This window comes from Arachis stenosperma, chromosome 2 (assembly GCF_014773155.1).
Source record: "Arachis stenosperma cultivar V10309 chromosome 2, arast.V10309.gnm1.PFL2, whole genome shotgun sequence".
In the NCBI taxonomy this organism is placed as follows: Eukaryota; Viridiplantae; Streptophyta; class Magnoliopsida; order Fabales; family Fabaceae; genus Arachis; species Arachis stenosperma.
In genome coordinates, this window is record NC_080378.1 from 3,045,417 (window position 1) to 3,106,364 (window position 60,948).

Here is a 60,948-nt window from a genome sequence, read left to right on the forward strand (position 1 = left end):
GGAAGGCATCTTCATACACTTGTCTGAAGCTCTTACACCAATGATATACATAAGTATCACTATCCTTATCTTTTATGTTATTTTCGTTCATCACCATATACATCTGAGTTTGCCTGACTAAGATTTACAAGATGACCATAGCTTGCTTCAATACTAACAATCTCCGTGGGATCGACCCTTACTCACGTAAGGTTTATTACTTGGACGACCCAGTGCACTTGCTGGTTAGTTGTGCGAAGTTGTGTAATGCCATGGTATTGAGCCACCAAGTTCTTGGAGCCATTACCGGGGATTATTGAGTTGTGAAAAAGTATTGTTCACAATTTCGCGCACCAAGTTTTTGGCGCCGTTGCCGGGGATTGTTCAAGTTTTGAGCAAGCTTTTGGTAACATCAGTGCCAAGATCCGGCAACAACATCAAGTTTTTGGTGTTATTGCCCGGATTGTTTAGGCTGGACAACTGACGGTTCATCTTGTTGCTTAGATTAGGTATTATTTTTTTTCGAAATTCTTGAAGATGAATTCTAGAGTTTCATGATGAATTGTTGAAATCTGGCTGGCTGAGAAGCCATGTCTAATCTGATTGGACCGAGGTTTCAACTTATCACCACAAGAGCTTGTTGATTCTCATCAATTTTGCTCTTGGAGCAGTGATCTGCTAAGATTTGGCTGACCTTGGTCATTGAGAGGATAATTTGTACGCTTTTTGGCATTGTTTTAGTATGTTTTTAGTAGTTTTAGTTGAGTTCTTAGTATATTTTATTAGTTTTTAGTTAAAATTCACTTTTCTGGACTTTACTATGAGTTTGTGTGTTTTTCTATGATTTCAGGTATTTTCTGGCTGAAATTGAGGGACCTGAGCAAAAATCTGATTCAGAGACTGAAAAGGACTGCAGATGCTGTTGGATTCTGACCTCCCTGCACTCGAAGTGGATTTCTGGAGCTACAGAAGCCCAATTGGCGCGCTCTCAACGGCGTTGGAAAGTAGACATCCTGGGCTTTCCAGCATATATGATAGTCCATACTTGCCCAAGATTTGATGGCCCAAACCGGCGTTCAAAGTCACCCTCAGAATTCCCAGCGTTAAACGCCCAAACTGGCACAAGAATGGGAGTTAAACGCCCAAACTGGCACCAAAACGGGAGTTAAACGCCAAGAAGAGTCTCTACACGAAAAATGCTTCATTGCTCAGCCCAAGCACACACCAAGTGGGCCCGGAAGTGGATTTTTATGTCATTTACTCATCTTTGTACACCTTAGGCTACTAGTTTTCTATAAGTAGGACCTTTTACTATTGTATTTGGAATCTTTTGGACATCTAGTTCTTAGATCATTTGAGGGCTGGCCTCACGGCCATGCCTAGACCTTGTTCTTATGTATTTTCAACGGTGGAGTTTCTACACACCATAGATTAAGGTGTGGAGCTCTGCTGTACCTCGAAGTATTAATGCAATTACTATTGTTCTTCTATTCAACTCCGCTTGTTCTTGTTCCAAAATATCACTTTTTATTCAACTTGATGAAGGTGATGATTGACACTCATCACCATTCTCACCCATGAACAAGGTGACTGACAACCATTCTTGTTCTACAAGCATCTGAGGCTTAGTGAATATCTCTTGGATTCTTCGGAATCTTCGTGGTATAGGCAGGACCTGATGGCGGCATTCAAGAGAATCCGGAAGGTCTAAACCTTGTCTGTGGTATTCTGAGTAGGATTCAATGATTGAATGACTGTGACGTGCTTCAAACCTGTAACCTACTGGGCGTTAGTGACAGACGCAAAAGAGTGATTCTATTCCGGTAGGGGAGGGAACCAAACCGGTGATTGGCAGCACTGTGACAGAGTGTGTGCATTAGCTTTCACTGCTCGGATGGGAGGTAGCTGCTGACAACAGTGAAACCCTACACGAGCTTGCCATGGAAAGGAGTAAGAAGGATTGGATGAAGACAGTAGGAAAGCAGAGAGACGGAAGGGAAGGCATCTTCATACACTTGTCTGAAGCTCTTACACCAATGATATACATAAGTATCTCTATCTTTATCTTTATGCTTTATTCATCATCTATACCCATTTGAGTCTGCCTGACTGAGATTTACAAGGTGACCATAGCTTGCTTCATACCACCAATCTCCGTGGGATCGACCCTTACTCGCGTAAGGTATTACTTGGACGACCCAGTGCACTTGCTGGTTAGTTGTGCGAAGTTGTAGTGATCACAATTTCGTGCACCAAGTTTTTGGCGCCGTTGCCGGGGATTGTTCTTGTGTATGGACAACTGACGGTTCATCTTGTTGCTTAGATTAGATATTATTTTTCTTCAGAGTTCTTAAGAATGAATTCTAGTGTTTCAAGGTGATGTTCTTATCATCACCAAAGCTGATTGATCATCATCAATTTAGCTCTTGAATGCAATGTCTTGCTGAAGCTTAGCCGGCCATGTCTAATTCCTTTAGACTAAAGCTTTAGACTAACATTGCATGATTCCTGGAATTCTCATTAAGAATTTTGATACATTTATTTTTCTTTTCACCTATTTTTCGAAAAAAACCAAAAAAATTACAAAATCATAAAATCCAAAAATATTTCTTGTTGAGTCTAGAGTCTCATCTTAAGTTTAGTGTCAATTGCATGTTTCTGTTCTTATTGCATTCATGCATGTGTCCTCATTGATCTTCAAGTTTCTTGATGATTTCCTTATTTTGATCTTTGAATTCTATTGACTTGAGTGTTTTGTTGTTTCTCATATGCATTCTCATTCTGTTAGTGTCAATAGTATACAAACTGCTAAGTTTGGTGTCTTGCATGCATTGTTATTTGATTTTAGTTGCATTTTGATTATTCCTCATTATTAAAAATCCAAAAATATTTTTAATTTGTGTCTTTTCAAGTCAATAATACAGAGAATTGAAGATTCAGAACATACTGCAGAGGAATTATACAGAAAAAGCTGGGCATTCGAAAATGCCCAGTGAAGAAGACAGACTGGCGTTTAAACGCCAGCCAGGGTGCCTGGTTGGGCGTTTAACGCCCAAAAGGGTAGTAGTTTGGGCGTTAAACGCCAGAATGTGCACCATTCTGGGCGTTTAACGCCAGGATGGCAAGGGGGGAAGAATTTGTTTTCAAAATCATTTTTTTTTAAGTTTTCAAAGTTTTTCAAAATCAAATCTTTTTCAAATCATATCTTTTCAATCAAATGTTTTCAAAATCAATTTCTTTCCTTTTTCAAAGATACTTACTAACAATTAATGATTTGATTGAACATTTTTTGCCTTTTCTGTTGAGGAAGGTTTTATGCTTAATTCATATCTTTTCTTGTTAGGCAAGTCATTAATTTTTAAAATCATATTTTTTTCAAATTGTTTTCAAATCATATCTTTTAAAATTGTTTTCAAATCATATCTTTTCAATCAAATCTTTTTAATCACATTGTTTTTAAAAATAGTTTTCAATCATATCTTTTTGATTTCTAATTTCAAAATCTTTTTCAAAAATCACTTGATTTCTTTCCCACTTTTATTTTCGAAAATCAATTAGTGTTTTTCAAAATGTTTTCAAAATCTTTTACTTAAATTTTCGAAAATTACTTCCCTTCTTCTCACATCCTTCTATTTTTGGACTAACTCTATTCCTTAATGCAAAATTCGAACTCCATCTTCTTTGATAAGTTCGAATTTTCTACTTCTGTCTTCCATTTTTCTTCCTCTGACACCTCAAGGAATCTCTATACTGTAACATAGAGGATTCCACATTTTCTTGTTCTCTTCTCTTTCATATGAGCAGGAGCAAAGACAAAGGCATTCTTGTTGAAGCTGACCCTGAACCCGAAAGGACCTTGAAGCGGAAGCTAAGAGAAGCTAAGGCACAACTCTCTGTTGAGGACCTGACCGAATTCTTCAAAGAAGAAGAACCCATGGCAGCCGAAAACAACAACAATGCCAACAATGCAAGGAAGGTGCTGGGTGACTTTACTGCACCTACTCCCGACTTCTATGGGAGAAGCATCTCTATCCCTGCCATTGGAGCAAACAACTTTGAGCTTAAGCCTCAATTAGTTTCTCTAATGCAACAGAATTGCAAGTTCCATGGACTTCCATTGGAAGATCCTCATCAGTTCTTAGCTGAATTCTTGCAAATCTGTGACACAGTCAAGACTAATGGGGTTGACCCTGAGGTCTACAGACTGATGCTATTCCCTTTTGCTGTAAGAGACAGAGCTAGGACTTGGTTGGACTCACAACCTAAGGAAGGTCTAGACTCATGGGAAAAGCTAGTCAATGCCTTCTTGGCAAAATTCTTTCCACCTCAAAAATTGAGTAAGCTTAGAGTGGAAGTCCAAACCTTCAGACAGAAGGATAGAGAATCCCTCTATGAAGCTTGGGAAAGATACAAACAATTAATCAGAAAATGTCCCTCAGACATGCTTTCTGAATGGAGCATCATAGGTATTTTCTATGATGGTCTCTCTGAACTATCCAAGATGTCTTTGGATAGCTCTGCTGGGGGATCTCTTCATCTGAGGAAGAAGCCTATGATCCTGAGAACCCTTCAATGGAAGAGGTGAATTACCTAGGAGAACCCTATGGAAACACCTATAATTCTTCATGGAGAAATCACCCAAATTTCTCATGGAAGAATCAGAGAATCCTCAACAAGGTTTCAACAACAATAATGGTGGAAGAAACAGGTTTAGCAATGGCAAGCCTTTTCCATCATCCTCTCAGCAACAGACAGAGAATCCTAAGCAGAACCCCTCTGACTTAGCAACCATGATCTCTGATCTAATCAAGACCACTCAAAGTTTCATGACTGAAACAAGGTCCTCCATTAGGAATTTGGAGGCACAAGTGGGACAGCTGAGTAAGAAAATTACTGAACTCCCTCCTAGCACTCTCCCAAGTAATACAGAAGAAAATCCAAAAGGAGAGTGCAAAGCCATAGACATGGCCGAATATGGAGAGGAAAGAGAGGAGGAGGACGCCACTGAGGAAGACCTCAGTGGGCGTGTACCAATCTCCTCTGAGTTCCTCAATGAGGACCAATGGGAATCTGAGGCTCAAAATGAGACCATAGAGATTCCATTGGACTTACTTCTGCCTTTCATGAGCTCTGATGAGTATTCTTCCTCTGAAGAGGATGAGTATGTCACTGAAGAGCAAGTTGCTAAATACCTTGGAGCAATCATGAAGCTAAATGACAAGTTATTTGGAAATGAGACTTGGGAGGATGAACCCCCTTTGCTCACCAAAGAACTGGATGACTTGTCTAGGCAAAAATTACCTCAAAAGAGACAAGATCCTGGAAAGTTTTCCATACCTTGTACCATAGGCACCATGACCTTCAAGAAGGCCTTGTGTGACTTAGGATCAAGTGTAAACCTCATGCCCCTCTTTGTAATGGAGAAATTAGGGATCCTTGAGGTGCAAGCTGCAAGAATCTCATTAGAGATGGCAGACAATTCAAGAAAACAAGCTCATGGACTTGTAGAGAATGTTTTGGTGAAGATTGAGGACCATTACATCCCTACTGACTTCATAATCCTAGAGACTGGGAAGTGCATGGATGAATCCATCATCCTTGGCAGACCCTTCCTAGCCACAGCAAAGGCTGTGATTGATGTTGATAGAGGAAAGATGATCATTCAAGTGAATGAAGAATCCTTGGTGTTTAAGGCTCAAGGACATCCCCCTATCATCATGGAGAGGAAGCATGAAGAGCTTCTCTCAAATCAGAGTCAAACAGAGCCCCCACAGTCAAACTCTAAGTTTGGTGTTGGGAGGCCACAACCAAACTCTAAGTTTGGTGTTGAACCCCCACATTCAAACTCTAAGTTTGGTGTTGGGAGGTTCCAACATTGCTCTGAGTATCTGTGAGGCTCCATGAGAGCCCTCTGTCAAGCTACTGACATTAAAGAAGCGCTTGTTGGGAGGCAACCCAATGATTATATTTTATATATTTTCTTTTGTTATTTTATGTTTTTTGTAGGTTGATGATCATAAGAAGTCACAAAATCAATTGAAAAAGCAAAAACAGAATGAAAAACAGGAAGAAAAACAGCACACCCTGGAGGAAGAAGCTACTGGCGTTTAAACGCCAGTAAGCCTAGCAGTTGGGCGTTTAACGCCCAGTCTGGCACCATTCTGGGCGTTTAACGCCAGAAAGGGGCACCAGACTGGCGTTAAACGCCAGGAAAGGGCAAGAACCTGGCGTTAAACGCCAGGAATGGGCACCAGCCCGGCGTTTAACGCCAGAAATAGCTCAAAACGTGATTTTGAGCAACATTTGGTGCAGGGATGACTTTTCCTTGACACTTTAGGATCTGTGGACCCCACAGGATCCCCACAAACCCCTCACCTATCAAATCCCATCTTTCTCTTCACCCCTCACCTCCATAAAACCCCACTTACCTCACCATCCAAATTCAAACCACTACTTCTTCCCTCTTTGGCCGAACCACAAAGCCATTCCCTTCTTCCTCATTCCTTCTACTTCTACTCTCTTCTTTCTTCTTTTGCTCGAGGACGAGCAAACCTTTTAAGTTTGGTGTGGTAAAAGCATTGCTTTTTGTTTTTCCATAACCATTTATGGCATCCAAAGCCGGTTCAAATGAGAAGGCATGACCTCAAGCCCATCACTAAGAAAAAGATGGAGAAAACAAGAGACCCCTCTCATCAGGAGATCCCTGAGATACCTCAAGGGATGCACTTTCCTCCACAAGACTATTGGGAGCAACTGAACACCTCCCTAGGAAAATTAAGTTCTAACATGGGACAACTAAGGGTGGAGCACCAAGAACATGCCATCCTCCTCCATGAAATTGGAGAAGAAAGGATCATGAGAGAGGAGCAACAAAGACAAGGAAGAGACATTGAGGAGCTCAAGCACTCCATAGGATCTTCAAGAGAAAGAAAGAGCCGCCATCACTAAGGTGGACCCGTTCTTTAATCTCCTTGTTCTTTATTTTTCTGTTTTTCGAATTTTTGTGCTTTATGTTTATCCATGTTTGTGTCTTATGATCATTAGTGTCTTAGTGTCTATGCCTTAAAGCTATGAATATGAATCCATCACCTTTCTTAAAAGAAAACTGTTTTTATCACAAAAGAACAAGAAGTACAGGATTTCAAATTCATCTTTAAAACTAGCTTAATTAGTTTGATGTGGTGGCAATACTTTTGTTTTCTGAATGTATGCTTGAACAGTGCATATGTCTTTTGAATTTGTGGTTCATGAATGTTAAAATTGTTGGCTCTTGAAAGAATGATGAAAAAGGAGACATGTTACTGAGGATCTGAAAAATCATAAAAATGATTCTTGAAGCAAGAAAAAGCAGTGAATACAAAAAAAAAAGGAGAAAAAGAAGGAGAAAAACGAAAAAAGGGAGAAAGAGAAAAAGAAAGAAAAAGAAAGAAATAAAGTTGTGATCCAAGGCAAAAAGAGTGTGCTTAAGAACCCTGGACACCTCTAATTGGGGACTTTAGCAAAACTGAGTCACAATCTGAAAAGGTTCACCCAATTATGTGTCTGTGGCATGTATGTATCCGGTGGTAATACTGGAAGACAGAGTGCTTTGGGCCACGGCCAAGACTCAATAAGTAGCTGTGTTCAAGAATCATCATACTTAACTAGGAGAATCAATAACACTATCTGGATTCTGAGTTCCTAAAGAAGCCAATCATTCTGAATTTCAAAGGATAAAGTGAGATGCCAAAACTGTTTGGAGGCAAAAAGCTACTAGTCCCGCTCATCTAATTTGGAGCTAAGTTTCATTGATAATTTGGAGTCTATAGTATATTCTCTTCTTTTTATCTTATTTGATTTTCAGTTGCTTGGGGACAAGCAACAATTTAAGTTTGGTGTTGTGATGAGCGATATTTGTACGCTTTTTGGCATTGTTTTTAGTATGTTTTTAGTAGTTTTAGTTGAGTTCTTAGTATATTTTTATTAGTTTTTAGTTAAAATTCACTTTTCTGGACTTTACTATGAGTTTGTGTGTTTTTCTGTGATTTCAGGTATTTTCTGGCTGAAATTGAGGGACCTGAGCAAAAATCTGATTCAGAGACTGAAAAGGACTGCAGATGCTGTTGGATTCTGACCTCCCTGCACTCGAAGTGGATTTTCTGGAGCTACAGAAGCCCAATTGGCGCGCTCTCAACGGCGTTGGAAAGTAGACATCCTGGGCTTTCCAGCAATATATGATAGTCTATACTTTGCCCAAGATTTGATGGCCCAAACCGGCGTTCAAAGTCACCCTCAGAATTCCCAGCGTTAAACGCCCAAACTGGCACAAGAATGGGAGTTAAACGCCCAAACTGGCACCAAAACGGGAGTTAAACGCCAAGAAGAGTCTCTACACAAAATACTTCATTGCTCAGCCCAAGCACACCCAAGTGGGCCCGGAAGTGGATTTTTATGTCATTTACTCATCTTTGTACACCTTAGGCTACTAGTTTTCTATAAGTAGGACCTTTTACTATTGTATTTGGAATCTTTTGGACATCTAGTTCTTAGATCATTTGAGGGCTGGCCTCACGGCCATGCCTAGACCTTGTTCTTATGTATTTTCAACGGTGGAGTTTCTACACACCATAGATTAAGGTGTGGAGCTCTGCTGTACCTCGAAGTATTAATGCAATTACTATTGTTCTTCTATTCAACTCCGCTTGTTCTTGTTCCAAGATATCACTTTTTATTCAACTTGATGAAGGTGATGATTGACACTCATCACCATTCTCACCCATGAACAAGTGACTGACAACCATTCTTGTTCTACAAGCATCTGAGGCTTAGTGAATATCTCTTGGATTCTTCGGAATCTTCGTGTATAGGCAGGACCTGATGGCGGCATTCAAGAGATCCGGAAGGTCTAAACCTTGTCTGTGGTATTCTGAGTAGGATTCAATGATTGAATGACTGTGACGTGCTTCAAACCTGTAACTACTGGGCGTTAGTGACAGACGCAAAAGAGTGATTCTATTCCGGTAGGGGAGGGAACCAAACCGGTGATTGGCAGCACTGTGACAGAGTGTGTGCATTAGCTTTCACTGCGCGGATGGGAGGTAGCTGCTGACAACAGTGAAACCCTACACGAGCTTGCCATGGAAAGGAGTAAGAAGGATTGGATGAAGACAGTAGGAAAGCAGAGAGACGGAAGGGAAGGCATCTTCATACACTTGTCTGAAGCTCTTACACCAATGATATACATAAGTATCTCTATCTTTATCTTTATGCTTTATTCATCATCTATACCCATTTGAGTCTGCCTGACTGAGATTTACAAGGTGACCATAGCTTGCTTCATACCACCAATCTCCGTGGGATCGACCCTTACTCGCGTAAGGTATTACTTGGACGACCCAGTGCACTTGCTGGTTAGTTGTGCGAAGTTGTAGTGATCACAATTTCGTGCACCAGTCATGTCTAGTGTTTTGGACCGAAGCTTTCTTTGAAAGCTTGGCTGGCTGTGAAGCCATGTCTAATTCCTGGACCGGAGTCCTAGACTAGCACTGCACTGATTCCTGGAATTCTCATTAAGAATTTTGATACCTTTTCCTACTTAATTTTCGAAAAACACAAAAAAAAATTACAAAATCAAAAAGACCAAAAATATTTGATGTTTCTTGCTTAAGTTCAGTGTCTCATCCTAAGTTTGGTGTCAAATGTATGTTTTTGTTATAATTTTCGAATCCATGCATATATTTCTTTGTTCTGATCTTTGAATTCTATTGACTTGAAGCATTTTGTGTGTCTCATATGCATTCTCATATTGTTAGTGTCAGTAGTATACAAACTGCTAAGTTTGGTGTCTTGCATGCATTGTTAATTGTATCATTTTGCATTTTGATTATTAAAAAAAACCAAAAAAATTTTTAATTTGTGTCTTTTCAAGTCAATGATACAAAGAATTGAAGATTCAGAACATACTGCAGAGGAATTACACAGAAAAAGCTGAGCATTCAAAAAATGCCCAGTGAAGAAGGCAGACTGGCGTTTAAACGCCAGCCAGGGTACCTGGTTGGGCGTTTAACGCCCAAAAAGGGTGCATTTTGGGCGTTAAACGCCAGAATGTATACCATTCTGGGCGTTTAACGCCAGGATGGTGCTAGGGGGAAGATTTTGTTTTCAAAGCAATTTTTTTAGTTTTTCAAAAATCAAATCTTTTTCAAATCAAATCTTTTCAATCAAATGTTTTCAAAATCAATTTCTTTCCTTTTTTAAAAGATACTTACTAACAATTAAGGATTTGATTGAACATCTCAAAATTGTTGCCTTTTCTGTTGAGGAAGGTTTTATGTTTGAATCATATCTTTTCTTGTTAGGCAAGTCATTAATTCTTAAAATCATATCTTTTCAAATTGTTTTCAAATCATATCTCTTAAAATTGTTTTCAAATCATATCTTCTCAATCACATCTTTTTAAAACCATAACTTTTCAATTAAATCTTTTTAACCACATCTTTTTCAAAATAGTTTTCAATCAAATCTTTTTAATTTCTAATTTCAAAATCTTTTTCAAAAATCACTTGATTTCTTTTTCACTTTTAATTTTCGAAAATTATCAATCAAATTTTCAAAATGTTTTTAAAATCTCTTAATTGAATTTTCGAAAATTCTCTTCCCTCCTTCCCACATCCTTCTATTTACGGAGTACCACTCCTTCTGAATGCACAATTCGAACCTTATCTAATTAAAGTTCGAATTCATCTTCTCCTTCTTCTTTCTATTTCTCTTTTCCTCTGACATCTCAAGGAATCTCTATACTGTGACATAGAGGATTCCACACTTTCTGTTTCTCTTCTCTTTCATATGAGCAGGAGCAGAGACAAAGGCATTCTTGTTGAGGCTGATCCTGAACCTGAGAGAACCTTGAAGCGAAAGCTAAGAGAAGCCAAAACACAACTCTCTTTAGAGCACCTGACCGAATTCTTCAAGGAAGAAGAACAAATGGCCGCCGAAAACAACAACAATGCAAACAATGCAAGGAAGGTGCTTGGTGACTTTACTGCACCTACTCCTGATTTCTATGGGAGAAGCATCTCTATCCCTGCCATTAGAGCAAACAACTTTGAGCTTAAGCCTCAATTAGTTTCTCTAATGCAACAGAATTGCAAGTTTCATGGACTTCCAATGGAAGATCCTCATCAGTTTTTAGCTGAGTTCTTGCAAATCTGTGACACAGTCAAGACTAATGGGGTTAACCCTGAGGTCTATAGACTGATGCTATTCCCTTTTGCTGTGAGAGACAGAGCTAGAATATGGTTGGATTCTCAACCTAAAGAAAGCCTGGACTCTTGGGAAAAGCTAGTCAATGCCTTCTTGGCAAAGTTCTTTCCACCACAAAGATGGAGTAAGCTTAGAGTGGAAGTCCAAACCTTCAGACAGAAGGATGGAGAATCCCTCTATGAAGCTTGGGAAAGATACAAACAATTAATCAGAAGATGTCCCTCAGACATGCTTTCTGAATGGAGCATCATAGGTATTTTCTATGATGGTCTCTCTGACTATCCAAGATGTCTTTGGATAGCTCGGCTGGAGGATCTCTTCATCTGAAGAAGACGCCTGCAGAAGCTCAAGAATTGATTGAAATGGTTGCAAATAACCAATTCATGTACACTTCTGAAAGGAATCCTGTGAACAATGGGACTAGTCAGAAGAAAGGAGTTCTTGAGATTGACACTCTGAATGCCATATTGGCTCAGAACAAGATATTGACTCAACAAGTCAATTTGATTTCTCAAAGTCTGTCTGGAATGCAAAATGCACCAAACAGTACTAAGGATGCTTCATCTGAGGAAGAAGCTTATGATCCTGAGAACCCTTCAATGGAAGAGGTAAATTACCTGGGAGAACCCTATGGTAACACCTATAATTCTTCATGGAGAAATCACCCAAATCTCTCATGGAAGAATCAAGAGAGACCTCAACAAGGTTTCAATAATAATGGTGGAAGAAACAGGTTTAGCAATGGCAAGCCTTTTCCATCATCTTCTCAGCAACAGACAGAGAGTTCTAAGCAGAATACTTCTGACTTAGCAACAATGGTCTCTGATCTAATAAAGACCACTCAAAGTTTCATGACTGAAACTAGATCCTCCATTAGGAATTTGGAAGGACAAGTGGGTCAGCTGAGCAAGAAAATTACTGAACTTCCCCCAAGCACTCTCCCAAGTAACACTGAAGAAAATCCAAAAGGAGAGTGCAAAGCCATAAATATGGCCAAATTCTGGGAGGAAGAAGAGGCAGTGAACGCCACTGAGGAAGGCCTCACTGGACGTCCACTGGCCTCCAATGAGTTCCCCAATGAGGAACCTTGGGAGTCTGAGGCTCAAACTGAGACCATAGAGATTCCCTTGGACTTACTACTGCCTTTCATGAGCTCTGATGAGTATTCTTCCTCTGAAGAGGAGGAGTATGTCACTGAGGAGCAAGTTGCTAAATACCTTGGAGCAATCATGAAGCTGAATGACAAGTTATTTGGAAATGAGACTTGGGAGGAAGAACCACCTTTGCTCACCAAAGAACTGGATAACTTGTCTAGGCAGAAACTGCCTCAAAAGAGGCAAGATCCTGGGAAGTTTTCTATACCTTGTACCATAGGCACCATGACCTTCAAGAAGGCCTTGTGTGACTTGGGGTCAAGTGTAAACCTCATGCCCCTCTCTGTAATGGAGAAATTAGGGATCTTTGAGGTGCAAGCTGCAAAAATCTCACTAGAGATGGCAGACAACTCAAGAAAACAAGCCTATGGACTTGTAGAGGATGTTCTGGTTAAGGTTGAAGACCATTACATTCCTACTGATTTCATAGTCCTAGAGACTGGGAAGTGCATGGATGAATCCATCATCCTTGGCAGACCCTTCCTAGCCACAGCAAAGGCTGTGATTGATGTTGATAGAGGAGAGTTGATCATTCAAGTGAATGAAGATTCCTTGGTGTTTAAGGCCCAAGGATATCCCTCTGTCATCATGGAGAAGAAGCATGAAGAGCTTCTCTCAAAACAGAGCCAAACAGAGCCCCACAGTCAGACTCTAAGTTTGGTGTTGGAAGGCCACAATCAAACTCTAAGTTTGGTGTTGAACCCCCACATTCAAACTCTAAGTTTGGTGTTGGGAGGTTCCAACACGGTTCTGAGCATTTCTGAGGCTCCATGAGAGTCCTCTGTCAAGCTAATGACATTAAAGAAGCGCTTGTTGGGAGGCAACCCAATGTTTTATAGTTAACTATTTTCTTTTGTTATTTTATTTTTTTGTAGGTTGATGATCATAAGAAGTCACAAAAACAATGAAAAAAGCAAAAAACAGAATGAAAAACAGGAAGAGAAACAGCACACCCTGGAGGAAGATGCTGCTGGCGTTTAAACGCCAGTCAGCCTAGCTGTTGGGCGTTTAACGCCCAGTCTGGCACCATTCTGGGCGTTTAACGCCAGAAAGGGGCACCAGACTGGCGTTAAACGCCAGTAAAGGGTAAAAATCTGGCGTTAAACGCCAGGAATGGGCACCAGCCCGGCGTTTAACGCCAGAAAAGGCTCAAAACGTGGATTTTGATGCCATTTGGTGCAAGGATGCCTTTTCCTTGACACTACAGGATCTGTGGACCCCACAGGACCCTACCATCACTCTCTCTCTTCTTCCCCCATTCACCAATCACCTCAACACCTCTTCCCCAAAAACCCCTCACCTATCAAATCCCATCCTTCTCTTCACCACTCACATCCATCCTTCATAAAACCCCACCAACCTCACCCTTCAAATTCAAACCACTTTCCCTCCCAAACCCACCCTCAAATGGCCGAACCCTCATCCCCCTCTTTCCTATATAAACCCCTCTTTACCCCTTCATTTTCCACAACCTAAACACCCTTTCTTCCCTTCTTGGCCGAACACACTACCATCTCCCTCTTCCTCATTTCTTCTTCTTCTACTCTCTTCTTTCTTCTTTTGCTCGGGGACGAGCAAACATTTTAAGTTTGGTGTGGTAAAAGCGTTGCTTTTTCATAACCATTTATGGCATCCAAGGCCGGAGAAACCTCTAGAAAGAGGAAAGGGAAGGCAAAGGCTTCCACCTCCGAGTCATGGGAGATGGATAGATTCCTCTCAAGGGTGCATCAAGTCCACTTCTATGAAGTTGTGGCCTTGAAGAAGGTGATCCCCGAAGTCCCCTTTTCACTCAAAAAGGGTGAATATCCGGAGATCCACCATGAGATCCGAAGAAGAGGTTGGGAAGTACTTACCAACCCCATTCAACAAGTCGGAATCTTGATGGTTCAAGAGTTCTATGCCAATGCATGGATCACCAAGAACCATGACCAAAGTGTGAACCCGGATCCAAAGAATTATCTTACTATGGTTCGGGGGAAATACTTGGATTTTAGTCCGGAAAGTGTGAGGGTGGCGTTCAACTTGCCTATGATGCAAGGAGATGAGCATCCTTACACTAGAAGGGTCAACTTTGATCAAAGGTTGGACCAAGTCCTCACAGTCATATGTGAAGAGGGCGCACAATGGAAGCAAGATTCAAGAGGAAAGCCGGTCCAATTGAGAAGGCATGACCTCAAACCCGTGGCTAGAGGATGGTTAGAGTTCATACAACGCTCAATCATTCCCACTAGCAACCGGTCCGAAGTTACCATAGACCGGGCCATCATGATTCATAGCATCATGATTGGAGAAGAAATAGAGGTTCATGAGGTTATAGCCCAAGAACTCTATAGGGTGGCGGACAAGACCTCTACCTTGGCAAGGTTAGCCTTTCCTCACCTCATTTGTCACCTCTGTTATTCAGTGGGAGTTGACATAGAGGGAGACATCACCATTGATGAGGACAAGCCCATCACTAAGAAAAGGATGGAGTACACAAGAGATCCCACTCATCATGAGATCCCTGAGATTCCTCAAGGGATGAATTTTCCTCCACAAGACTATTGGGGGCAACTAAACACCTCCCTAGGAGAGTTGAGTTCCAATATGGGACAACTAAGGGTGGAGCACCAAGAACACTCCATTCTCCTCCATGAAATTAGAGAAGAACAAAGAATCATGAGAAAGGAGCAACAAAGGCAAGGAAGAGACATTGAGGAGCTCAAGCACTCCATAGGACCTTCAAAAGCAAGGAAGAGCCGCCATCACTGAGGTGGACCCATTCCTTGATTTCCTTGTTCTTTATTCCTTTGTTTTTCGATTTTTATGCTTTATGTTATCCATGCTTGTGTCTTATGATCATTAGTGTCTTAGTGTCTATGCCTTAAAGTTATGAATGTCCTATGAATCCATCACCTTTCTTGAATAAAAATGTGCTTAATTGAAAAAGGAAGAATTGCATGAATTTTGAATTTTATAATAGTTTAATTATTTTGATGTGGTGGCAATATTTTTGTTCTCTGAATGTATGCTTAAACAGTGCATATGTATCTTGAATTTGTGGTTCATGAATGTTGGCTCTTGAAAGAATGATGAAAAAGGAGACATGTTATTGAGGATCTGAAAAATCAATAAAATGATTCTTGAAGCAAGAAAAAGCATTGCTATTCAAAAAAAAAAAAAAAAACCGAAAAAAAAGAAGAGAAAAAAAAAAGAAAACGAAAAAAATAATAATAAGAGTTGTGATCCAAGGCAAATAAGAGTGTGCTTAAGAACCCTGGACACCTCTAATTGGGGACTTTAGCAAAGCTGAGTCACAATCTGAAAAGGTTCACCCAATTATGTGTCTGTGGCATGTATGTATCCGGTGGTAATACTGGAAGACAGAGTGCTTTGGGCCACAGCCAAGACTCAATAAATAGCTATGTTCAAGAATCATCATACTTTACTAGGAGAATCATCAACACTATCTGGATTCTAAGTTCCTAAAGAAGCCAACCATTCTGAATTTCAAAGGATAGATTGAGATGCCAAAACTGTTCAGAGGCAAAAAGTTAAAAGCCCCGCTCATCTAATTAATACTGATCTTCACAGATGTTTTTGGAATTCATTGCATATTCTCTTCCTTTTATCTTATTTGATTTTCAGTTGCTTGGGGACAAGCAACAATTTAAGTTTGGTGTTGTGATGAGCGGATGATTTGTATACTTTTTGGCATTGTTTTTAGTATGTTTTTGATATGATCTAGTTAGTTTTTAGTATATTTTTATTAGTTTTTAGTTAAAATTCACTTTTCTGGACTTTACTATGAGTTTGTGTGTTTTTCTGTGATTTCAGGTATTTTCTGGCTGAAATTGAGGGACCTGAGCAAAAATCTGATTCAGAGACTCAAAAGGACTGCAGATGCTGTTGGATTCTGACCTCCCTGCACTCGAAGTGGATTTTCTGGAGCTACAGAAGCCCAATTGGCGCGCTCTCAACGGTGTTGGAAAGTAGACATCCTGGGCTTTCCAGCAATATATGATAGTCCATACTTTGCCCAAGATTTGATGGCCCAAACCGGCGTTCAAAGTCACCTCAAGAAATCCCAGCGTTAAACGCTGGAACTGGCACCCAAATGGGAGTTAAACGCCCAAACTGGCACTAAAGCTGGCGTTTAACTCCAAGGAGAGTCTCTACACGAAATTTCTTCATTGCTCAGCCCAAGCACACACCAAGTGGGCCCGGAAGTGGATTTTTATGTCATTTACTCATCTATGTACTAGTTTTCTATAAGTAGGACCTTTTACTATTGTATTTGAACATCTAGGGAATCTAGACATCTTGGTAGCTATCTTTGAGTTTTATGCTATCTTAGATCATTGGGAGGCTGGCCATTCGGCCATGCCTAGACCTTATGCTTATGTATTTTCAACGGTGGAGTTTCTACACACCATAGATTAAGGTGTGGAGCTCTGCTGTACCTCGAGTATTAATGCAATTACTATTATTCTTCCATTCAATTCCGCTTGTTCTTTATCCAAGATATCACTTGTTCTTCAACATGATGAAGGTGATGATTGACGCCCATCACCATTCTCACCCATGAACAAGGTGACTGACAACCATTCTTGTTCTACAAGCATCTGAGGCTTAGTGAATATCTCTTGGATTCTTCGGAGTCTTCGTGGTATAGGCAGGACCTGATGGCGGCATTCAAGAGAATCCGGAAGGTCTAAACCTTGTCTGTGGTATTCTGAGTAGGATTCAATGATTGGATGACTGTGACGTGCTTCAAACCTGTAACCTACTGGGCGTTAGTGACAGACGCAAAAGAGTTATTCTATTCCGGTAGGGGAGGGAACCAAACCGGTGATTGGCAGCACTGTGACAGAGTGTGTGCATTAGCTTTCACTGCGCGGATGGGAGGTAGCTGCTGACAACAGTGAGACCCTACACGAGCTTGCCATGGAAAGGAGTAAGAAAGGATTGGATGAAGGCATTAGGAAAGCAGAGAGACGGAAGGGAAGGCATCTTCATACACTTGTCTGAAGCTCTTACACCAATGATATACATAAGTATCACTATCCTTATCTTTTATGTTATTTTCGTTCATCACCATATACATCTGAGTTTGCCTGACTAAGATTTACAAGATGACCATAGCTTGCTTCAATACTAACAATCTCCGTGGGATCGACCCTTACTCACGTAAGGTTTATTACTTGGACGACCCAGTGCACTTGCTGGTTAGTTGTGCGAAGTTGTGTAATGCCATGGTATTGAGCCACCAAGTTCTTGGAGCCATTACCGGGGATTATTTGAGTTGTGAAAAAGTATTGTTCACAATTTCGCGCACCAGCTCCTCACCCCCAACCATGGGGTTTAGAGGCTCATACTGTGGAAAGAACGTGTACAAAATGTTATGAGGTCATAAGGTACGGATACAATGTCAAAAGATCCTATAAGTAGTAAACTAGTGTCCTAAGGTTTACAGAAATGAGTAAATGACAGAAAAATCCACTTCCGGGCCCACTTGGTGTGTGCTTGGGCTGAGCAATGAAGGAATTTCGTGTAGAGACCTTTTCTGGAGTTAAACGCCAGCTTCCATGCCAGTTTGGGCGTTTAACTCCAACTTTTATGCCAGTTCCGGCGTTTAACGCTGGAATTTCTGTAGGTGACTTTGAGCGCCGGTTTGGGCCATCAAATCTTGGGCAAAGTATGGACTATTATATATTGCTGGAAAGCCCAGGATGTCTACTTTCCAATGCCGTTGAGAGCGCGCCAATTGGGCTTCTGTAGCTCCAGAAAATCCACTTCGAGTGCAGGGAGGTCAGAATCCAACAGCATCTGCAGTCCTTTTCAGTCTCTGGATCAGATTTTTGCTCAGGACCCTCAATTTCAGTCAGAAAATACCTGAAATCACAGAAAAACACACAAACTCATAGTAAAGTACAGAAAAGTGAATTTTAATTAAAAACTAATAAAAATATACTAAAAACTAACTAAAAGATACTAAAAACATACTAAAAACAATGCCAAAAAGCATACAAATTATCCGCTCATCAATAACCTCCCAGATGACATTTCAAAGAAAGAACTGTTCGAGCTCTTCAGTTGGACTGGACGCATAAACGACATATATCTTGCTCGGAAGCAAAAAAATGATAGCTTATACATCTTCGCGTTCATACGATACACCACGAGGGGAGGGGCTTTAAAGGCCATAACAGAGATGAATCGTATGAGACTGAGAGGTAAGGTTTTGTTTGTTGGGGAAGCAAAATACAGGAGACTGTCACCTGTTGATGGCAAAAAGAAGCTGCAGGAAAGAGGGATTGTTCGACGAGAAAGTATCCGCCAGCCGCAAAATGAACGTCAGGGTGCTACGGTTCTCCCAGCTAGTAGTTCTAAGGATGTGAGAAAAGATAAGAAGATGATAGACCCACATGGAAACGGTTGGACAAAGAAGCTGGAAGTGGCTGTGGCAAAAGAGAACTTGAACTGGTTGCAGAAAAGCCTGATAGGTGGAACAACGACGGCCATTGACTTTGGGGTGCTACAAGATCTGGTTGCTAAGAATTTCCCACAAGTTATTCAGGTACGAGAATTGGGAGCCTACAAAGCTGTCCTGACGTTTGATAGCATGTTGAATGCTGAAGAGACGTACACGTTCAAAATGAATAGCCTGTTACAAATATTTCATAACGTATGGAGGTGGGACGAATCGGAGAAAAGTGATTCTCGAAGAGTGTGGTTAGAGTGCTATGGAGTCCCGTTACATATTTGGTCAGTGGATACCTTTAAGAAGATCGGAGGCCAATGGGGAGAGGTGGTTGGGTGTGATAAAGGGACGGAATCTTGCGCCTCGTTCAGTGTCGGTCGTGTACTAATCGATACTTGTGTTATGGATGTAATCAATGAATGGGTTCATATCACTCTAGATACAAGTGGATTCGACGTCTTGGTAAAAGAGGTGGGACAGGAAGTCTACAGTTCGCAATGTCAGTTGGAAAGAAGAGCGGATAAAGATGTGGCTTGTATTCTCCAAAATAACGAAATAGTTAGAGCTCCTGGTGCTGATGCTGTAATGTTGCCGGACTCCACTAAGTTGATCGACTATGGAGATCAGGCAGCGTTAGTAGTTACGGGAAGGGTACGAAGGGAAGAAGAAGATGAGGATAGATTAGTAATTTCAGAGTCAATTTTGAATGAATCGAGTTATGACCACTTAAAGCTCAATCAAAGAAATTCGGTTAAGAATCAGCAAATTTATGGTCATATTGATGGCTTGACAGATTTCATGGGATTGGGAGATAGTAACGAAACGGATTCGGAGATCACAATTCCGTGGAGCTACACATGCAACCATAATGGGCTAGAAAGAGGAAAGCCCAGGGGAACATGTGTGAGAGAGGCAAGGGCTACCAAGCCCAACAAACACAAAACAACCGTGCTGGGCCAAGGAGGCCCAATTTCTTCAACAGCTCTGATTGGGAGAAGCGCTCGCTGCTACGCTGGGCTGGACCAGGCTCTTGTGGATCGGGGTCGGTCTGATCCAAGGAAGTCAGCATGCCTCCGCGGGTCATTCCAGACTGATCCAAGAGATGGGATCGGTTCCTGCAGCCCCAACTACGCTGCTAAGGGAACCACGCGCTCTAGAGACGACGGGCAGCGAGGTCGGAAAGAGGGAAGGGGGCGGAGGATGCGCCTTGCACGATGCAGGAGGTGAGGAACGATGCACTGCGGGAAGGTTGGCAGAGGGTGAGTGGGACGAATCTGAACGCGAGGAAGAAGAGGGGAGCTCTGCGCCTATCGGTCGGAAATCGTCGAGACGGATATTGACTGATGGAGAAGTCGCCCGGTCGACTAATGGGGGTATGCCGGTTAGGGACGGCATCGCAGGTGCGATGGAGGCTGCAGGAGGCGACAAAGGGATAACGGCAGGGGCTTTTGAGTTGGGAAAAGACATTGTTAGGGAGGAGGAGGCTGTGATGAACTATGAGGAGATTCAACCGGTCGAGGGGGGAAATCGGCGTAGTGATGATGACTATAATGAAACAGTTGCTGGTGATAATATAAGCCCAGGGAAGCCAGGATTGGGATTTAATCTGGCTAGTAATATGACTAGGCCTGTGCAGAATATGGAGGAGGGGTATGGTGATAGAGGTAACCATAAAGGGGAACAAACACACCTTGATGATGATGAGATCAGTAGCCATGAGTATGCAACTTTGGGTGAACAAATGCTGGAAAATCACAAGACATGGGAGCTAGCAAAAGAGTCTGGAGCAATGCTACTTGATGAAGAGGAAGACATTATGGCTATTCTCCAAGAACAGAATGAAGAGATTGCTCGTAAGAGAAGAGTGGCAAAACAGAAGGCTAAAGCTAGACGAAGCAGGCCAAAGAATATCAAAAAGGTGTGTAATTATATTTCAAAATGATTATCAGTTCATGGAATATTAGGGGGTTAAGGGGTGACGGGAAGTTGAGAATGGTAAAAGAACTCAAGAGGAAACATAGGCTGGATATGTTAGGTTTGGTAGAGACTAAAAGACAACTAGTGACAAGGTTTGATGTGTCAAAAATCTGGGGGAGTGGAAGCATGGGATGGGAATATGTGGAGTCTGATGGTGCCTCTGGTGGTTTGTTATTAATTTGGGATGATGGCTTCTTTAAATTGCGAAATTGCTATAAAGGTGAGCGATGGCTGTGTGTTGAAGGGATACTGTCAGAGAAGTCTGTTGACTGTGCATTTTTCTTGGTTTATGGGGCTCACACTAGAGATGAGAAACGTGTTGTGTGGGAGGAGCTGAGTTACATGGCTGGCCTATGTCCAGGCGTCTGTTGTTTTCTGGGGGACTTTAATGAGATTGGCCAAGTGGAAGAAAGGCGAGGTCTGGAAAGCTTACCTCTGTCGGCACAGGATTATAAGAATTGGGTACATGACATGGGTTTGGTGGACCTGCCAATTTCAGATCGTAAGTTTACATGGTTCAGAGGACAGTCATGTAGCCGTATTGACAGAGCTTTGGTTAGCTTAGAATGGCTTGAGGCATTCCCGGAGACTCGGTTGAGAGGTGGATCACGGGGGTTGTCAGATCACTGTCCTATCATAGTGGATGAGAAGAGACTGAGAGTTGGACCGAGGCCGTTTCGAAGTCTGGATTCGTGGTTTACTCATGAAGGGTTTCTAAGGATGGTCAAGGAGGAATGGAGAGGGCTGGGAGAGGTACAATTCACTGATAAACTGAAGGCATTGACGGTTCCTTTGGGGAGATGGCACAGAGACAACTTTGGTGATATGGACAGGAAAATTTTAAAGTTTGAGGAAGAGATTCAGAAGATTGATGAAATGGTTGGCAATGGGAACTATGACGAGACAGTGGAAGCAAGAAGGAAGGCGTTAGTTAAGTGCTGCGAGAAATGGTATGTGAGGAAAGAGTTACATTGGAAGCAGATGTCAAGGTCGAGGCTTGCAAGGGACATGGATAAGAATACGAGATACTTTCATAACTTAGCTTCGGCGAGACGGCGAAATAACAGGATTGACACACTAGTTATTAATGGAAGATTGGTAAGGAATCAAGCTAGAATTAAAATTGCAATCAGGGAGTTCTACAAAGAATTATATCATCAAGAGAGGACTCCTGAGATGGGCTTCAGGGATGGCCTGGTGGAAAGGATCAGCGAGGAGGATTCTCTTGCACTAGAGGTGCTACCATCACCTGAGGAGATTAAAGAGGCAGTATGGGATTGTGAATCATCCAAGGCCCCAGGTTGTGACGGGTACAACATGAACTTCATAAAGAAGTGTTGGAATGATATAGGATCCGACTTCACGGCAGCGGTGTTGGGTTTCTTCCAATCTTCAAGGTTGCCGCCTGATGCTAATGTCACATGGGTGGCGTTGGCCCCCAAGTTTCCTGGTGCGAAGGAAATAAAAGATCTGCGTCCAATTAGCATGGTGGGGTGTGTATATAAGGTAATCTCGAAGATGCTGGTTAGGAGAATGAGAGGGGTTATGCCAGGACTAGTGGGCGAGACACAGAGCGCTTTTGTAAAAGGTCGGAAGATTCATGACGGGGCCCTTATCGCATGTGAAACGGTTCAGTGGATCAAACAACGGAAGAGGAAAGCGGCAATAATAAAGTTGGACTTCCAAAAAGCATACGACAAAGTCAAGTGGAGTTTTGTAGACCTTGTATTGCAGAAGATGGGGTTTGGTCGAAGATGGAGGGGTTGGGTGATGGAGTGTATCAGCACGTGCTCTATGTCAATATTGATAAATGGTTCACCATCCAAGCCGTTCAAGATGGAAAGGGGTCTGAGACAAGGGGATCCTCTGTCCCCTTTTCTCTTTGTACTTGTTGTTGATGTACTACATAGGATGATTGGAGAAGCTGTGAGAAACGGTCGCATTTTACCGTTGATGGTTGGGAGAGATCATATTGAGTTGTCGCATCTACAGTTCGCAGATGATACTGTTTTGTTCTGCCCGCCGGAGGAAGACACAATCAAAAACTACAGGAGGTTGCTTAGATGCTTCCAGTTGATGTCAGGTTTAAGCATTAACTTTGATAAATCCAGTTTGATTCCTGTTAACTGCGATGAACAGTGGGTACAACGTATGTGTGGTGTGCTGGGCTGTAAGCAAGCCAATCTACCTGTTAAATATCTCGGTATCATGCTAGGAGCAAACCCAAGGCTGGTGAAGATGTGGAAACCAGTAATTGACAACGTAGAGGAGAAGCTTAGTCTCTGGAATGCCAAGATCCTCAACAAGACCGGTAAGCTAGTACTTATCAAATCTGTGTTAAATAGTTTACCGATTTATTATCTGAGCCTCTACAAGATGCCAAAGGCTGTTGCAGAGAAACTGATTTCCTTGCAGAGAAGGTTTCTATGGAATAAAGAGGATGGAAAGAGTGGGATGGCTTTGGTTAAGTGGGAAGTGGTTCAGGCCCCTAAGAAGTTAGGTGGGTTGGGGGTTGGGGATGCTATGATAAGAAATTCAGCTCTTCTGTTTAAATGGTGGTGGAGGTTCTCTAAAGAGGAGTGTCCTTTGTGGAAGAAGGTTGTATGTTCCTGTAACAACCTCAATCCAAATGAGCCCCTGTCCTCTCAGGAATTACCTATCCGAGGTGGCCCGTGGAAGGATATTTGTCAGTTACAGTTCAAGAGTCAAGCAGTCCGACAAAAGATGATTACTGGGTTGTCTATGGAGGTGGGTGATGGGAGACGAACTAGGTTTTGGGAGGATGTCTGGATTCATGGAGGTTCTCTGAAAGACCGCTTTCCAAGGCTATTCTCGGTTTCAAACCAAACAGGATCAATGATAGGGGATTGTGGGTTTTGGGATGGGCTAGATTGGGTATGGAATTTTCAGTGGAGGAGAGAATTGTTCCAATGGGAGTTGGAGATAGTTAACCAGCTTCACCTCACTCTGAGGCTGGTCAAACTTGATCCTGGGAGAGAGGATAGAGTTATATGGAAGTATGATAAGCAAGGAATTTTTTCTACTAACTCATTTGTGCAGGTGTTGCAGGTGGAAATGGCTCCAGAGGATATACATAGCTACAGCTTTACTAAGACCATTTGGAAAGGACTTGTCCCACCCAGAGTAGAGTTGTTTGTCTGGTTTGTCCTGGTTGGCAGGGTTAATACGAAGGAGAGACTGAGTCGACTTGGGATCATTCCCCAACAAGATACTTTGTGTGTTTTATGTAACAGTAATGTCGAATATGTCCACCACCTATTTCTTGGATGTAGCTTTGCTTGGCAGGTATGGTGTGCTTGGTTATCTGATGTTGGAATGCAGTGGGTCTGCCCAGGTGCAGTAAAAGACCATTTTCAGTGTTGGACTGAGAGCTCAAGTACAAAACAGGAGTGCAAGAGATGGATGGTGTGTTTATGCGCGATCATCTGGAACTTATGGTTGGAACGGAACAGAAGGATTTTTCAGAACAAAGAAAAAGGAGTTGAGGAGATTATAAACATGTCTGCGTTGAGCTACAAGGAGTGGTTAGGGGTTGACCCTTTCTGTTGTTGATGGCAATGCCGGAGATGACAAAAGGGGTATCTACACCGTTAGTCACTTGGTACATTTAATTTAGTTTTTTAGTTACTACTTTTTCTATGCTGTTGGTCCCTATGCTCCACCTGTTGTGTCGAGCTTTAATTCAAAAAAAAAAAAAACCAATTGTCCGTATGTTTGGTTATATTGTCCAATTAATGATGCTCCATTGAGTAAGTTTGAGATGTTGTAGAGTTTGGAAAGAAATTTCTTATGGTAAATTTGATGTTATTTTAAAGAATAGTGATTAGAGACTTATATAAGTAGTTCAAATAGTATATAATTTAAATATTTGTAACGTAAAATTTATTATGATTAATAATATTATTATGACATTTATTATATGGATATTTATTACATTTAATGATTGAGTTTATAGAAATTAATAAATTAATTATTGGTGTTATAAAGTTATTATATTGTTTATAACGGTAAGATATAATAAATATAAGAATATAGATTTAATATCTTTATAGGTTACAAACTTAATTTCAAAATTTATAATTTAAAAAGACTTGGTTGAAGAATATTTGTATATTATATGAATTTAGAATACTTCACCTATATGAATGAAATACACCCGATGCTTGGTATGACTATATGATACTCTTTTTGTATTGTAGAGATTCAAAGTTGAGACCTATGTTCGCTGAAATAATGGCAATAGTGAAGTAATATGCAATAATAAATTAATTATTAGTATAATAAATTTATTGTATTATTTATGATGGTTTCAGTGGCTAAGAGAAGGGGGGGTTGAATCTTAGCCCCTTTTTGCTTACTGACACTTGCTGGACTTAGAGAAAGCTTTTCTGTTTTTAGCTCATCCCTAGTCACGAGACATTTTCATTTTGTCTCGTCATTTGACACGAGACATTTTTTATTTTTCATCTTGAACAGTAAAAACAGAATTGAAGTAGGAAGAGAGAGAAGATAACACCCAGATATATCCTGGTTCAGCTGCTAAGTGCAGTGCAGCCTACATCCAGTCTCCATCACAACAATGATGGAATTTCACTATAATCATCCAGAATACAACTTGTAAAGTGCTAACCCAACTTACAAGGGGATTCCCACAGAATCATGAAACACAACACAGATGTACAAAGGAACTCTAAGGACATCTATGGCTTTTTCTTTTAATTTTGCACTCTCTACCTTTTTCCGCTCTATGGCTTTTTCATACAAACCTCACTGTTTGCCTTTTTCCATGAGACTCAAGACATGACAAAATTAAACAGAAAAATACAAAACAGAATACTTTGAAGGAGAAGAACATATGTTAGCTCAGGTAGCTCTGAGAACCCTGTGCCTTGCACTCTCACACTGTCTCCTTGAATCAAACCATGACTGTTCACCTCTTTTATAGAGAAGTGAAGCCTTCACAGTTGAAACACAAACCCGAGCTCAGCTTCTTTTCCTTCAACAAAACCGGTTCGGCCACACAGAGAGAAGAGGTAACTCATGCAAAAACCAACATGCAAATACCTCTAGTCCTTCCTTGGTCATCACTCTTTATCAATCCGAGCGCTTCATCCTTGGCTTCCTCTCCAAGATGGATTTCTGGCCTTTGATGCTTCATGATGATGATGACTTCATCTGCTTTAATCTCTGCCTCAACCATCACTTCGCCACTCTAGCTACTTCCTGTGGTGGTTGAGCAGAATCAAAGACAAGCCATGCTTCAAGAATCTCCCTTGCTGGCCGAGTCTTCTTCCTTCTTTTTGAGTATGAAGAGCTCGAGATTACCTCACCAAATCTAACCATTCTTGGTGAAAATCTCAGCCACTACATACTTTATGTTTTCTTTTTCCTGACGCCATCATCACAATGGCCTCTTCTTTGCAACTAGCTTCTCTGTGATTTTTACTGATAGCTTGCTTCATCCCTCCTTTCCTGCTAGACAAGACTGAAAGAGAGAGGAGAGAGAACAGAGAAAAACTTGCAATGTAATTAAAGAAGAAAATGAAAATGAGTTAGGTTTATATTACCCATGCCTAGCCTCTGCTTCCTTCTTCAAATTACTTGCTTCTACCATCTTCTTCTCTGACAGTGAGGTGACCGTATACAAAGAGAGAGAAAAGAGGGTAGAAAGAAGAAAAGCAATAGAAATAAAGTGTAATAAAGATTATAATCAATTAAAATCAAATTCCCATGCTTTTGCCTTGTAACGTGCCCAACTCAATAAATGCCATCAAATCAGATTTTCTCTTTCCATATTCCAAGGCATTCATTAAATCCATTTAATTCAAAATTTGAATTCCAACCATGGAATGAGTTGGTGTCCGTGGAAAGCATTCATCTTTTGCTTTCTCTTTATTTTCAATTTTGGACCTAACCCTTGTTGGTCTTGCAAGGATTTTAATTGGGCTTGCTTCTTAATTTTTTTTGGCCCAATTATCATTTTAATAAATCAGCCACTTATATTAATATTTTGCACAAAGGCTGATTATTTTTGTCAATCAAATTGGACTTCATGCATTCTTTTGTGTCCATTGATGAAATCTGCATATAACAAAATTATTAATTAATAAGTGTGGATTAAAAATCAAATTAATAATTTTGTAATTAATTGTTTTAATAATGTTTGATCATCATCAAATTAATTTGGAGTTTTCCAAACTCATCAATCTCCCCCTTGATGACAAACATTATTAAAATTGAAATGGAAAGAAATTTAAAGATTGAGTAAAGAATACTCCCTTTGAATTTTGAATTTCTCCCCCTTTCTAATTGTCACATGGCTCCCCCTTAATATATGCTGTTTTTACCAAGGGAAGTACTAACCTGTAACAATTTTTAATCAGGCTTAAAGTAACAATGTTATTCAACATATTAATTTTGAAATGTTGAATGCTTGATTTATGAGCAGAATTGGATGATAATCAAAACTCATTTGTTATCAATAATTTGATTTTCTGCTCAAACTTTTTCATACAAAAAAATATCCAAATATTTTTCAAACATTTTCTTGTTTAGGATATCAGAGCAAAATGCCATGATGAAAAATATTTGAGTAACAAAACAAGGCAGCTTTAATACATTACACATTTTAAAGGAACTGCTAAAGAAAATTCAGCAATCATTTTATTAAGGTAAGTAAATTATATCATCAACACAATAAACATTTTACCAAGATAAAATTAAAGCATCAAGTATCAACTCAAAACAGCAAGCATCAAACAGCAAGCATCAATCAGATGCATTATTAACATCAAACACATAATCATAACAAAATATTGAAACTTAAAACGAGAGAGATCATAAATCCTTCCAAACAAGAATTTCATCCCTGTTTTGTTAAATTCACTTTTCAGCACTTTCTTTCTCAATTTCAATTTTCAACACCATTTCTCCCCCTTTTGACATCAAGGGGCACTGCAAAATAAATGAAAACAACATACCAAAGGCAGAATATTTGTTTTTCACCAAAACATAATGGTCCAGTCAGCACACATGCATTTGAGCACATGACAATCAAAGCTCAACTCGAAATCAATCTACTAGCACAAAGTGCTCAAAATAGAGCCAGATCAGAGCATAAAATAGAGCAAAATAGGTCTGCAAAACAATGCAACAAATCAATGAAACATAACCGTTTCAATTCAGCCTTTTTTTTATCAAGGAGCGACCCTGCAAAAATGAAAAAAAAATAATGCAGTCCATACTAATTCAAGACAAGTGAAAATAGTTCCTAGAATCAAGGGATGAGGAAAGGATAAAGATTTGATTTGACAACTTCCAAAAAAATGAGGAACGGGTCAGAGTGATGTCAAAGAGATTTGGTGGGGCCCAAAATAATTAACTTCAGTTTAGTCTCCCCCTGTATCATGGCCCGTTCAACACATCCTGAAATTTGTCTCCTGCTTTCCTGGAGACAAAACCAAACAGAATCAAAAAGTTCACAAATTTTCAACAGAACTTAATTCTATCATTCCCAAACTGTTTCTTAAGGTGCAGAATCTGTCTTCACAGAGGAGTTTTGTAAAAATATCAGCAAGTTGTTCTTCAGATTTTACAAATTGAATATCAATAGTACCCTTTTGCACATGTTCTCTAATAAAATGATATTTGATTTCAATGTGCTTTGTTCTTGAGTGCAGAACAGGATTTTTGGAAATATTTATTGCACTCATGTTATCACAAAATAAGGGTATGCTATTGATTTTTAATTTGTAATATTCCAATTGAGTTTTTAACCAAATTAATTGCGAACAACAAGCAGATGCAGATATATATTCAGCTTCAGCTGTGGATAGAGCCACTGTGGCTTGTTTCTTGCTTGACCACATGTTGAGTGAGCTTCCAAGGAAGTAACACATGCCGGAAGTGCTCCTTCTATCCACTCTATCTCCCGCATAATCTGCATCACAAAACCCTACTGCACAAAAATCATCAGATTTTGGATACCATAAGCCATAATCACATGTTCCCTTAATATATCTAATGATGCGTTTAACGGCCGATAGATGGGATTCTTTTAGGTGAGATTGAAATCTTGAACATACACCCACACTTTGAACTATATCCGGTCTAGAGGAGGTAAGATACATTAATGAACCAATCATTCCCCTATACCGTGTTTCATCCACATCTTTGCCATTATCATCCTTTTCAAGTTTATTGTTTGGATGTATTGGTGTTCCCATTGGTTTGGAATTTTCTAAGCCAAATTTCTTTATCAATTCTTTTGCATACTTGCCTTGGTGAATAAAAGTACCACTAGGAGTTTGTTTAATTTGGAGGCCAAGAAAGAAAGTTAGCTCTCCCATTAAACTCATTTCAAACTCACTAGTCATGAGTTTTCCAAACTCTTCACACAAGGACTCATTGGCCGATCCAAACACAATATCATCCACATAAACTTGAATAAGAAGGATGTCATCATTAGAAACTTTAATGAACAAAGTAGTGTCGGTGGTTCCCCTTTGAAAATGATTTTCTAATAGGAAGGCACTAAGCCTTTCATACCAAGCTCTAGGAGCTTGTCTAAGGCCATAAAGAGCCTTTGAAAGTTTAAAAACATGATTAGGAAAATCTTTATGTTCAAAACCGGGAGGGTTGAGCCACATACACTTCTCTATCAATAAAGCCATTAAGGAAAGCACATTTAACATCCATTTGAAACATTTTGAAACCTTTATGGGCAGCATAGGCAAGAAGCAACCTAATTGCTTCCATTCTAGCTACCGGAGCAAAAGATTCATCAAAATCTATTCCCTCTTCTTGATCGTAACCTTGGGCCACTAATCTAGCCTTGTTACGAACAACTTGTCCATTCTCACCAAGTTTATTTTTGAATACCCACTTAGTACCCGTTACTTTCTTACCATCCGGATGAGGTACTAAAGTCCAAACCTTATTCTTGTCAAATTGAGCAAGCTCCTCTTGCATGCCCTTGACCCATGATGGGTCTTCAAGAGCTTGTTTGACATTGTTGGGCTCCATTTGTGACAAGAGAGCAACGTTGCTAGGTTCGGTTTGCCTTTTGGTGGAGGATCTTGTGGTTACACCTTGAGAGGGATCACCAATGATGAAATCATGAGGATAACCCCTCATGGACTTCCATTCTCTAGGCTTTCGGACAGGTGTTGAATTTTGATGAACTTCTGATGGTCTCACTGTTTCAGTTTCTCGTGTCTGCTCAGGAGACAAAATGGAAGTTTCTCCTTCAATCTGACGAGATAAAACAGGGCTGACAGATTCTTCATTTTCCACAATTTTGGAATTTTCTTTACTTGTTTCATCCTCTTCACAATCTGAATCAATATCCTTTACAATACTGGGAATTAAGTTAGAATCACAAAAGGTAACATGTATGGATTCCTCTATGGTTCTATGCTCTTTGAGATAGACTCTATAGGCCTTGCTTGTGGTGGAATATCCAACAAACATTCCTTCATAGGATTTTGGATCAAATTTTCCAAGGTTTTCCTTATTGTTAAGTACAAAACATTTACATCCAAAAACATGAAAGTACTTAAGATTTGGAGGGGTTCCTTTCCATAGCTCATAAGGAGTTTTCTTTAACCCTTTTCTAATGATTGTTTTATTCAAAATGTAACATGCTGTGTTCACAGCTTCAGCCCATAAAAATTTGGGAATTTCATTTTCACATAGCATGGCCCTAGTCATTTCTTGAAGGCTTCGATTCCTTCTTTCAACCACCCCATTTTGTTGGGGGGTTCTAGGGCATGAAAAATTATGAGAAATCCCTAAGTCATCACAGAATTTTTCAAAGTCTTGATTTTCAAATTATCTTCCGTGATCACTTCTCAAATAGGAAATTTTCAAATCCTTTTCATTTTGAATTTTCTTACAAAGGGTGGAGAATGCATAAAATGCATCATTCTTATGAGCAAGGAAAAGTACCCAACCAAATCTAGAGTAATCATCTACCACCACAAGACCATAGTGTTTACCTCCTAAACTTTGAGTTCTAGTAAGACCAAAAAGATCAATATGTAACATTTCCAATGGCCTTTTAGTTGAGATTCCATCTTTTGATTTAAAAGAGGATTTTACTTGTTTGCCCAATTGGCAAGCATCACAAGTAAGATCCTTATCAAACTTGATGTTTGGAATTCCTCTAACCAAATTCTTTTTGACTAGCTTAGAAATTTGGTACATGCTAGCATGACCCAACTTTCTATGCCAAAGCCATTTTTCAGATTCAAGAGAGGTAAAGCATGTTACATTTTGTTCCTTTAAGTCCTCAAGAGTTTATCCATACACATTATTGCATCTTTTAGCTTCAAATAGAACATCCCCAGTTTTCTCACAAACAACTAAGCAAACAAGCTTCTTAAAAATAACTTCAAAACCCAAATCACACAATTGACTAACACTAAGTAAGTTATGTTTCAAGCCATGTACAAGAAGGACATCATTTATACAAGATGAGAGATTTTTACCCACTTTCCCAACAGCCACTATTTTTCCTTTTGCATCATCACCGAAAGTGACAAATCCTCCATCATATTCATCAAGCTTTATGAAGAAGGTTGTCTTCCCGGTCATATGCCTAGAGCATCCGCTATCCATGTACCACATATTTTCTTTCTTCTTGGATGCTAGGCATACCTACACAATAAGCTCAAGTGACCTTAGGTATCCAAATTTTCTTGGATCCTTTCACGTTAAACCATCTCTTATGTCCCAAATCATTGTAGTCAAAAATAACTTTACAAACTTTATCACCAATCATTCTTTCACCAAAGAAACATTGAATAGGAAAGTGTCCACTTCGATTGCATAGTCTACAAAATCTTGGAGTTGCTGTTTTGTTAAAGCAAGTTGGGTCTTGATACTTAGTATCATTTGAAGATGAAGCAATATTTTCAAAATGTGATTTTTCAGATTTATAAAAACCCAACCCAGCTTTATCATAAAGAGGTTTTTGACTAGCCAAGATTTGATTCAGATTTTCAGAACTTTAGGTGAACTTGGCTAAGTCTTCCTTAAGTCTTTTAACTTCTTTAAGCAACTCTTCATTTTGCTTAAAACAATTTACATGTGCAAGGACAGAATGGTCACTTTCACAACTTCTAACTTGGGCTTTTAACTGCTTATTTTCTTCCACAAGATCACAAGCAGTTTCGACCTCTCTTAGTTTTTCTTTGAGAAAATCATTTTCAGCTTTAAGAATGATATTTTGTTGTTCAAGATCTTGATTCTCAGTTAGAAAACATCTTATTTTTTCAGAAAGGTGATCTATCATAAGATGAAGGTCTTCAGTGTTAGAGTTTTGAAAGAATACCTGATCTTCCTCTTTTGCCATGAGACAAGGTTGTGACTTAGTCTCAGATTCTTCATCATCATCATCTGAGTCATTTTCCAAATCTTCCCATGAAGCCATCAGTCCCTTCTTCTTTCCCTTTTTTGGCTTTTCCTCCTTCTTTAACTTGGGACAATCAGATTTAAAATGCCCCATTTCCTTGCAATTGTAACAGATTACCTTGCTAAGATCTTTCTTCATTCTTCTTGAGCTGCTGCCTTTGCCTTTGAGTTTCATCATTTTCCTGAATTTTTTTGCAAACAACACAAACTCATTTTCAGAAGAGTTATCACTGGATTCATCATCCAGAGGGTTAGTCACAGAAGAAAAAGCAATTCCTTTCTTTTTAGAATCTTTTTTCAAATAGGAGTTTTCAAAAGCAAGTAAATTTCCTCTCAAATCATCAAGTGTCATGGAATCTAAGCTACTACTCTCAGAAATAATTAAGGCTTTTGTTTCCCACTCTTTTGTAAGACACCTCAACACTCTTCTCACTAGCACAGATTCAGAATGTGAAATTCCCAGAACTTCTAAGCCAACGATGATAGTGTTGAACCGTTCGAACAGTTCATCAATGGACTCTCCTTCCTTCATTGTAAACATTTCATATTCTCTGTTCAACATGTCTGTTCGAGTTTTCTTTACAATGGTGGTTCCTTCATGAGTGATTTGTAGCTTGTCCCAGATTTCCTTTGCTGTTGTGCATCATGATACCCGTCGGTACTCCTCAAAGCTGACAGCACAGTTGAGTAGGTTTACTGCTTTGGCATTTAACTCTACCTTCTTCCTATCTTCCTCGGTCCATCTTGCTTCTGGTTTGAGAGTGACCACTCCTTCAGCATTTGTGGTAGTTGGAAACTGAGGTCCTTCCAGGATAATCTTCCAAAGTCTGTAATCTACAGCTTATACAAATATCTTCATCCTCTCCTTCCAATAGGTATAATTTTTTCCACTGAAAAGAGGAGGTCTGTTGCTTGATTGTCCTTCGGTCAGATTATAGGATACCACATTTGCGCCACTGTTTTCCGCCATGAGGATCTTTACTCCAAGCTGCAAAGCTTGATCTCTTTGAGACCAAGCTCTGATACCAATTGATGGTTTCAGTGGCTAAGAGAAGGGGGGGTTGAATCTTAGCCCCTTTTTGCTTACTGACACTTGCTGGACTTAGAGAAAGCTTTTCTGTTTTTAGCTCGTCCCTAGTCACGAGACATTTTCATTTTGTCTCGTCATTTGACACGAGACATTTTTTATTTTTCATCTTGAACAGTAAAAACAGAATTGAAGTAGGAAGAGAGAGAAGATAACACCCAGATATATCCTGGTTCAGCTGCTAAGTGTAGTGCAGCCTACATCCAGTCTCCATCACAACAATGATGGAATTTCACTATAATCATCCAGAATACAACTTGTAAAATGCTAACCCAACTTACAAGGGGATTCCCACAGAATCATGAAACACAACACAGATGTACAAAGGAACTCTAAGGACATCTATGGCTTTTTCTTTTAATTTTGCACTCTCTGCCTTTTTCCGCTCTATGGCTTTTTCATACAAACCTCACTGTTTGTCCTTTTCCATGAGACTCAAGACATGACAAAATTAAACAGAAAAATACAAAACAGAATACTTTGAAAGAGAAGAACATATGTTAGCTCAGGTAGCTCTGAGAACCCTGTGCCTTGCACTCTCACACTGTCTCCTTGAATCAAACCATGACTGTTCACCTCTTTTATAGAGAAGTGAAGCCTTCACAGTTGAAACACAAACCCGAGCTCAGCTTCTTTTCCTTCAACAAAACCGGTTCGGCCACACAGAGAGAAGAGGTAACTCATGCAAATACCTCTAGTCCTTCCTTGGTCATCACTCTTCATCAATCCGAGCGCTCCATCCTTGGCTTCCTCTCCAAGATGGATTTCTGGCCCTTGATGCTTCATGATGATGATGACTTCATCTGCTTTAATCTCTGCCTCAACCATCACTTCGCCACTCTAGCTACTTCCTGTGGTGGTTGAGCAGAATCAAAGACAAGCCATGCTTCAAGAATCTCCCTTGCTGGCCGAGTCTTCCTCCTTCTTTTTGAGTATGAAGAGCTCGAGATTACCTCACCAAATCTAACCATTCTTGGTGAAAATCTCAGCCACTACATACTTTATGTTTTCTTTTTCCTGACGCCATCATCACAATGGCCTCTTCTTTGCAACTAGCTTCTCTGTGATTTTTACTGATAGCTTGCTTCATCCCTCCTTTCCTGCTAGACAAGACTGAAAGAGAGAGGAGAGAGAACAGAGAAAAACTTGCAATGTAATTAAAGAAGAAAATGAAAATGAGTTAGGTTTATATTACCCATGCCTAGCCTCTGCTTCCTTCTTCAAATTACTTGCTTCTACCATCTTCTTCTCTGACAGTGAGGTGACCGTATGCAAAGAGAGAGAAAAGAGGGTAGAAAGAAGAAAAGCAATAGAAATAAAGTGTAATAAAGATTATAATCAATTAAAATCAAATTCCCATGCTTTTGCCTTGTAACGTGCCCAACTCAATAAATGCCATCAAATCAGATTTTCTCTTTCCATATTCCAAGGCATTCATTAAATCCATTTAATTCAAAATTTGAATTCCAACCATGGAATGAGTTGGTGTCCGTGGAAAGCATTCATCTTTTGCTTTCTCTTTATTTTCAATTTTGGACCTAACCCTTGTTGGTCTTGCAAGGATTTTAATTGGGCTTGCTTCTTAATTTTTTTTGGCCCAATTATCATTTTAATAAATCAGCCACTTATATTAATATTTTGCACAAAGGCTGATTATTTTTGTCAATCAAATTGGACTTCATGCATTCTTTTGTGTCCATTGATGAAATCTGCATATAACAAAATTATTAATTAATAAGTGTGGATTAAAAATCAAATTAATAATTTTGTAATTAATTGTTTTAATAATGTTTGATCATCATCAAATTAATTTGGAGTTTTCCAAACTCATCAATTTATAACGGTAAGATATAATAAATATAGGAATATGATTTCAATGTCTTTATATGTTACAAATTTAATTTCAAAAATTTTAATTTAAAAAGACTTGATTAAAAAATATTTGTATATTATATGGACTTAATTTAAAATTTTTAGACTAATATTAATAAAAAATATTAGCCCTTAACATTTCTCTTTGAACAATTAATATATACTAACGTAGGCAAAAAGTTTATTAGCAGTAATTCAAAATTAATATTCTAATTACTTAATTAAATGACTTCATAAAATTTTGCAGTTAGAATAGAAGCCAGTACATCTTCTTTCTGCCCATTTTTTCTTATCCCACTTTTAAAGCAATTTATTAATTAATAATAGTATTTTTATCTGTAATCATGAATAATACCAATTATTCCTAATAAAATACATAAATTAGCAAGTTGAATTAGATAATATCATATTATTAAATGTGATCGGTCCTTGGTAGATCAAATTGAATGCCGATGTCTTAATGCTAAAGATGACCAAACATTCCACCTAATATGATATTGTCACATTTAAATATATATTTCTTAGTGAAGTAATATGCAATAATAATGATATAAATTTATTTACTAACTAATAAATTATTATAAGCTTTAAAATGTAACTTTAACCTATTTAAATTGTTATATGTGATTAAGAATATTACATAAATTTCATAGACCAATTTTAAGTGGTTTAAATTATGATTTATAAATGATATGATTAAGAATTTTGTAAAAAATAAAAAATAAAAAACTGTAGCATAATATATAAATAAATTTAGAAGTATACAAAACTAAGAGGAAAAGAATAAGTTTATGAATAAAAAAGATAAAAGATAGGTTAAGTATATCTACTTTTAATTTCTTATATAAAATTACCTCAATATTGTAATCCTTAGGAAAATACTTGGCACGAATTTTCTTCGTTGGACGAATTTTTTTAGTTGGTCTGGTTTCTACAATTGATGCAATGCGGAGAGGTGTCAAGAAGAAGAGGGTTTCGAGAAGCATGAGAAGAGTAAAATTTGATTCGAGGAAAACACAATGGCTCATACCGGAAGAGCATGGAGGAAATAGGATCTTGGTACAGAGAGGTGCCAAGAAGAAGAGGGTTTCGAAAAGCATGAGAAGAGTAAGGAGTTTTTCAGGCGAGAAGCATGAGAAAAGTAATGAACTCTTTGGTTTTCAGAGGTTTTTTGGGGTAAATGTTAATTTGTGTTTTTGTTGTTTTTTATTCTGTTTTTTAGTTTTTTTTTTTTTAATTTGAAAATAGAAGTTGATTTGGCAAGATTTGAGTGGTTGAAATTTGGCAAGATTTGATTGGTTGTTTCTAAAATTTTGCCACGTAAGCAATATTGCTGACATGGCGTTAGTAGAATAAGAGGAATAACTTAGAAGTAATGTAGTGCATGCTTATGTATCTACTTTTATATATTAAGAATAGATTCTACGTATTGATGTCGACAATTTTTTTTTTTTTGTTTTTAAGGATCAGAGAGATGCAATAAAATTGCAACTTGAGGAACTTTCAACGGTTGCCAAAACTAATAATATAATTTTCTATTTTTTTTATTGGGTATCTATACTTCCTATTCAAATCTATTTATCTATTTATTATTACTACTAGTACCTATTTATCTATTTATAATATATTAGAAGAAAAACTAACAATTCTAAATCCATCTTTAGATATTTGACATTTCTCTATTTTGTCACTAGAAATTTTTTTTCTTAGATGGCATAACCTTCTATCTTTGTATTATGTTATAAGATTCTTATTATTATATTTTTATTCTCTTAGAATTTTTTATCTTTACATTATGCCATAGAATTCATTTTTTAGTCTCATGTCTAAATATTTATTTCTCTTTAAATTACTCTATGTATTCAACCTTAATGTTATTTCTCTTCAATAGTTTTGAGTTATAAAATGTATTTCAGTCAACTATTTCTTCTCATTCATTTTTGAAAATTTGATATTTAGCCTTACCTTTTCATATTTTTACTCTAACTAAACATCCAATCCGACTCTTATCTATTTTCACAAAAGGCAAGGCGCCCCTTGTCCAATAAAAAGGAACACTTCAACCCTCAACCTTTTTATTTTAGGACAATAGAACTCCTCTATTAAAAAATTCGTTAAATAGTAGCGAAAATTAATTTTATCGGAATTTTATTTGTAATTTTATCGAAAATAATCGAGGTAGAAGTGATAATAATGAGGACAAAATTATTTTATAGAAGTAATATTTATAATACTTTTGTTGCTTTGCATGCCTACCATGACAACAGGAATCTCAGCTTTTTTTTTTTTCCTTATCTATGTTCTTGGTATCTTGATGATGATGAGGACAATGAGTTGTTGCAACAACAGATAATAAATGCAAATCATGAAACAAGCCGGACTTGCCACTATTTTAGAAGAGAAGGAGGAGGAAGAAGAAAAAAATTGAGGCTCCATCAAAAGTTATTGAAATTCTAAAACCATTGAAGATTTAAGAGAAGAAGATGGAAAACAAGGATCACATTTTTCAAATTCGGTGTCTTGAATGATCAAACCATGCATGCAATTGTTGATATTATAACTTTAAATTAATATTCTTTAATTTAATTTCTAAATCTTTCTGTTTATTTGTCACATTTATATCTTGCAACTGTGAGTGAAGAATCTCCAGTTAAAGATTCAGCTCAAAAAAATAAAAAACAAGTTCTTGTTGGAAAAAAGGTACAAAATCACCACTAATACATTAACAGAAGGGAGAAAAAAGGAAATGGATCCTCTCCAGTTTTTTTAACACTTGACAAGATACAATGTGATTTCCTACTTTTGATTCTATAAGTGGGACAAAAAATAAATAAGAGAGAGAGTAATGAATGGTTAGATTAAACACTGGATAGTGGATACCATCCAGTTTTTTGTTTCACTGGAGAGGATCCACTCCCGAAAAAAAAGTACATTATTTTTGCCAAAGTTAAACCTTAACTCTGTCAATATCTAAAAATAAAAAAAAAAATAAACTTGGGTACAAATATCTTAGCTTTATATTATGGTATGCCAAGTTTAAAAGATTCATTGACCTAGTTGATATTCATATTTCACATATCTCTATCTCATAACATTTCTTGTGAATATCAACTCAAAACAAATTTCCTAGAGGGCCTGAAGATAAAATTCTGAAGTCAAATTTTTGTTAATATACTTCGAGATGGCCTTTTTTATTTTTCAATTTGAAATATTTATCATTGTATAAAAAGTTGATGGAACATTTCTTAGGGGATGAATTCCTAGCATGAGTGCTCATTTTATGTTCAATAGGTAATAAGAAAAGATATAAAAAGCAAGAAAGATCCAAACAGAAAAAACAGAACTCCAATGATGTTCTAATATTGCATTGAACTTGTCAAATATCTTTTTCTTGACAAACCTATGTTTGTTTTCACTATTACCCGCCCAATTAAATGCTAAACCCCAACTTACATAGAAATTCACTAAATAATAATAATAATAAAAAATAAATAATAAGATCATCATAAGCTGCTAACATTAGTGCACCTCTATAGAGTATCCACATGCTCATATTTTCATAGAAGAAACCTCATTGACCAATAAAAGTTTTAGAAGACCGAATAAAGATTTAATCATTTGGACTAATCACCTAATATGACTTGGATATGCCTTGCATATTCCCAAAGATTGATGACTATTATTACCTTAGTCATGACTCATACCACAGTTGAAACCTTCTTCAACTTGCAGTTTTGTTGCATGTCTCAGACTTAAAAACACAAATTAAAAGTTCCAAACAAACTATTAAACTAAGACCAAGACATTAGCAACGTACAAGTCATTAAAATAAGACAACTACCATGCATTATTGTTATTAATAACCTCATAATATATTACCATGATATACATACAAAAATGTGGAGCCAAAATGTTCCTAGTTCTATATAGTTTCCACAAAAACTAGTAGTGTCCGTTGGTGACACGGAAACAATACCACTTGCAAGAATTAAAAAATGAGAAATTAGAGCAAAGCCAATTAAGCACTCCACTGCTATGAATTTTCTAAGTTATCTCGGAGGCGATACTGGGTTTTGTTGCTAAGGAACGATTGACATTGACACCTTCCACTGCTATGAATTTTCTTAATTAACTTCTCACACAAAACAAAGTCAATTATGAATAACTTTCATCAACATCTTTTGTGTAAAATTTCAATCTTCACTACTTTGTCGCTCCCTGTAAATTCATTTCATTGCATGCATTATTAGATTTTATTAAAAATAATTATTTTAGAAGTATTAAGCTTGTTTTGTTTCTTTCTCCTTTGTATTTTATACTAAGAATAGAAACAAAACTTTTCTCTCTATCTCTACTATTTGGTGCTGAGATTTTTTTCCCTACAAAAAATATATATTTTAAAAGGAAAAGGAAAGTGGGGAAGAACTCTGCTTGATAGTAAATCCATGATATCACTTGATAAACTACCTGTAATAGTTTGAATACCATAACTCTTAATGTAATACTGATTACTGATATGTTATAAATCATTACTACTTCGATTTGATGCATTTGACAGAGACTACTATAGTACTAATAAGAACTTTACTCATGGATGCTGTCATTAACTGTGATACTATGCCAGCAACGATAATCGAAGTGAAATCAATATCGTTATAAACTTATCATATACTAATCAGTATCTCTCTGCCAAATTCCTCTACTTGCCTTATTGTTGGGAGAACTTTCATAAGACATAAACTTTGTGAACATGTACATCAAGACACAAATTTTCATCACGTATTTACTGTAAAGTAATGTTTGATAGAAACAACTTCCAAAAGGAAAAAGAAAAGAAAAAACTAGACCTTAAATCCTTAGTTAATTAGTATTAAGGAAGTTAATATTGCAGCATCAGCATCATTATTTTATTATGAACCATAAACAGCTCAATCATGTTTACTGTGATACAAAATTTCCACAGAGACTACAATTCCATTGGTTTTTCAAAAAGTTAGTTGGAACTTTCTGTGCCTTGCTATCACATTCACATTCACATTGCATCATTCAAAAGCTAGTTAAGATACGATTAAAGGTTTTATGCAATTACCTTGCACCTTCCAAAATAGCAATAACAATAACAATTAAAAATTAAAATATAGTTTTATAATTAAGAGCCATCAAGACACTCCACTACTTTGAAATTTGAATAATTTTTAAGTTAGCTCGGAGACTTGCTGGACACCTTCTTTGTACACTTGATTAAGAAACCCCCTCTATTGAGTTCACTATACCCTGCAACCATTGTTCTCCCACCTTTCTCTGAAAATCCATTCACTTTGCTGTTGCTGTTGTTGAGATCATATCATGGCTGGTGCAGTTGTTGGTGGAGCTTTCCTCTCTGGCTTCATTAACATTGTCATTAACAAGTGCCTCACAGAGGATGCGGTCAACAAGGTGTTTGGCAAGAAGCTTGGTTCTGACTTGGTTCAAAGGCTGAAGACTGCTCTGTTGGGTGCTGAAGCTCTTGTTGCTGATGCTGAGATGAAGCAGTTTGGAAATCTCAATGTGAGGAAGTGGCTCGATAGTCTCCGGGATGCTGTTTACTGTGCTGAGGACTTGCTCGATGCTGTCCTCCTCAAAGCCACCACTCAAAAGAATGCAAGTTTTTCCTGGTGGTCCCCTAGCTTCTTCATCAACCAAGATAGAGATGACATGGTAGACAAGATTGAAGGGGTGGTTACAAGAATTGAGGATCTTGGAAAACAAAAAGATTTCCTTGGTCTTGAAAAGATTCTCACTAGTAGCTCATCATGGAGGACTCCATCCAGTTCTCTTGTAAAAGGGAGTGTGTATGGCAGGGAGGATGACAAGAAGGCCTTAATCAAGATGCTGAATGACAACAATGAGCATCACTTGTCTGTGATTGCTATTGTTGGCATAGGTGGGGTTGGTAAAACAACTTTAGCCCAATGGCTGTACAACAACGAGGAGTTTATGAAGGGATTTGATCTGAAAGCATGGGTTTGCGTTTCGGAGAAGTTTGAAGTTGTTGAGACTACAAGGAATGTCATAAAGCAGATCCATGGAGGTACTTGCAGTCTCGATGATTTCAATTCACTTCACAATGCTTTGAAAGAAGAATTGTCCAATAAGAAGTTCTTTATTGTTCTTGATGATGTTTGGAGTGATGATGGTGACAAATGGAGTAATTTTATGACCCCTTTCCAATATGGAAATAAGGGAAGTATTGTTCTGCTGACTACTCGGGAGGAAAATGTTGCTTCCGCAGTTCAAAATTGTCGGCCTTATTTTCTCAAGAAGTTGTCAGAGGACTATTGTTGGTCAGTGTTTGCAGAAAATGCATCTTTTCCACAATCAAATGGGAGAGCAGCACTTGAAGAAATAGGTAAAAAGATTGTCAAGAAGTGCGATGGCTTGCCATTAGCTGCAGAAACACTTGGTCGCTTGTTACGTACTAAGCATGATGTTGAGGAATGGAACAAGATACTAATGAGTCATATTTGGGAATTTTCGGTGGAGAAGAGTAAGATTATTCCAGCATTACTGATAAGTTACTTCCATCTTTCTCCATATTTAAAGCGTTGTTTTGTTTATTGTGCTTTATATCCCAAAGATTATGAATTTGAGAAAGATGATTTAATCCTTTTGTGGAAGGCAGAAGAACTTTTACCACCACCAAAGAGAGGAGAGAGTTTAGAAGAAGTTGGTTGTGAGTGTTTTGATGAACTAACTTCCAGATTATTTTTCACGAAGAGTGAAGACTTTGGTGATTATTTTGTGATGCATGATCTGTTGCATGACTTAGCAATATTCCTTGCTGGAGATTTCTATTGCAACTCAGAAGAACTTGGTAAAGAGGAGGAGATAAAGATTCAGACTCGGCATTTGTTTGTGGATTTAAGTCATTGTAGCTCAAAACTTTATAATTCTATTTCTAAAGTAGAATCTTTGAGAACATTATTATTGTTTGGCGATTTCTCATCTGCAAACTGCAACATTGAAGCGGCAACATGTGAGATATTGTCAAAGTGTAAATACTTGAGAGTTTTATCCCTTACAAAACTTGATGAGGTGCCTAATTTAATAGGAGAATTGATCCATCTGCGCTACTTGGATCTCTCTTGGACTGATATTAAGAAATTGCCAGAGTCTTTGTGTAAGTTGTGTAATTTGCAAATATTGATGTTGTATGGTTGCTCTAAGCTAACAACACTGCCTAGTGGTTTGCATAATCTTGGGAGTTTGCGGCATCTTGATATTAGAAAAACCTCTTTAGACGAAATGCCCAGAAAAATGAGCAAATTGAATCAGTTGCACGTTTTAAGTTCCTTTGTCGTTGGCAAGCACGAAGACAATGGAACCCAGGAGTTAGGAAGGCTGGTAAATCTTCATGAATCCTTTGAGATTAAGAAGTTGGAGAATATTGTTGATGTGGAAGAAGCAAAGAGGGCAAAGATAATGGATAAGAAGCACATTGATGAATTATGTTTGGAATGGTCTTCAGGTGATGATTTGGTTTCAAGTACACAAAAAGAAAGAGATATCCTCGATAACTTGCAACCGCATAATGGGTTGAAATACTTGGGAATCAAAGGATACAAGGGTACAATATTTCCAGATTGGTTGGAGAACTGTTCCTACGAAAACATGACACATGTATCTCTAGAGTGTTGCAAGAATTGCTGCATGCTGCCTTCGCTTGGACAGCTGCCGTCTCTTAAGTCCCTAAGCATTGTAGGTTTTGATCAGGTGAGGAGTATTGGGGAGGAGTTTTACAAGAATGAAGGAGATCATCATTCTTCGCATATTGCACCGTTTCCCTCACTGGAGACTTTGGTATTTTATAACATGGCATGTTGGGAGGTGTGGCACGTATCTGAGTCGGAAACTTTTCCTCAACTTAAGAAGCTTGAAATAACAAATTGTCCAATGTTGAAGGAAGAGATGCTTAATCAGGTATTCTTCAGAATCGTTTCTTCTTTGTCGGATGTTTCCAAAGTTCGCAAACTACAGATAGGCGACTACTTTATAGAACGGGACACCGAGGCCATGTTTCTTGATGGGGATACTTTATCAATTAGGGGAAGTGAATCTGTGATGGAGTCTGCCTTTAAGGCAATGATCAGCATCAACCATCTAACTTGCCTGCAACAACTACACATCTTGAGCTGTAGAAAACTAGAATTTCCCCATCTGCAGCAGCAGAAGTATGATTTGGTAGAGCTACTAATACAAGACAGCTGTGATTCAATGACCTCCTTGTGGTTGGAGGTCTTTCCCAATCTGAAGAATTTGGAGATCATAAACTGTTGGAATCTGGAATCAATCTCAATGTCAGAAGCACCACATGCTGCTCTTCAATGGCTCTCCATTGTTTTATGCGAGAAATTAGTGTCATTTGCAGGAGAAGGACTGGCTGCACCCAACTTGACTCATCTTCAAGTCAGAGATTGTGAGAAGTTGGAGGCATTACCACGTGACATGAAGAGTCTACTCCCAAGCTTACACTCTCTCCAGATATATGGTTGCCCAAACATTTGCAGGTTGCCAGAGGGTGGTTTGCCGCCTAAATTGAAAGAACTTGAAGTGGGAATTGGCGAGCAACAAATGAGGGATCTATCATGGATGGGCAACTTGCACGCCCTCACTCATCTCAGTATTTATGGTTATGAGTGTAAGAACATAAAGTCATACCCAGAGGTGGGTTCGCTGCCTCACCTTCCCTCCCTTACCACTCTACATATCGAACACTTTGATAATCTGGAGACATTGGAGTGCAACGAGCTTCTCCGCCTCACCTCCCTTCAACAACTACACATTTATTGGTGTCCAAAGCTGGAGAATATGGAAGGAGAAAAGCTGCCTCCCTCTCTCTTGCTACTCAAAATTGAAGACTGTCCTTTGCTGCCCAAGCATCAATTAATCTGGCCCAAAATTTCCCACATCCCAACCATTGAAGTCGATAGCGAAAAAATTTCCTGAATAGAGATTTCTGAGCAGGTAATTATCTAACTTCATGGTTCTCATGCCACCACAATTCAATTATACATGCATCAATTTCCTTAAAGTCGTCTAAACAGATATTTCTGAGCAGGTAATTCTCTAATCTTCATGATTCACACATGCTACCACAATTAAATTGCAATTACAGAGGAACATAAAAATTAATTACCATGAAATAAAAACTGAAGGACAATGAATATCTTTTTTAGTGTATCCAGCACTTAATAATTTCTTTAGATATATTAAACAATTGGATGAATCAAATTTACTGTTTTTACCATCCTCTGCAGGTAGCTTCTACCGAGGTACAAGTGCCCAGATGGCTAAGATTTCAGCACATAATCTTTATGTAAAACAAACCATACTTACATTACCTTCATTCAATCAAAAGAACTGATTTCTGTTTTAGCTTCAGGTAGGTATAGTTACTCTATTCCTCTCTGCAATTTACTTTAGGTTGGAGAATATGGCAGGAGAAAAGCTTCCTTTTTCTGTTACTATTTCAAATTCAACACTGTCCTTTGCCCGGAAAACGCTACAAGACGAAGAATTGAAGCTAAACTCTTTATGAAGGTAACATAAACTTGATGGATCTAGAGGTATTGATCTTTGAAGCTGCTCTATCTCATATCATTTCTTATGAATACCAACTCAAATAGATTTTCCAGGGGCATCAAGAAATAGATAACTGCTATGGTCGAGGATCAACTTTCTTTCTGAATTCAACCATTATAATGTGCATTAGCAGCTTCTGTGGCAATTGCAACTTGGTGAGCATGTAAGTACTTCTGTAAGATTTTGCATTGCGGTATTATTATTTTTTGTCAATCTTTTCTCAAAACAAAATTTGTCCCTTTCGGTTCTGTTTTTGAAGCTAAAAAGGAATAATACATCATTCTGTATTTATCAAGCAGGTTATGATAATTTTCCTTAGTGTGAGGCCCAAGCAAACTCTTTTTGGAGAGTCCCTCTACATCCCAATTAGTGTATTAACCTGAACAAATGAATGATCGGATGGTTAAATTCTTTTCTGGTTTACCTGGAGTTCTTCATTCATAGTCCTTCAACTTTGAGGTGTGATTGCAATCCGAGCTCTGTAGCCAAAAAGTTCGTAAGCAACGGTCGTCTATTGTATCATTGATTTCACCATTTAGTTTATGCTTTTATGTTCTTTTACAAGAGTTCTGCATGTATGCTTAGTAGTGCTTGTAAGTTTTGAGACTTGTTTGTAGCTTTGAATTGGAAAATATTGAAAATTTTTACCTTCCCATGGTTTTTTTTTATCTCTCACATTGAGAGGTTTTTTCCCACGTTAAAATTTGGTGTTCTGTTGTTCTGTCTTCTCTTCAATTATTTGGTGGTATTGGTGCTTCCATATTATGCCTTTGACAGATTTAGTTTATTCGGTATTCCCACCATGAATGATCATTTTACAATGTTAAATATATTGCCTATAAATTATATAGAGGTGCATTTTATATAACTAGTAGCTTAATGTTTCCAAATTCCAAATGTGCAAACAAGAAGAGGAAATAAAGCTTGGAGTCTGCCTTGGTTGAATATACCATGTACTTTTCATTTCTGTTACTTGTGCTTCATGAGTAATAAAAATGACAAAGCAAGCAAGAAATACCAAAATTGGAGAAATGAATCGATAAGAGTTAGTCTTCCAAAGTTCCACAATTGGTTTAAAAAATGTCAATATTCAACAGAGCTAAAAATATTATTGAAAAAAATAAATCGATAGAATTACTCTGCTTTAAAATATTCTATAGGCATTATTCTCTTAAGCATTTGAAATTATGGAGGATTATATAAAGAAAATTTCTACAAATAATTATATCTCACGGCTCACACTACATGCATTAGCATGATACATGTGCAGATGTGCTGCACCACTTGCAATTTAATAACTTGTTCTATCTTTCAAACAAGAATTAAAAATTGAAATGTTATAAAAGAATCAGGTAGGCACTCATTTTCATCTGTTGCCAGCAAAACCACGTGAATTGAAGTCAACGTTTTCTTGCCAATGAATCTTGGCCACCAAGCTATATTCATTTATTCAGGAAGCCTGAGTTCAGCACCCTGCAAGCATTGTTGTCTCATACCATTCTGAAAAATTTGAGAACATGGCTGGAGTTCTTGTTGGGGGAGCTTTTCTCTCTGGCTTCATTAATGTTGTCCTCGACAGGTTCATTTCGGGAGAGACTTACAACTTGGTGGTGGGGAAGAAGCTTGGCCCTGAGTTGGTGAGAAGGCTGAGGACTGCTCTCTTGGCTGCCGAAGCTCTGGTTGCTGACGCTGAGCAGAAGCAGTTTGGTAACCAATCTGTGAGGAAGTGGCTGGATGATCTTAGGGATGCTATCTACAAGGCTGATGACTTGCTGGACCGTTTCTGCATCAAAGCTGCAACCCAGAAACAGGTACCAACTTTCTTGCCGAGCTTCCTCAATTTTGAAAATAGGCAGATTGTCAATGAGATAGAAGAGGTGGTTAGAACAATAGAAGATCTTGAGAGATGCAAAGAAAGCCTTGGCCTGGAAAAAATTTCCACCAGTAGCTCTTCATGGAGGGCTCCTTCCACTTCTCTTGTAAGAGGGAATATGTATGGCAGGGAGGATGACCAACTAGCCTTGATCAAGATGCTGAATGACAACACTGAGCATCACTTGTCTGTGATCTCTATTGTTGGCATAGGTGGGGTCGGTAAAACAACTTTAGCTCAATGGGTGTACAACAACGGGGATTTAATGAAGCAATTCGTTCTGAAAGCATGGGTTTGCATCTCGGAGAACTTTGATATCGTTGAGACTACAAGGAATGTCATAAAGGGGATCCTTGGAGGTGCTTGCAGTCTTGACGATTTCAATTCACTTCAACATGCTTTAAAAGAAAAATTATCAAACAAGAAGTTCTTTATTGTTCTTGATGATGTTTGGAGTGATGATGGTGACAAATGGAGTTATTTTATGACCCCTTTCCAATACGAGAAGAAGGGAAGTGTTGTTCTTCTGACTACTCGTGGGAAAAATGTTGCTCTAGCAGTTCAGAACTGTCGCCCTTATTTTCTGAAAGGGTTGTCGGAAGACTATTGTTGGTCAGTGTTTGCTAACAATGCATCTTTTCCAGAATCAAATGGGAGAGCAACACTTGAAGAAATAGGCAGAAAGATTGTCAAGAAGTGTGATGGCTTGCCATTAGCTGCAGAAACACTTGGTCGCTTGTTACGTACAAAGCATGATGTTCAGGAATGGAACAAGATATTAATGAGTGATATTTGGGAACTTTCTGTGGAGAAGAGTAAGATTATCCCAGCATTATTAATAAGTTACTTTCATCTCCCTGCATATTTGAAACGATGTTTTGTTTATTGTTCTTTATATCCCAAAGATTATGAATTTGAGAAAGATGAATTGATCTTTTTGTGGATGATAGAAGATCTTTTACCACCACCAAAGAGAGGAGAGAGTTTAGAAGAAGTTGGTTGCGAGTGTTTTGATGAACTAACTTCTAGATTGTTTTTCACACATCAGCTTCTAGATAGGGTTGTAGATGTTTTTGTGATGCATGATCTCTTGCATGACTTAGCAATATTCCTTGCTGGAAATTTCTATTGCAACGCAGAAAAACTTAGTGAAGAGGAGGAGGAGAGGATTCAGACTCGGCATTTGCGTGTAGATTTATTTCATTGTGACTCAAAACTTTATAATTTGATTTCTAAAGTAGAATCTTTGAGGTCATTATTGTTTATAGGATTTCCCCATCCCAACTTCGACATTGAAAAGGCGACAGGTGAGATATTATCAAAGTGTAAATACTTGAGATCTTTATCCTTTCATAAAGTTGATGTGGTGCCTAGTTCAATAGGAACATTGATCCATCTGCGCCACTTGGATCTCTCATATTGTTCTATTAAGACATTGCCAGACTCTTTGTGCAACTTGCGTAATTTGCAAACATTGAAGTTGTATGGTTGTTATGAGCTAACTATGTTGCCTAGTGGTTTGCATAATCTTGTGAGTTTGCGGCATCTTGATATTAGGGGAACTTCTTTGGAAGAAATGCCCCCAAAAATGAACAAGTTGATACACTTGGACATTTTAAGCGATTTTCTGGTGGGCAAGCATGAAAATAATGGAATCCGGGAATTAGGAGGAATCTCAAATCTTCATGGATCATTTGAGCTTAAGAAGTTGGAGAATGTGGTTGACGCCAAAGAAGCAAAGAGTGCAAGGATGATAGACAAGAAGCACATTGAGTGCATATTGATGGAATGGTCTTCAGGTGATGAGATAGTTTCAAACACGCAAACTGAAAGAGAGATATTGGACAGCTTGCAACCTCACAATGGGTTGAAAGAATTGACAATCAAGGGATACAGGGGTACAATATTTCCAGATTGGGTTGGGCATTCCTCCTACCAAAACATGACAAATGTATCTCTAGAGTCTTGCAAGAATTGCTGCATGCTGCCTGCACTTGGACAGCTGCCATCTCTTAAGGCCCTAAGCATTGAAGGTTTCGATCAGCTCAAGAGCATCGGCATGGAGTTTTACAAGAATGAAGGCGGTCAACATTCTTCGCATATTGCACTATTTCCCTCACTGGAGAGATTGGTATTTCGGCATATGCCATGTTGGCAAGTGTGGCAGTTACCTGAATCAGAAACTTTTCCTCAGCTCAGGGTGCTTGAAATAGTAAATTGTCCAATGTTAGAGAGAAATTCTTAGTGACGTATTCTGGAGAATCATTTCTTCTTTGTTGTCAGATGTTTCGAAAGTTCGAAAACTATGTATAAATAAAGATCGTAGAGGACAATCTGAAACGATGTATCTTGATGAGGATACTTTAAAAATTAAGGGATGTGAGTCGGTGATAGATTCTGTATTTAAGGCAATCGGCATTCACCAATTGCAATTCCCGGAGAAGCAACAACACAAGTATGATTTGGTAGAGCTACAAATAGGGAAGAACTGTGGTTCGCTTACCGTATTGCCGTTGGATGCCTTTCCCAATCTCAAGAATCTCGGGATACATAGGTCTGGTAATCTGGAATCAATTTCAATGTCAGAGCCACCACATGCTTCTCTTCAACATCTCTCCATCTGTGAATGTCCCGAATTTGTGTCATTTCCAGCACAAGGACTGGCTGCACCCGACTTGACTGATCTCGAAGTTTTCAGGTGCTCAAAGTTGGTGGCATTGCCACGTGGCATGAATACTCTCCTCCCCAATTTACAGTTTCTCAACATACAAGATTGCCCAAAGATTTCCAGGTTTCCAGAGTGTGGTTTGCCGCCTAACTTGAAACAGCTTACTGTCGGGAGACAATGGAGGGATCTATTGCCGACGGGCAACTTGGATGCCCTCACTCATCTCACCATTATTGATGATTGTGGGTGTCAAAGCATGATAAAGTCATTCCCAGAGGTGGGTTCGCTGCCTCACCTTCCCTCCCTTACCACTCTCAACATATGCAGGTTCTATAATCTGGAGACATTGGAGTGCAACGAGCTTCTCCGCCTCACCTCCCTTCAACAATTAATAATTCAACAATGTTGGAGGCTGGGGAATATGGAAGGAGAAAAGCTGCCTCCCTCTATCTTGCTACTCAAAATTGAATACTGTGATTTGCTGGGCGAACACTGCAAGAATAAGCATCAACAGATTTGGCCCAAAATTTCTCACATCCCGACCATTGAAGTTGATGGCCAACAAATTTTCTGAATAGAGATTTCTGAGCAGGTAATTTCTCTAATCTTCATATTTAGAGAGGAAGATAAGAATTAATTACCGTGCAATCAAAATTGAAAGACATGGAATATCTTTTTATTGTGTATCCAGCATTTGAGAATTTCTTTACATGCATTGATGAATCAAATTTACTGTTTCTAACATCTTCTGCAGGTAGCATATACTGAGGTACAAGTTCCCAGATGGTTGAGATTTCAGCATATAATCTTATACGGAATCAGAAGAGGTGATTTCTATTTTAGCTTCGGGTCGGAGAATATGGAAGGAGAAAAGCTGCCTTCCTCTCTGTTACTACTTCAAATTCAAGACTGTCCTTTGCTCGGAGAATCCTGCAAGAAGAGTTGCAGCTAAACTCCGCATGAAGGTAAATATGAACTTGATGGATCTATAGCTATTGAATTTGAAATTGCTCTATCTCTTAGCATTTCTTTTAGTACCAACTCAAATATATTTTCCAGGGGCCTGAAGAGATAGATGAATCTGTTTTCTTTATAGATTCAACCATGAAAATGTGCATTAGGCAGCTTCTATGGCCATTGCAACTTGGTGAGCATGTAAGTACTTTTGTAAAATTTACCATTTGTAGTATTATTATTTTGATGTCAAATCTTTTAAAGCTGAATTTGTCTCTTTCAGTTCTGTTTTTGAAGCTATAAAGGAAGGCAACAATGTTACACATCATTGTGTATTATCAAGCAGGTTCTGTTCGTTTTATGTTTGAGGCACAAGCAAACACTTTTTGGAGTGTCTCTCTACATTCCCATTAGTATATTAACCTGATGAAGAGAATAATCGGATGGTCAAAGCTTTTCTTGATTAACTGGAGATTCTTCACTCATAGTTATTCAATTTGGAGTAGCGATTGCGATCTGATCTCTCTAGCAGAACTACCAGAAAATTCGTAGACTGCAGCTGCTTTTCCGGTGAAGTTTTGCACTTGTGTTTCGTTGGTTTCATTTTGTTGATGTGTTTGTGTCCTTGTACAAAGAGTTGTGCACGTATGCTTATTAGTGCTTGTAAGTTTTGAGACATCTATGTAGCTTTGATATGGATAATACCGAAGCTTTTTACCTTCATGTGGGTTTTTTTGATCTCTCACGTTTGAGAGGTTTTTTCCCACGTTAAACTTTGGTGTTCTATTTTTCTGCCTTCTCTTCAGTATTGCCATATATAGGTGCCTATATTATGTTTCGGTGCTTCCATATTATGCCTTTCACTGGTCTATTTCCCTTCCCCCTATTCCTAGAGTGAAAAATAATTTTACCATGTTACTGTAAAATACGATTAAGTATATTGCCCATGAATCATAAATATATATGATTCTCACAAGATTAGAAGATTATAAAAATTATATTAAGATAGATGCTAAATTCGAGAATATTGATTAGCAACGCCGTTTATATTTAGAACTGAAAATAATGCATCAACAATTAATTTGTCTAAAATGTTTGCATAAGTGTATACAAGAACTTATCTCGCAGCATATACACAATTTTCCTGGAATAAGTGAAAGTGAAGAATCATTCTCTTCCAAAAGGAAATTCAGTTTGTACTTCATGGCATTGTGAGCAGTTAGAATACTTTAAACAATAGTTGATCCAAGAATGACAAAAATTTTCTCTTAAAAAAAGTTATGTAAAAAATATTAGGTTTTCCCTCCATAAATCATGGTAGAGAGGGGACATTGAGTTATTGGTAAGGATTAAGGATACTAACTTACGATACAAAGGGCTTATTAGGATAAGTTTATTACTTATGCTTGATATTCAACAAAAATGACAAAGCAAGCAAGAAAAATCAAATAGAAGACATAAACGGATGAGTTAGTCTTCAGGAGTTCCAGAATGATTAAAAAAATGTCAACATTCAAAGGAGCTAGTCAAATACTCCCTCCAGCTAAAAATAATTATCTTGTCAACTAAATGTTGAATAAGGCAGCAAGAGACAGAAAAAGCCAAAAAGGTGTGTCCCAAGAAAACAGCTTCTAACTATTCCATTGAACTTGTCAAATATCTTTGTTTTGACAAAGCTATCTTTGTTGTTACTATTACCAACCCAATTTTATGTCAGGCCCCAACTTACATTGACATTTATGGATACACATTTTTTGGCCTTTTTGTGGCTTCAGGATCAACATATTTGAGAGAAACCAACTAATCATGCATGTTTAAGAGCCTTTGAAGATGGCTGGATCAACTACTTCCTCAAATTTTCTATTCCTAAAATATCTTATGAGAAAGTTGAAACCTTCTCAACTTGCAATTTTCTTACTTCTTTCATGGAATTAAAAGCAATTATGAGTACCAAACAAACTAGCATTAACCATCAATTGCCAAGATTTTAAGCACTTATAAATAACCCCCTTCACCATAAAGTCATTCCATTGCATGCGTTATTTACTTTTATTAAAAATCATATATATATATATAAAGAAAGAAAAACTTTGCAACTAAATACATAACTCTGCTTGATAAGTACTAGTAATAGTTCAAATACCATAACAAATTAACTAATAGTATTTGATGCATTTGAGAGATACTAGTATAGTAGTACTATTGAACCTGTTCCTATAACAATTGAAACTTTTCACAAGATGCAATTATGTTGCATCCGTCAAATAAAGTAGTGTGAGCCAGCTGGGAGGACTTAAAGTGATTGTCTTATCTACTAATTTGTACTACAAACTAAGAAAAACTTACAAGGTATGGATTAAAATTGTTGCATAACACTGATTCATAATTCAGAAGAGTGGAGTGTCATGATTCATTAGAAACAAAAAAAGTATAATACAAAGACCAAAGCAATTTTACTCAGACAAAGGTGCTAGAGAACAAAGTAGACCTTAATCATATTGAGAAAGTGAGCATTGCTAATTATCAACATCATTACTTTACCATGACCCACCACAAATGGCTCATTATGATAATGATAAGGTGATATGGCTTGTGCTTTTCAAAATTTTGGAAATAAAAGGCAACAACAGTTAAGATTAAAGGCAAAACTGAAAAATACGTTGCATGACACTTCCATATTGCAAAATAACAATCACACACATAAAATTAGTAAAGAGCCAGCAAGGCAATCCCACTAACGATACCAACTTTTTATGAGGCCCCTCAGATCCCTGTTTAGTCAATTATTGTCTTTGTCTTGTTGCTAACAAATTATTGAGAACTACTTCTTCACTATAAGCTTTGATACACCAATACACAGTTCGGTTACAAAGCCTGCAAGCATTGCATTTTTCACTCTTCTCCTTCATATCTTAAATTTCTGATCACTTGATGAGATCATATCATGGCTGGTGCACTTGTTGGTGGAGCTTTCCTCTCTGGCTTCATTAATGTCGTCTTTGACAGGTTCCTTACAACTGATGCTGTCAACTTGGTCTTGGGCAAGAAACTTGGCCCTGACTTGGTTCAAAGGCTGAAGACTGCTCTGTTGGGTGCTGAAGCTCTTGTTGCTGATGCTGAGATGAAGTAGTTCGGTAATCCATCTGTGAGGAAGTGGCTCGATAGTCTCCGGGATGCTGTTTACTGTGCTGATGACTTGCTGGATGCTGTCCTCCTCAAAGCCACCACTCAAAAGAATGCAAGTTCTTCCTGGTCCCTTAGCTTCTTCATCAACCGTGATAGGGATGAAATGGTAGACAAGATGGAAGGGATGGTTAGAAGAGTTGAGGATCTTGGAAAACAAAAAGATTTCCTTGGTCTTGAAAAGATTCCCACTGGTAGCTCATCATGGAGGACTCCAACCAGTTCCCTTGTGAGAGGCAATGTGTATGGCAGGGAGGATGACAAGAAGGCCTTAGTCAAGATGCTGAAGGACAACAGTGAGCATCAGTTGTCTGTGATCTCTATTGTTGGCATAGGTGGGGTTGGTAAAACAACTTTGGCTCAGTGGCTTTACAACAACGGGGATTTAATGAAAGGATTTGATCTGAAAGCATGGGTTTGCATCTCGGAGAACTTTGATATCGTTGAGACTACAAAGAATGTTATAAAGGAGATCTCTCCAGATACTCAAGGTCTTGAGCATTTTAATTCACTTCACCGTGCTTTGAAAGAAAAATTGTCGAATAAGAAGTTCTTTATTGTTCTGGATGATGTTTGGAGTGATGATGGTGACAAATGGAGTAATTTTATGATCCCTTTCCAACAAAATGGTAATAAGGGAAGTATTGTTCTTCTGACTACTCGGGAGGAAAATGTTGCTTCCGCAGTTCAAAATTGTCAGCCTTATTTTCTCAGGAAGTTGTCGGAGGACTATTGTTGGTCAGTGTTTGCAGATAATGCATCTTTTCCACAGTCAAATGGGAGAGCAGCACTTGAAGAAATAGGTAGAAAGATTGTCAAGAAGTGTGACGGCTTGCCATTAGCTGCAGAAACACTTGGTCGCTTGTTACGTACAAAGCATGATGTTGAGGAATGGAACAAGATACTAATGAGTCATATTTGGGGATTTTCGGTGGAGAAGAGTAAGATTATTCCAGCGTTACTGATAAGTTACTTCCATCTTCCTCCATATTTGAAGCGTTGTTTTGTTTATTGTGCTTTATTTCCCAAGGATTATAAATTTGTGAAAGAGAAATTAATCCTTTTGTGGATGACAGAAGATCTTTTACCACCACCAAAGAGAGGAGAGAGTTTAGAAGAAGTTGGTTGTGAGTGTTTTGATGAACTAACTTCCAGATTATTTTTCACGAAGACTGAAGACTTTGGTGATTATTTTGTGATGCATGATCTTTTGCATGACTTAGCAATATTCCTTGCTGGAGATTTCTATTGCAACTCAGAAGAACTTGGTAAAGAGGAGATAAAGATTCAGACTCGGCATTTGTGTGTAGATTTAAGTCGTCATAGCTCAAAACTTTATAATTCTATTTCTAAAGTGGAATCTTTGAGAACATTATTATTGTTGGACGATTTCTCATCTCCCAACTCCAACACTGAAGCGGCAACATGTGAGATATTATCAAAGTGTAAATACTTGAGAGTTTTATCCTTTGATAAACATGATGTGGTGCCTAATTCAATAGGAGAATTGATCCATCTGCGCTACTTGGATCTCTCTTGGACTGGTATTAAGACATTGCCAGAGTCTTTCTGCAACTTGTGTAATTTGCAAATATTGAAGTTGCGTCATTGTTACAAACTAACTACGCTGCCTAGTGGTTTGCATAATCTTGTGAGTTTGCGGCATCTTGACATTAGAGAAACTTCTTTGGAAGAAATGCCCGGAAAAATGAGCAAATTGAATCAATTGCACGTTTTAAGTTACTTTGTAGTTGGCAAGCACGAAGACAATGGAATCCAGGAGTTTGGAGGGCTGGTAAATCTTCACGGATCCGTTGAGATTAAGAAGTTGGAGAATATTGTTGATATGAAAGAAGCAAACAGGGCAAAGATAATGGATATGAAGCACATTGATGAATTATGTTTGGAATGGTCTTCAGGTGATGATCTGGTTTCAAGTACACAAACAGAAAGAGACATGCTCGATAACTTGCAACCGCAGAATGGGTTGAAAGAGTTGACAATCAAGGGATACAAGGGTACAATATTTCCAGATTGGTTGGGGAACTGTTCCTACCAAAACATGACACGTGTATCTCTAAAGTCATGCAAGAATTGCTGCATGCTGCCCTCACTTGGACAGCTGCCATCTCTTAAGTCCCTGAGCATTGGAGGATTCGATCAGCTGAGGAGCATTGGCGAGGAGTTTTACAAGAATGAAGGAGATCATCATTCTTCGCATATTGCACCGTTTCCCTCACTGGAGACTTTGGTATTTGATAACATGGCATGTTGGGAGGTGTGGCACGTATCTGAGTCAGAAACATTTCCTCATCTTAGGAAGCTCGAAATGACAAATTGTCGAATGTTGAAGGAAGAGATGCTTAATCAGGTATTCTTCAGAATCGTTTCTTCTTTGTCGGATGTTTCAAAAGTTCGCAAACTACATATAGACAACAACTTCATAGAACGGCACATTTTTCTTGATGGGGATACTTTAACAATTGGGGGAAGTGAATCTCTGATGGAGTCTGCATTGAAAGCAATGATGAGCATCAACCATCTACGTTGCCTCCAACAAATACACATCGAAGGGTGTAGAAAACTAGAATTCCCCCAGCTACAGCAGCAGAAGTATGATTTGGTAGAGCTACAAATAGTAGACAGCTGTGATTCACTGACCTCCTTGTCATTGGATGTCTTTCCCAATCTCAAGAATTTGGAGATAGAAGGGTTTATGAATCTGGAATCAGTGTCATTGTCAGAGGCACCACACGCTGCTCTTCAAAGTGTCACCATCTTTGACTGCCCTGAATTAGTGTCATTTGCAGCAGAAGGACTGGCTGCACCCAACTTGACTCATCTCAGCGTCACATGGTGCTCAAAGTTGGAGGCATTACCACGTGACATGAATAGTCGACTCCTAGATTTACAGTCTCTCGAGATATATGGCTGCCCAAACATTTGCAGGTTGCCAGAGGGTGGTTTGCCGCCTAACTTGAAATCACTTGATGTGGGATTTTGCGAGAAACAAATGAAGAATCTATCATGGATGGCCAACTTGGACTCCCTTACTCATCTTACCATTGAAGGTCATTACTGCGACAACATAAATTCATACCCAGAGGTGGGTTCGCTGCCTCACCTTCCCTCCCTTACCACTCTGCATCTCTTCGACTTTGATAATCTGGAGACATTGGAATGCAACGAGCTTCTCCGCCTCACCTCCCTTCAACAGTTGCACATTGAGTACTGTTCAAAGCTGGAGAATATGGAAGGAGAAAAGCTGCCTCCCTCTCTCTTGCTAATCAAAATTGAAGGGTGTCGTTTGCTGGGAGGATTATGCAAGAATAAGCATCAACAAATTTGGCCTAAAATTTCCCACATCCCTGACATTAGAGTCGTCTAAACAGAGATTTCTGAGCAGGTAATTCTCTATTCTTCATGATTCACACATGCTACCACAATTAAATTCACACATGCACAAGTCATACTTATTAACACATATTTTTCAATAAAATTGCATCTACATAGGAACATAAGAATTAATTACCATGAAATAAAAATTGAAAGACAATTAATATCTTTTTCCGTGTATCCAGCCTTAAGAATTTCTTTAGATATATTAAACAATTGGATGAATCAAATTTACTGTTTTTACCATCCTCTGCAGGTAGCTTCTACTGAGGTACAAGTGCCCAGATGGCTAATATTTCAAAGAACATAATCTTATATAAAACAAACCATACTTACATTACCTTCATTCAATCAAAAGAACTGATTTCTGTTCCAGCTTCAGGTAGGTATAGTTATTCTATTCCTCTCTGCAATTTACTTCAGGTTGGAGAATATGGCAGGAGAAAAGCTTCCTTTTTCGGTTACTATTTCAAATTCAACACTGTCCTTTGCCCAGCAAACGCTACAAGAAGAAGAGTTGCAGCTAAACTCTTTATGAAGGTAACATAAACTTGATGGATCTAGAGGTATTGATCTTTGAAGCTGCTCTATCTCATATCATTTCTTATGAAGACCAACTCAAATAGATTTTCCAGGGGCATCAAGAAATAGATAACTGCTATGGTTGAGGATCTACTTTCTTTCTGGATTCAACCATTAAAATGTGCATTAGGCAGCTTCTGTGGCAATTGCAACTTGGTGAGCATGTAAGTACTTTTGTAAAATTTTGAATTGCGGTATTATTATTTTGTGTCAATCTTTTCTCAAGCTAAATTTGTCCCTTTCGGTTCTGTTTTTGAAGCTAAAAAGGAATAATACATCATTGGGTATTCATCAAGCAGGTTATGATCATTTTCCTTTGTTTGAGGCCCAAGCAAACACTTTTTGGAGAGTCCCTCTACATCCCAATTAGTGTATTAACCTGAACAAATGAATGATTGGATGGTCAAATCTTTTCTGGTTTATCTGGACATTCTTCACTCGTAGTCCTTCAACTTTTAGGTGTGATTGCGATCCAAGCTCTTTAGCCAAAAAGTTTGTAAACAACGGCCATCTATTGTATCATTGGTTTCCCATTTAGTTTGTGTTTATGTTCTTGTACAAGAGTTCTGCAATACTGCATGTATGCTTATTAGGGCTTTGGGACTTGTTTCTAGCTTTGATTTGGAAAATAGTGAAAATTTTTGCTTGTGGATTTTTTTATCTCTCAGACTCAGAGGTTTTTTCCCATGTTAAACTTTGGTATTGTATTTTTCTGCCTTCTCTTCAATATTTTGCTGCTATCGACTGTTGCCAGAGTGTGCCTCCTATATTCATTATGTTTGGGTGCTTCTGTGTTATGCCTTTGACAGGTTTAATTTATTCCCACCAATCTTAGAGTGAATGATCATTTTACAATGTTAAGTATCTTGCTTAGGAAAATTATATTGAGGTGCATTGTATATAACTAGCAGCTTAATGTTTCCAAATTCAAAATGTGCACACAAGAAGGGGACAAGCTTTATTTCTAGCTAGAATGAATATACCCTATAACTTTCTTTCGTTTTATCTGCTTTCTCTATCTCCTTTCTCTTTTCTTTAAAAGAAAAAAACAAAGAATCAAAGAGAACTAAAAGCAATTCAATTCGACATAAAGCATAGGATCATTTTTGTTACTTATGCTTGATATGTAATAAAAATGACAAAGCAAGAAAGGAAGACCAAAATAGGAGAAATAAAGGGATAAGAGTTAGTGTTTGAAGTTCCACAACTGATTTTAAAAATGTCAATATTCAACAGAGCTAGTCAAATACTCTCTCTAGCTAGAAAATATTATCTTGTTAATTTAACAACAACTAGAATCGCGCGGACGGTAAATTAACGATAGTATATAATAAATATTAGAAATTGTTATGTTTTGTAGAATTAAATTAAATGTGTAAACTAAAGTTAAATTTGAAAGGTGTTTTATTTAAAATAATTTGTAATACAAAATATTTAGATGTTAGAATTGTACAAAGTAACATTTTTACTTGGTGGTTTGACTTTTGTATTTTCTTTTGTTGATGGATTTAGTCTTCTTATGTAGTGCTTGTCCTCTTTTTTCTTTATTAGTTGTTGTTAGAGTTGTTGATTTCTTCTTTCTGTGGTAGATTCTTGTGAAGACATGTTCTTTATGAATTGTTGAGTTATATGCACTTTCTATTGTGTTGTTTGTTCTATCTTTGTAGGTATGTTCTTCTTCCGAAGATGTGTCTTTAATTTGTATAAATTTCTTTCTCCTTAATCTCTTGATGGGTATGTGATCTTCGTCTGATGATATTAGTATTGGCGAAGTTGGTTCCTATAATCAATGAATAATTTAAATTAGAAATAAAAATGATGTCTTGAATAAGTAAATTTTTTCTGGAGTATTACTTGTTTTATTTGTTGTAATGGGTGTTGAGGTTCAGTATTTTTGGTTGGAACAAATGTCTTGGTAACAGTGTATTGTTGACAATCTTTTTTGAGATTAAAATCATTTACTTTGACTTCAAATATAAGTGTAAGGTTGCACAAATTTTTCAATTGGGGTGGTGTTTCAATGTCATTACTTTTCTGGAGTGTCATTAGATTTGAAGTAGTTATTCCCAACACTTTTTTTTCTTCGCCATCAAATAGTACAAAAATTGTTGTAGCATTTTGATCTGAAATAAGTATTGGGTTAGTAACTAATAATTTGATAGATGAGATTATGAAAAGTATATAGGGTTACCTTATTGTTGGATATTGTAGTGTTTGATTACATGTGCCACAAATGTAGTTGTCTCATTTTCATCTAATATAATCATTTCTAAGCAAAGAGGCTCATCTTCCTTTGTGGTTATTAATGTTTTTCATAGACGAACTACGCAAACTTTGATAAACCAATTGTCTGTTTTTTTAGTAATATTGTCCAAAGAATGATGCTTCGTTGAATAAGTTTGAGATGTTGTGTAGTTCGAAAATAAATTTCTTGGAATAAATGCCCAAAATGGTCCTTGAATTTCAAATCGCTATTCAATTTAGTTCTCGACTTTTTAAAATGATCAATTAAATCCCTGGAATTCGAAAAAGTACATCTCCGTTAGTCCCTTGCAGAAGTGCCGTCTAAACGTTGATGATGTGGCATTCTAGTTGTATGCTGATGTGTACCAAATTTGAATTTAATTCAAATTGGTACTTGAAATTGCTTAATAATATCCAAATTAGTCCATTTTCAATTATAAAACCCTAATCCCCAAATTATTGTCTTCTCTTATTCGATCTCTTTGCTGTCTTCTTCTCTTCTTCGTCCTCTCCGCTATCTTCCAGTTCATATTCATCCTGAACTACAACATCAGTACACTTACCTAAAAACTATTTGAACTACAAGTTAATGCGGTTGGATTAATTTTAAGTTCAACACAGATTTAAATTATATGTATCCTTGTAGGTTCGTCCATTAAGCTAAAATATATTTTCCACTTTTAAGAAGGCAACCATTATCATCATCTTCAAGGTCTTAACATCACTTTTTAAATTTGTCATTTTTCAATTGAACTCATGCAAAATTTTTTGTGAAATAGGTGTTGCACAAACTAGTTCTTCACCTCCATCAACCCAACAAAAAAAAATTACAATAGATTCCATACTACAAAGTAAAAAACGCAGGTGAATCCAAACTCAAAGTGAAACTATCTTAACATTGAGCCATAACCTTACTTCATAATTTGGACAACCATAAAATAGTCTACCAGAATTTTCTGTCGTCGTTGAGTACTTCATCACCATCCGAAGTTTGCAATTACAAAAAACGGCGTTCTTACCTCCCATGTTGCACAATCTTTTTCCGCCATAAGGTCTCCCTATAGAGTTGTTCCTACTTGAGCTACTTTGGCTTCTCTCCCCACCACCCATTATCACTCATGCAGACAAGAAAACAAGATGAACTGGAAGATAGTGGAGAGGTCGAAGAAGAGAAGAAGATAGCGAAGAGGACGAAGAAGAGAAGAAGACAGCAGAGAG

General features: G+C 38.1%; 4 protein-coding genes and 2 non-coding genes across 6 annotated transcripts; 4 read left to right on the plus strand and 2 right to left on the minus strand.

Annotated features, from left to right (window-relative positions):
- Positions 1-4,318: 4,318 nt before the first annotated feature.
- On the minus strand, positions 4,319-4,426 carry LOC130964662 (small nucleolar RNA R71). Its single transcript, XR_009080747.1, has one exon. It is a non-coding gene; the product is annotated as a small nucleolar RNA R71 (small nucleolar RNA).
- Positions 4,427-11,346: 6,920 nt separating this feature from the next.
- On the minus strand, positions 11,347-11,454 carry LOC130964392 (small nucleolar RNA R71). Its single transcript, XR_009080489.1, has one exon. It is a non-coding gene; the product is annotated as a small nucleolar RNA R71 (small nucleolar RNA).
- A 29,101-nt stretch (positions 11,455-40,555) lies between these two features.
- LOC130962362 (putative disease resistance RPP13-like protein 1) lies at positions 40,556-44,103 on the plus strand. The gene is made up of 2 exons (XM_057888586.1): positions 40,556-43,886; positions 43,979-44,103. The coding sequence occupies exons 1-2, from the start codon at positions 40,556-40,558 to the stop codon at positions 44,101-44,103; spliced, it is 3,456 nt and encodes a 1,151-aa protein (XP_057744569.1).
- Positions 44,104-46,347: 2,244 nt separating this feature from the next.
- LOC130962363 (putative disease resistance RPP13-like protein 1) lies at positions 46,348-48,948 on the plus strand. The gene has a single exon (XM_057888587.1). The coding sequence runs from the start codon at positions 46,348-46,350 to the stop codon at positions 48,946-48,948; it is 2,601 nt and encodes an 866-aa protein (XP_057744570.1).
- A 97-nt stretch (positions 48,949-49,045) lies between these two features.
- Positions 49,046-50,424, plus strand: LOC130962365 (putative disease resistance protein At3g14460). The gene is made up of 2 exons (XM_057888588.1): positions 49,046-49,963; positions 50,126-50,424. The coding sequence occupies exon 1, from the start codon at positions 49,046-49,048 to the stop codon at positions 49,943-49,945; it is 900 nt and encodes a 299-aa protein (XP_057744571.1). The 3' UTR covers positions 49,946-49,963; positions 50,126-50,424.
- On the plus strand, positions 50,035-56,896 carry LOC130962366 (putative disease resistance protein At3g14460). The gene is made up of 4 exons (XM_057888589.1): positions 50,035-50,125; positions 50,215-50,336; positions 50,431-50,526; positions 53,456-56,896. The coding sequence occupies exons 1-4, from the start codon at positions 50,035-50,037 to the stop codon at positions 56,894-56,896; spliced, it is 3,750 nt and encodes a 1,249-aa protein (XP_057744572.1).
- Positions 56,897-60,948: the final 4,052 nt, after the last annotated feature.

Bases quoted from the DNA above. Each gene is read 5' to 3' on its own strand.
- LOC130962362 (XM_057888586.1), top strand. From the start codon at position 40,556: ATGGCTGGTGCAGTTGTTGGTGGAGCTTTCCTCTCTGGCTTCATTAAC. The intron at 43,887-43,978 runs GTAAGAACATAA...GATAATCTGGAG, and splicing joins CAGTATTTATGGTTATGAGT to ACATTGGAGTGCAACGAGCT.
- LOC130962363 (XM_057888587.1), top strand. From the start codon at position 46,348: ATGGCTGGAGTTCTTGTTGGGGGAGCTTTTCTCTCTGGCTTCATTAAT.
- LOC130962365 (XM_057888588.1), top strand. From the start codon at position 49,046: ATGTATCTTGATGAGGATACTTTAAAAATTAAGGGATGTGAGTCGGTG.
- LOC130962366 (XM_057888589.1), top strand. From the start codon at position 50,035: ATGGAATATCTTTTTATTGTGTATCCAGCATTTGAGAATTTCTTTACA. The intron at 50,126-50,214 runs GTAGCATATACT...TTTCTATTTTAG, and splicing joins GTTTCTAACATCTTCTGCAG to CTTCGGGTCGGAGAATATGG. The intron at 50,337-50,430 runs GTAAATATGAAC...TATATTTTCCAG, and splicing joins CAGCTAAACTCCGCATGAAG to GGGCCTGAAGAGATAGATGA.